The sequence below is a fragment of the Phodopus roborovskii genome, unplaced genomic scaffold, assembly GCF_943737965.1.
Source record: "Phodopus roborovskii unplaced genomic scaffold, PHOROB, whole genome shotgun sequence".
NCBI classification, from domain to species: domain Eukaryota; kingdom Metazoa; phylum Chordata; class Mammalia; order Rodentia; family Cricetidae; genus Phodopus; species Phodopus roborovskii.
The window spans coordinates 33,292-105,380 of record NW_026126160.1 but is presented as its reverse complement, the minus strand read 5'-3'; positions in this window follow the sequence as shown (position 1 = coordinate 105,380).

Sequence of the window (72,089 nt, the reverse complement as noted above, 5' to 3'; positions counted from 1 at the left end):
TACTTAAGTTGTGTACTATTTATATGCTTCTGGTAATCTCTTGCTATATGTCAGTTGAATTTGCTTTGTTAAGTTAGATTACAGACTTTGGTTTATATATATTTAGTATTTTAATGTGGGCTTGACAGAGTATTAATTTCATCAGTATGAATTGACCTTTGCCTTTTCTTATTAGTTTTAGATTGAAGTCCACCGTGTTAGATATTATAATAGATATTCCTACTTGTTTCATTGTTAGATTTATTTGAAGTAACTGTGTTCATCCTGCTACTCTAATGTGTTTTATATCTTGAGAGGTATAGTGTGTTTCTTGGTTCCAACAGGGTGATGGATCCTGTATTTTGCTTCAACCAGGTAGTCTGTATCTTTTTTTTTATTAGAAAGTTGATTATACTTGTCTTGTAGTTATTATTGAAAGACTTTTATTGGATCTTGTCATTTTATTAAAATTTTTGGTGTTTGTTATCTTAGTCCACCATCGTTTAATCATCAATCAAATTCTGTTATTTACTTCACTGTCATTAATTGGACATAATTATCTCTTTTTTTTCAATCCAAAGTATTCCTTCAAGTAGTTTCTGTAGAGCTAGCTTCGATTTTACAAATTATATTAACCTGATTTTATTTTGAAAATTTTTCATTTCTTCTTTGGTTATAACAAATGATTTTGGTGGGCATAGTAGTCTGGGCTAACATGTATGGTCTTAAATACATTGTAGTACATTAATACAAGTCATTCTAGCTATAACAGTTTCTATAGGAAATCCAGGTGATAGTTTGATGCACTTGTCTTTTTACATAGCTAAATGTTTCTTGCAGTTTTCAATATACTTTATTTATGCCTTATGTTTAATGTTTTATTATTATGTGATAAAGGGGATTTCTTTTCTGGTCATGTCCACTTGTTGTTTCATATGCCTTTTGTGGCAAATATGAATATTTTTATTTTATATTTTTTTTTATTTATTTCATATAACCAAGTCCATTTAAATGAAAACAAACATTTATAGATAATATTTGGGAATTTGGGAGTTGTTCTTTCCAAATTACTTCCTGCTGGTAAGGGGCGTTGTCATGGGGGATTCGAAGAAGATTCAGAAATCCTGGCTGTAGTCTGTAAGACTGCTTTGTCCAGCTGTTTTGAATGTAGGATCACCTGATACGCTGATTCAGGCGGTCTGACTTGGTCAAACCACATTATTCTGGAAGGAATCCACATCTTTTCATTTTCTGTGGAAACAAAAATAGAAATCCTTTTCCCCAGTAAATTGTCCTTCAGCTTAAATTTTGGATTCAAAGCATTTTTTTTAATTTATTATTTTACATGTCGATCCCAGTTCGCTCTCCCTCTCTCCCTCCCTTCCTTCCTCCCTCACTTTTACCCCCTCTGCCCTCTCACATGCACCTTAGCCATCCTTCTCTCCCATCCCCCCACCCAAATTCCATATGTAGGGGAATGACATCCAGTTGGGGTCATGTAGATCTGACAGGTCATATGAAGTAGGGACTAGGGCTTCTCTCCTGTCTCTAGATTAAGGCAGGTATCCCTCCATTGGGAATGTGTTTGCAAAGTTCTTTTGTGCACAAGGGATACATCTTGGCTGAGACCCATATTCAGGGGGGGCTGAGTCAGTCCCATGCTGGCTTCCCAGCTATCAGTCTGGTGGTCCTTTAGCTCCTCCTTATTCAGGTAAGCTGTCTGTATGTGTTTCTGCAGCCTGGTCTTGTCCTCTACATCTGCATCTGGGTTTTAGTTCGACTCTGTGTTTATCTATGGGTGGACTTTTTATATTGTATACAAATACTGTATATTGATACAAATTTGATATATTGATACAAATTTGATATTAGTTTTGTTAAAACTCTGTACATACCTTTCTAGTATTGTTCAAAGTATTGACATATACAGTTAATTTATCAAAGTTGTGTAAATTTCTAGTTCTTGAAAGTTATTATTACCAACTTAATGAAGTATATGTTAGCAATTAGTCACCTATTACAATCAAACTTATAGTCAAATTAGGGATGGTTTCAAGGTAAAACAGAAATACATTTTAGAAATACAAGACATCTTCAGACACTTCAGAGTTCTATAGAATATGACATTTAAGATGTTTTAAAGCCTAGGTTCTTTTGTTTTTATGGAGATGAGACATGTCTGCTCTTGGCAGCACCAGTCTACTATAAAAAAGATCATGTGCATTGAAGAAACTCCACATGGAGGGTGAGGCCTCCCCTGGGGGATGTTCAAAGTTTGTCATATCATTTGGGGCAGAGCCCAGGCCTTCCCCCATATGTCTAGGTTGAGAGAATATCCCTCTATGTGTAAGGGACTCCCAAAGTACACACATATACTAGAAATAAATACTAATACACTAACAGAGGCCCCAAAATCTGCCAAGTCCTCCTGACTAACACCCATATTCAAGGTATCTTGGGTAGCTCCTGTGCTGTTTTCCCAGCTATCAGACTGGGAGTCATGTACTCCCCCTTGCTCAGGTCAGTTGTTTCTGTGGGTTCCTTCAGCCTGGTCTTGACCACTTTGCTCATCTTCACTTTCTTCTTTATCTATTATTCGTATGTTTGGCCTTTTCATGGTGTCACACATTTCGTGAATATTTTGTGTTAGGTATTTGTTGGACTTAAGATTTTCTTTGGTAGATTAATCAATTTTCCCAGTGTATCTTCAACACCTGAGATTCTCTCTTCAATCTCTTGTATTCTGTTGATTATGCTTGCATCTGTAGTTCCTGATTATTTACCCAGCTTTTCTATTTGTAGCATTCCATAGGATTTTGTTTTTAATTGTCTCTACTTCAGCTTTCAAAACATTGCACTGTTTGAATTGTTTCTTGCAAGTTTGTGTTTGTCTTTTCTTCTACTTCTTTAAAGAATTTTCTCATTTCCTCTTTTAGGGCTCTATCATCTTTGTCAAGTTGTTTTTAAGGTCGGTCACTTCTGTTTCTTCTGTGTTGGGATGTTCTGGTCTCGCTGGTGTAGAGTCCCTAGACTCTGGTGGTGTCATATAAGTTTATTGTTGTTGAATGTCTTCATATATTGTCATCTTTACATCCCTTCTTCCAGTGGGTACAGGTGGGGTCTCTCCCTCTCCTGGTAGGTACAGGTCCAAGATTTTCTTCAGGTGGGTGAAAGCAAGTACACTTTGGTATTGCTTCATGAATTCAATCTGGAAATTTTGTAATATTTTAATGACTGGAAATGTTTTTAAAAATTCAATCAACTGTTTGTTTTTCTGGTCTTAATTCTGGTATTTATTCATATTGTCTTCAAGTTCCATGAGCATATTTATAATTGTTATTTTGAATTCAGAATCTTGATGGGAAAGACAGGAATTATTCCTCTATTTCTAATGCTTTATCACTTCAGACTCCAATTAAGAAATTTAATACTTAACCTTTAATTATTTGAACTAAGTAAAAGTATGTTTTCTGATGGAACACATTTTTAGCTGTTAACTCTTCCTTTAAAATAAAGTGAAATAGTTTAAATCCAAATTCTATGGGCAGTAATTACAAAATAATGAGCAAAAAGCTATGAGATTCTCTTGGAAGGGAACAGTAAGTAACCTTTTCCCCTGATTAGATTCACTCTGAATCATGCTTTAGGATTGTTTCCCTGTACTTCTTTTCATTATTTTATTTTACATATTGATCTCCATTCCTTCTCCCTTCCTCCTTCCCTCCCATGCCTCCTACCACCCTCCTATACCATTCTGACCCCAACTCCACAGGGACAGTGATGCCGTCCAGGAGGGACCAACAAAATCTGTGAGTCAATTGGATTAGGACTAGGCCCTCCCTCCTGCCTCTAAGTTAAGGGAGTATCCCTCCAGGGGAAATGTGTTCCCAAAGTCCTTTTGTGCACCAGGGGATACATCCCAGTTGCTCTGTCAGAGGTCCCTTAGATTGCCCAGGCCTTCTAACTGAGACCCATGTTCAGGGGGTCTGAGTAGGTCCAATGCTGGTTTCCCAGCTATCAGTCTGGGGGGCCATTAGCTCCCCCTTTTTCAGGTCAGCTGTCTCTATTGGTTTATGTAACCTGGTCTTGTCCTCCCTCTCTGCACCTGGATTCCAGTTAAGCTCAGCGTTTAGTTGTGCATGTCTGCTTCTCTTTCTATCAGTTACTAGATGAGGACTATATGATGGTAGATAAGTTAGTCATCAATCTCATTATCAGGGAAGGACATTTAAGGTAGCCTTTCCACTGTTGCTCAGATTGTTAGTTCGGTTACTTATTTTCAATAATATGTTCAGCCTAGTCGTTAAAACAAGATAAGAAGCACAGTAGAGCTGACCCTATTGGTCTGGTGTAGGGGAAAGGGTAATAGGAGTTGGCATTCTGCCTTGTGAGCCTTCATGGGAAATCTGGCCATAGCCCTCATCTGCCATAGGGCCCTTGCTGCCAGTGGCCTGGTGGGAATGTTAGTCCTGAAGTTATATGAGTAGGAGAATTGACACTGCCCCTTACCACCAGCATCATTTGGGAGACGAGAATCTGCACCTCATTTGTGTAGCACAGTAGAACTGATCCTCATGGCAGGAGGTGTAGGTGAACAAAACCAGTGCATGTGAGAGCTGAACAGCTGACCCCAACTCCTCATCTTCCATGATGTGGTGCAAGTGAGGGAAAGTTGCCCTCTGTTGGGAAGCAGCAGTCTGCTAACCCCACCCCTGATGGGCGGGATGCTCATGGCCATCTCATTGCTATGTCAGGCTCTACCTGGCTGCTTAAACTTTACCTGGCTGCACAGGGGACTCAATTCTGCATGCACAAGTCCCCCTCTTAAAGCAATCACGCCAAGCATGCCCCTCTCTCTGGCCCCCTCTCTCTTGATCTCTCTCTTTCTCTCTGGTCTCCTCTCTCTTGCTCTTTCTGTCTTTCTATTTATTTTTTTTCTCTCTCTCCCCTGCTTTTGGTTGGCCACCAGCTACCTCCCTTTCTCTCCCCTCTCTCTATAAACTCCACGTGGGTACTGAGTCTCATGTTTGTGTTTCATAGGCAATAATTATAGCAAAAGAATATCACCCTCTCTTACATGCTCCCAGAATCACGAGAATGGGTGATCTTGTCTTAACCCCTCATCATCAGCAGCACTCAGGATAGTAGGCCCTACACCTCTTCTTGTGAACACATGAAGGCTGATGCTTTTGGCAAAGGAACATATGAATAATTCCTGTGGAGTTGAAGGCAGTAGAGTGACCCCCACTTCCTTCCTCATATGCTATGTGTTGCCATAAGTGGGGGAAATAAGCCCCAAGCCTTGCCACCTCCTGCAGGCAGGAAAGAAGGCCCCTGGGTTATAAGAAATGAACAACTGGCCCTGTCCCACACTAACTGCAGCACTCTTGAGAGTAGACCCTGCACTTTGCCTGGGCAAAACTGTAGAGCTAGCTAGGGTAGTGTGAGTACTGGTGAGCTGGTCCAAGGATGGGAGAGCAGGAGAATTATCCTTACTCCTTGATCCCTGCTGCATTGTTTAAGTTAGCTGGGGCAGTGCTGGAGAGCTCCCCCTAGTGGTAACTATGAGGGAACGCTGCCTGGGTAACTAACCCAGCCAGCTACCTACCACACAGGCCCAGATGCATGGCTCTGAATTAGGCCACCACAATACCACCCTCAACTATGAACTGCTGAAGATCCAAAGTTGCAGGATCTACATGTCACAGGACAACAACAGGATATCAAAAAGAAGTTCAAGTGAGGGCCCAATATCAGTAGGACAAGATATGTGGACTAAAGGGTATACTTTGTGACTCATTGGGTCATACTACAACTTCTACACCAATATTTTTAAATATGATTTGTATGGTTTTGTTTTAGTTTTAGGTTGTTCTTGGGGGTGGCATGCAAGGGCAGAGGTTGGAAAGGGACTGGTAGATGAATGGCATTGTGATGTATCATGTGAATACCACAAAACATCAAGAACAAGTTAAAGAAAAGGAAAAAAGGAAGAGAAATTGCTACTTAATTTTTACCCTTGAAAGTGTTTCTAGGGCTGGAGAGATGGCTCAGTGCTTAAGAGCACTGTCTTGTAGGGAATAGGGTTTTTCCTCCTGCCTCCGGTCTGGTCCCGCCGCCGCACCAGCCCCAATTAACACACAGAGACTCTGTATTAGATATAATTTTGTTGGCCAGTTACTAGTTTCTTATCTGCTTTCTGTCTTAAGTATTAACCCATTTCTGATGATCTATGTATTTCTCTTACTGGGGAGGTGGCTGGCATTCTGCTTTCTCCAGACTCTCCATCTTGACCCCTCCTTCCTCTTTCCTTCTTGTCTCCTAGTCCCTCCTATCTTCCTTTTCTATTGGCCAACAGGGCTTTATTCATTAACCAGTATGAGAAACATATACAGAATGACATCTCCCACCACTGTAAAGAAAAACTAATGGGAAAGGTTGCAAAGAAAAACTGATTAGTTTAAGCTTTCAGATTGTTGATCACTGCTTTTTAAAACACACTTTTTATATTATTAATTCTAAAACCCACATTTATACTGGAGATGATTTGTTGAACTATGCTATCAAGTTATATATAACTGCAATTTTCTGTGAGGTATTAATCCAATGTAACAATGTTTTTAGGATATATTATTGTTACACCTGTCTTAATTGTCAACTAATATAGTTTTTCAGAATATATTTTATTTGACCGCAAAATGATGGCTCACATTTATGAATTGTAAAAATGGAAATAAATGTTTAATTTCTTCAAAATAAATAGAATCTCTAACTTAAGTTGAAAGACAAAAAAAAGTAAAGTTAAAGAAAACCCTCCCCCTTGAAATGAAGAACTAACCTGGAAACCAATATCTGTTCCTTGGAATTTGCTAACTTCCCCTCATAAGGCCCTGAGATAACATGATACTAAGAATTCACACTGCCCCTCCTTTCCTGTGAGTCAGAAGGTGGTGAATAGGGTCCTTAGGAAACAAAGAGATAGCTGCAACTCTGGTTTGCCCAGACTAAATTAATTAGCACACCCTGAGGCCCTAAGGTCTGTTGACCCTAATAGCAGACCATCTGTCCTCAAAGGGTCATATACTCAATGGACAGAGGGTCCCACCACCTCCCTAAGCTTGTGGATTTGCCTTTAAAAACACCTGTGCCCAGGGTAGGGGGCTTCTCTCTAGCCTGCATGCTGGAGGAGCCCATTTGCGCAAATGTTTCCTGTTCATTAAAGCCTCTTGCGTGTTGCAGCAACTGGACTGGACATTGAGTTCTTGGTGTACCAATTGAAACTGGAAGACTTCTCATTCTGAAGGTCTTACAAAGTAATAGGCATATTTTTCCAGAAAATTCCACACTTTTACTTTAGGATGAAGTGGTGTTAAAAATAATCAAAATCCTCGTAACTGATACCCATGTTCAGGGGGCATGGTTTGGTCCTATGCTGGTTCCCCAGATATTATTCTGGGATCAATGAGCTCCCCTTTGTTCAGGTCAGTTGTTCCCATGTGTTTTCCTAGCCTGTCCTTGACACCATTGCTTATCACTGCTCCCTCTCTACAACTGGATTCCAGCAGTTCAGGGTCAGTTAGGAATCCTGGGCAGTCTATGGGACTTCTTGTACGGGAACAGTATTTATCACTAGTGTATGAATGGACTTTGGGAGCTCATTCTACATAGAGGGATACTCTCTTAGCCTAGATACACAGGGGAGGGTCCAGGCCCTGCCCCACGTGATGTGACAGACTTTGATGATCCTCCATGGAAGGCTTCGCCCTCCCAGAGGATCAGAAGGGGGATGGGGTGGGGGTTTGATAGGGGCATGTGAGAATGGAAGAGAGAGGGAAATGGGATTAATATGTAAAATAAGATTGTTCCTAATTAGAATTAAAAAAGAGTATGATGGAAAACAAAGAAATGTAGTACCAAATGGTGGTGGTGGTGGTGGGGAAACCAAAATCCATACGTTACAAATATTTATATAAATTTAAATTCAAATTCTTATAAGCTTTTACATGCAATACAATATCTTTTATAATAAGATGTCCATTAAATAATCCTTCCTTCCTTCCTTCCTTCCTTTCTTTCTTTCTTTTGATTTTCTTCCTTTCTCTTTTCTTGTATATTCCAACCTGAGAACAATTTTCCCCTCCCCCGAAATTCCCTATCCACCAGATTCACTTGCTTCCTTTCCTTTCAGAAAAGGGCAGGCCTTCTTGGGATATCAACAAAACAACATATCAAGTTACAATAACACTGGGCATACTCCCTCATATGAAGGATGGTCAAGGCAACTCAGGAGGAAAAAATGGGTTCCACAAGCAGGCAAAAGAATCAACCACATTCCTACTCCCACTGTTAGGTGTCCCACAAGTATACCAAGCTGCACAATGACATATATGTAGAAGACCTACATCAGACCCATACAGGCTCCTAATTTTTTGTTCAGCCTCTAAGGGCCCTGGTTACATGATTCTGTGGGCTGTATTCTTGAAGTGGAAACAACTTAGATGTTGCCCAACCAAAAAATAGGTAAATGTGGAATGTTTACAGAATGGGACTGATAACAGCTGTTAAAGAGCATTATAATAATTTATAGTCAAACAGATGAAATTAAGAGAAATCATACTGAGTGTGATGACCCAGACTCAGAAAGAAAGATAGACAGGGTGTGTACTCATTTGTAAGTCAACATTAGCTGTAAAGCAAAGAACAATCATGTTACAGTTATCAGACACAGACAGACTAAGTATCAAGAAGGGCTTGGGAGTGATGCAATGAATTTCTCTGGAAAGAGGAAATAGATTTTAAGGGTGGACTCAGGGCAGAGGGATAGGAATAAGAGGGATTGTGGTAGTCAATGTAGTGAGTACTGGGAGACGTAATGGGAATTGAGGGCCATTTCAGCAGTGAGGTAGAAAATTAATGCAACAGAAATGCCCATGAATCTGAGTGTGACTTCACTGAGGACTCAGTAATGGGAGAAATAAAGCCTGAACTTGCCATCTTCTCTAACCAGACATGGTTTCCATTGAGGGATTGGGATACCAATCCGAGCATATAACTTTCAGCCTATTAGTTTTGTCTGTGAGATGTGCTTGGAGTAAAGGTGGCACAAAACTTGCTGTAATGGCAAAACAGTGGCTGTTCTAAATAGAAACCCATATCATGAAAGTGAGAACATGCCTGATAGTGCATGAATGACCATGAACCAGAAACTGGATAGCCTAGAGACCCAAGATAGAACCAAGCATGACCAATAGCACCAAAAAGAAGTCAATGAAATGAATCCTAATGATAATCTGCCGTACTCATAGATCGGAGTCTAGCATAATTTTCATCAGAGAGGCTTCATCCAGCAATGATTAGGGCAGATACACAGATTCACAGACAAACATTAGACTGAGCTAAAGAATCCTACAGCAGAGGACAAGGAACTATTGTGGGAGCCAGAGGTCCCAAAATACGATAAAGCATTTTTTGAAACTTAAACACTATTTCAAATTCCATCCAAGTTAATGAAAATTGAGCACTGCCATTCTACCATTCAAGACTGAAACTGAGGGAAATATTAAATCAGGTCTTTATCAATAGGTGGATGGTTTGTTTTCTACAAAGAAGACAAATCAGAGTGTAATTGATAGACTAGCCCAAATTTCATGTATTTAACCAACAATTCATGATTAATTCACACACATTTAACATGTTTTGCAATTAAAATATAGTTAATTATCAAAATAAAATTATGATATAGAGAAAACTTTCCCCTATATTCTTTGTCATTTTTTTCTAGAATATTGCTAAGTTAATACTACTAAAACTGACTAGCCAGAGTCAGTAAGTTACACATTCAGCAAGAGACTTTTTGTCAATAGGTAAAAATGGAGAGTGATCGAGGTGAGAAAGGTAACACACAATCTCAACTTTGTGCCTCCATGTGAATGTGAATAAGCATATGCAATATACCCACAAAAACATACGGCAACACATATGGAAGTCTGCATATACACAGTATACACATACAAATACAGGCAATGATACGATTTAATTTTATACTTATTAAAAGGCAAGCTTGTCAGGAAGATGACTCTAGAAGATGTTGAGTTCAAGTCCAGAGTAGGCCACATCATGAGTTAGATATCAACTCAAGCTATAATGTGACCTTGTCTTACACATAGAACATTCTCAACAAAATATTTATAAAACAATTTGAGCAACAGTGGAATGGCTACCATAAATGCCCTTCTAGATAGTGAGACCAACAACTAACTTATCCACCATCATGGAGCCCTTATCTAGTACCTGCTGGAAACAGAATCAAACACCCACAATTAAACACTGAGTAGAACTAGAATCCAGACACAAAGGGAGAGGACAAGACCAAGTTGCAGAAAAACATAGAGACAGCTGACCTGAACAAGGAGGAGCTAACAGGCCCCCAGACTGATAGTTGGGAATCCAGCATGGAACTGACTCAGACACCCTGAAGATGGGTATCAGCTAGAAGGACTGAGCAATCTAAGGGACCTCAGACATTGGAACCAGGATGTATTCCTGGTGCACAAAAGGACCTTGCAGATACATCCCCCATGGAGGGATACTGCCTTAACTTAGAGACAGGAGAGAAGTCCTAGTCCCTACTTCAAATGACTTCATAGATTTACATGACCCCACATGGATGGCATTGCCCTACATGTGGAATTGGGGTGGGGGGATGGGAAGAGAGAGTGGTCAGGATGCATGTGAGTGGGGAGAGGGGGTAAGAGAGAAGGAGCGAGGGAGAAAGGGAGGGAAAGGGAGCTCTGATAGACATGTAAAATAAAAAAATAATAATAATAATAAAAAAAGAAAAAAATAGGAAACCATTTTGTATTGTCACATAGGTTAGTGATGGGCTAGGGAAACATTGCTGTGGAATACACTTTTGTTTTTATTCATACTAATACTTAGCATACAAAATAACTTAAACAAAATACACTCGAAAAAGGAAGTCTCTTCGAAGACATTATATAACTCAGACTTACCATATATGCATATATTACCTAAGATGCACCCAGTTGGTGTACAGGCAACTGTGGAAAAAGAATGGAGTTTATTATATTAAAAAATCAATAGTGTGAGCTGCAATAATCATTTGTTACGTTGTTTGTTACAAGACCTATTTTTTATTTTATTTTATTTTTTTAATAAAGCTCTCACTTTGTAGCCTTGGCTTTCCTGGAACTCACTTTGTAGATCAGACTGTCTTTGAAATGACAGAGATCCATCTACCTCTGTCTCCCCAGCACTGGGATTAAAGGCCTGTGCCACCATGCTCAGCTAAGACAGACTTTTTATAAAGTATAATGTAAGTAGCTGAATAGAGTTTATATATAAAAAAGGTAGCATTGCTGTGCAAATGAATTTGTTAGTCACTAAAGACTGTATTAAAAAGAGTGGCTGTGGAAAGAATTAAGGGAATAGAGGACATACGGATGGAGAAGAGAAACAATTGACAAATTTTGTTTGAAAAATGCTGTGGTGAAACTTTATTCTTTCCACACTAGTACAAAAGAAAAGGAAAAGATAATGTCCTCGGGACTATTGTGAGCAGCTACGATGGAAATTGTCAAAGAAGAATTTGGCACACATTTTTTAAAGAAGTGGCTGTGAAAACAGACATGAACATTAAATTCATATGCATGTGAGGCCAATAAAATCTACACATCAGGAAGATGTCAGTTAAAGGCACAAGAGAAGTGGCATTTGTAACTTACATTTCAGAAGTTCTTGTAACATCCTCCATTAAGAAGGGACTACATGTTCACATCTAAGATCAGAACTGGTGGGTACATGCACTGAGACAAAAAAGAAAGGGAGAAAAGGAAAGGGCTGGCTTCAAGCAAGGAGAGCTAATGAGCTTCAGCAGTTGTAAACTTTCTCTGTAGGGATGACACAGGGGACATCATGGGAAAGACTAAAACTGAGACTCAGACATAGAGAGAGGAGCTTGTGTGCCTTTAAGGATGTACCTGTTTTGTCATTAAAATAATAATTAAAAAACCACTTTCTAACAAAAAACCAAACACAAAAACAAAAAAACAAGAAAAACTTTACATAATATAGGTAAAGGGATGCACTGAAGAATATCTTTGGGCTTACCTTAGTAAGAAAAGCTATTTTTATATATTGTCATAAACAAAAGACAGAAATTAATGGAAAAGATGTTAGGGAAAAAGGTGTTTTCATGCTGTGGACAGTAATGTAAATAGTCTAACAATTATAAAGAACAATATGACTGTTTCTAAAACTTTTAAAATAGAACTACTATATGATCCAGCAATCTACATCAAATAAAGGAAATAAGAACATCAAAGACATAGCATTTCCATGTTTTTACAGGATTATTTACAGTATCTAAGAAGCAGAATCACACTAAAGAGTACATTAGCAGGAAACTTACTAGAGAAAATAAAGTAAATATACAAAATGTAATATTAACTTATAAAAGAATGGAATTCTCTTATTTGTGACAACTTACATAGATCTAGAAAATATGATGATTAATAGAATAATTAAAATATAGAATGATAAATACTTATGACTTTACTCATATGTGAACTATAAAAATCTTGTTTCAGAGAATTTGAGACTAGAAAAAAATTTACTCAATGACTAATTTATTATTGGCTAACAGTAAATATTTCTTATGTGTTATTGATAAAAATGCTTTGTTGTGAATTTGAAAGTCCACAACAATGGCAGTTGAGGGCTCATCCATAAAACTGATACCTATGATAGTTTAAGATGCAAGGAACATCAAGAATGTGAGTACAGAAAAAAAAAGAGATGATGATAAGGATATGAGCTGTGAAATGATGCGAGTTGCTGGAATCATGATCTCACAAGATACTGTTGAATGATTTGGACCTTCACAAGACTGGGCTTCCTGTCATCACATAGATTTGGAAGGGAATTATGAAACCGTATCCTGTTCTTGTGATGTTATTGGCTACTGGCAGTGAGACAACCATTGTATTCACTATTCTACCAACAAATGTGTCCATCAGTCTACAATGGATGGTTTGAAAGGCTATAGTTATACAGATGTTCCTGGTTAACTCAGTGGGTCACAATACAACTCACAGAGATCTGAATGTGATGAAGTGACTTTTAAAGACGGTGTAGAGAGGTTGGCAGAGGAAGGAAGAAGATGAAAGAGGGTGGAACTAAAAGAAACCATAATTATATATGTGTATGAAACACTGCCATGAATATAAAAAAATTCAATTAAAGATCCTGAATCATAGTGAGGAGAAATGCGAAAAGAAACATTAAAGTTTCCATTCCTTTTACAAAAATATGTTTACTTAAATTGATATGAATTACAGGTAGCTTAAGATAACAAAGAAATGGATCTTTATACAAAGATATATATATATGCATCATGAAAGGACCCATACACATTTTTCATCAGTTAATTCGTTATAAGTAAGAAATACTCTTTTTGCTTGATATTAAGTTTCCAGTTTCATGATATATGGCTTTTCTCTTTTGTAGTTCTAGAAATCCCAACATGTGCCACTAGTGTGTTCTCTACACTGTTATATGATAGTATTAGAAGCCAATTTCCAAGCACACTTGCCTAGAACAGTTCTGTATCATGATTCTCTGAGCTAATACACCTTTGCTACAGAAAACTGTTAAGGCCTAGGGTGCATTGCCACTGCAAGGGTAGTAAAACAAAAAAGAGAAAACAAGAAAACCTCATAGTGGGCAAAAGACATAAAATATCTATAATTAAATATTTTGTAATAATTCTAAACTTAAAGGACATGGTAATAATTAACTATGAAAACAACATGGTTTAGTAGGATTTTTTTGTGGCATGAAAAAAATGCCTAGGGTGGATTGCCACTGCTTCAAGGGTAGTAAAACAAACAAAAAAAAAAAAAAAAAAAAAAAAAAAAAAAAGAGAGAGAAAACAAGAAAACCTCATAGTCGGCAAAACATGTAAAATATCTATAATTAAATATTTTGTAATAATTCTCAAGTTAAAGGACATGGCAATAATTAACTATGAAAACAACATGGTTTAGTAGGGTTTTTGTGGTATGAAAAAATGAAATAGCTAACACAAATAATTTTAGACTATCTCTTAACTAGCAATTAAATTTAAAAGAACATATTTCTAAATCATGATGGTGGAAGACCATGGTATGTAAACAAAAGATTTCACTTCAGATATAGCATATAACAATTCTACAATTCTATGATATAACATATCGTGGATATGTTAACATTTGTTCAGAATACGGGTACAGACTCTAGCAAGTATATCAAGTAAGGGGATTCAGCAAGTATAGGAAGAGATCCTTATCAGTATATTGATTGATAAAACACTACAGACAAGGGTGTTTCAATTCTCTAAATAATTGAAAGTCATTGATCTAAATTGAACTGTATTCAACTTTAAGAAGTACAATTGTGGCAAGTTTAACAGTTTAAGAAATAACTAAAATTATCACTAGCAGTGTTATATTACTGGTGACTATTATCAGGCAAACAGCTCCAAAAATTTGATAAAATAGAAATATCAGTGACAGCCAAGAGAAGAACAATTAAACCACAGTAGGAACTTTGTATTTTTAAAATAGTCACATGAAAAATGTTCCATATAGATTTAGTATATGAAGGCTAGGTTCCTCTTCTGTTTTAACAATACTTACTTTTCAAATCATACCATAGCAACTGATGCTAATAATTTCTAGCACCTCACTTTGTACATTGTGAAATGTACTACCGATTTGTAAGTTTTGATTGGCCTTCTGGGAAATACAAAGCCTGTGTCTTGTACAAATGACAACATGTAGAATTTAATTTAAAGGATACAAAAATCTCAAATAGCATCTCTAAAGGAAATGCTCATTTTTGATGAGATTCCAAGGATACCCCAATAAAATACTTTAAATTCAACACAAAAATGCAAATTCTGCTGTGACTCCATGTATTTTTTACAAGGGTTCCATCGGGGTACTTACAAATAAATCTATAAAGTTTAGTTTGAATGTGGTAGAAATCCATTTTCACTTTTCATGATACTTTCAGTACTTTTTGTGCACATTCATATTTTGATCTACATTTCTGTTTTTCTCATTCTGAAAAACCCAATTATTCTATATTAAGAAACAGCTGTTGTGGTTTATGAAAATATATTGTGCCTGCTTTGTATATAGTATAACTACCGATTTAAATCATTGGTTGCTGTTGTTGTACAAATCTTGAGGTGAGCACATGTGACTTCTCTACAAAACGCCATAATATTTAACTCTATATTCACTATAGAAAATGGGTTAAATTGAATGATACACACATACAAAGTACCTTGGTAATATTTACCTACATTGTACTGTTTGTCCTTTTCACACCTCGTTCTGAGTCATGTTCTTTCTTAAATAGCCATATTTGCTCTTAATTTCTTAATTATTGAAGATCTAGATTCTTCATAAGAAAGAAAACACTTAATATTTGTCTTAGTCTGGCATACTTTACTTAACAGGATGATATCCAGTTCTATCCATTTCCTGTAAAGATATATTTTTTTTTATCTTCTTTTATAGCTGAATAATATCCTTTGTTATATATACCACATTTTCTTTATCCATTCAGGTATTGATGGACATCTAGGTGGATCCCATAACATGACTATCATGAATAGTGTCTCAGTAAATTTGGTATTTCACACATCATTATTACATAATGACTTAAAATCCTTTGGATAGATACCCAGAAATTGTATTGCTGGATTAAACAATGGCCTTTTGATAGATTCTTTTTGTTGTTGTTCTGAGGATTGAATACTGGGATTCACATATGCTAAGCACACATTCTACTACTGAGTGACTCCGACACAGATTATGTTACCATTTTACAAAAGTACAAATGATACAGTAATATATCTCTGGAGAATAATGTACCAGACTAGAAAAATGAAAGCATTGATTATTAAATATACTTGTGTACTCTTGTGACTTTAACCTCACATCCTAATGCACAACAATCACTAGTGTTAATTTTCTAAACTGTTTCATATATCTAATAAATATTCCATATCTATTAAACCATGCCTTTTCTCATAATTCTCTCACATTCATTGTAAAATGGAACTGAAAAGGCCAACTCTTATTTGCATATGAATTTTCATATTATGAATTTCATGAACATGGGTCACTTTTTGTCTGGCTAATATTATTCACCATACTTTTAAGATTCACCTATATTTTCGCCTATATCAGAACTTCATTTTTGTAGCTAAGTAACATTTTGTTACATCCATTCATATGTTGGTAAAAATATGGTTTGCTTCAACTTTTAATCCATTATGAAATAAATTTCAAAGAACAGTGTACAAGTGAACAAACATTGATCAGAAAAAAAATCTGTTTGGGTAGCTTACTTATTTTTGGTGTATACCTGTGTGATGGGAGAGGTCATTCTGTATATGTTTCTCATACTGGTTAATAATAAAGCACTGTTGGCCAATATGAAAGGAAGATAGGAGGGACTAGGAGACAAGGAGGAAATAGGAAGTAGTGAGGAGGAGTCAAGATGGAGAGTCAGGAGAGAGCTGGACGCCAGCCGCCTCCCCGGTAAGAGAAGGCCATGTGAAAATACATAGATCAGCAGAAATGGGTTAATAATTAAGGCAGAGCTAGCCGATAAGAAACAAGTAACCGGGCCAACAGCATTGTATCAAATACAGAGTCTCTGTGTAGTATTTGGGGCTGGCGCAGCAGCAGGACTAGACCTGGCGGCGGGAGGAAAAAACCGTACTCCTTACACCTGTGAGTGAATTTAATCAGTCCTATCATAATTCTATGAAAGACACTTTAAGGTAGAGCGAGGTTTCCATAGCAGCCATGTATAATGGTTTCAAATTCCTCACAATACCTGTTTTTAAAATTTTTATTGTAGACATCTTGGTAGATATAAAGTGTTACTATTTTATTTCTTCATGTTGCTATTGGCCATTTGATATCTTACTTGGAATGCTAATAACTTTTGTTAATTTTAAGTTGTCTCTTTTTTGCTGAAAAGTTGTAAAGTATTTACTATGTTGTCTGGATACAAAACCTTTGTCATATATATGGTTTTCAAATATTCTCCATTATGAAGGTTGTATTCACATTACTTTTATTCAATTTAAGGTTTTGAGAATTCCATACTCTAGTACTCTATTTCTATCTTTCTTCTGTTCCTATACATACCTGTGGTCTAATTTCTTCTTTAATGGTATCACCATCTTATGATATAATCAAGACTTCAGTTTGCAAGATTTATTTCCTTTATTTTAAAGTATGTGCATATGAGAAGAGAAGTACACATGGGTGTAGTAAACTCATAAGCCGGAGGCATCGGATCTTCTGACGCTGGAGTAACAGGCAATTTGTTGACATCCAACTTTGGTGTTGGAACATCTGCAAACGTAGTATATGCTTTTAACTGCTGAGGCATATCCTAAGGTCATGTGCAAATGTAGTGTAAGCTTTTAACTGCTGAGGCATGTCTTCAGTCTCAATGATTCATTCTATCTTACTTATTTCTTTACATATTGTCTTTAAGTACAATTGCATTTTAATTTAAACATGTGATTATTTAAGACAGAATTTATTTCATGAAATGTTTCCTGAATTAACAAGCTCAGTGAATGATTTCTACAATTATCCTGTATTGTAATGGCTAATGTAGTCATTGAAAATGCATACAGGTTATCAGTACAGGGGCAAAATGACTGGAAGGGCATATAAGAGAAGCCAGTCAGGAGTTGGCGTCTCAGACCTAAAGACGGTTGGATGGAGTGAGTCTGAAAGGAACATGCATTTAGTAGAAGTCAGGATGCTGATTATTTACTTTCCAGAACTTAGATAGGTTTAGACTAAAATTATCTATTTTCCTTGTGATGATGGCTGACAGGTGCTTGAAATCTCCATAGAGACAATAATGCATTCCAACCAATTAGTAGAACTGTACTAATTCCAGTGCAAATAGGCTAGCCAAGGATAGAGCATGGCCTAATATCCTCAGTATAATTTATTTTCAATGACAAAATCAATTCTAATTTCTACAACATAAAGACAGATGAATGGCTCAACAAGCTTCATTTCAGAGCACACACACTCAGAGCTGAAATGACCCTACACATTTAGCTTATGGTAACTATCTATGTAGATATTTCCTTTGAGAAAGAATAATAGTAATATGGTAATAATTCAATATAGGCACCATTATTCTGGGCAGATATCTGAAAAATAGAAAAATTATCACAGTACAGAGAAGTAGGCATGTACCTATATAGATGTCTAAGAAGCCAGAGTATAAGTAATCTTTCTCAACAGGAACCCCATGACACCAATATATCAACACATTCTATTTATAAGTTCCCTTAGGTCATCAGCATTCAGACATACAAGTATACCCAGTAGTATCAAGTAATTATAAGGTTAAATGGAACAATGCCATTAACAGTTGATTCCCATCAGACAAGACCTCTACCATATGGAACCTCAAGGTCATCAAGAAATAAAGTAGCCAGGGTTGTAGATATTTCAGGTCCTAAAAAGAAGGCTTTCTTCCTTAGTTAGACATTTACTTAGGGCACTAGCTTCATGGATAGGTACTTAACAAAATGTTCTCCAGTCTCCAAGCCTAAGGTGAATGAGAGCTGGCATACAAACACTTTCTTTTTAATTACTTACTCATTTAATTAAATAATTTCCTTATTTTACATATTGATCCAAGTTCCTTCTCCCACCCTCCTTTCCTCCCATGCCCCCCCTGACCACACTCCCCTCCCATCCCCCCTCCAATCCACAGGAAGGGTGATGCCTTCCAGAAGGGGTCAACAAAATCTATCGAGTCATTTGGAGTACGGATTAGCCTCTCCCTATGGCCTCTAGGCTAAAAGGGTATCTATCCCTCCATGGGGAATGTGGTCTCAAAGTCCTTTTGTGCACAAGGATACATCCTGACTCAATCTTCCTAGTCTCATGTGCTTTCCTCTCCTCCCCTTATCTTTCTCCTAGCTCCATCTCCACTAGCTACCCCATCCCAATGTGTTCAGGAGATCTTGTTCCTATCCACTTCTGGAGGTACCTTGTATGAATCTCTTAGATTCCTCCTTATATCCTAGTATCTCTGGCAGTGAGAACCATAGGCTTGTGATCCTTGGCTCTATGTCTAAATTTTATATATGAGTGAATACATCTCATTTTCCTCTTTTTGTGACTGGGTTACCTTATTGAGGATGATTTCAAGTTCCATCCATTTGCCTACGAATTTCAAGATTCCATTGATTTTTTTCCACAGAGTGGTATTCCATTGTGTAAATGTGCCAGACCTTCTTTATCTATCCTTTAGTTGGGGGGCATCTAGTTGCTTCCAGATTCCTACTATTACAAAAAATGCTGCTACGAACATAGGAGAACAAATGTCTTTGTTGCATGGATGTGGATCAGTTTGCACTCCGACAAGCAATGGAGGAGGAATCCCTTTTCTCCACATCCTTTCCAGCATGAGTTGTCATTGGTTTTTCTAATTTTAGCCATTCTTGCAGGAGTAAGATGGTATCTCAGAGTTGTTTTGATTTGCATTTCCCTGATAGCTAAGGATGTGGAGCACTTTCTTAAGTGTCTTTCAGCCTTTTTGATTTCCTCTATTAAGAATTCTCTCTTCTGTATTGTATCCCATTTTAATAGGGTCATTTGGTGTTTTGTTGACTAGTTTCTTGAGTTCTTTGTATATTTTGAAGATCAGCCATCTGTCAGATGTAGTGTTGGTAAAGATCTTTTCCAAGTCTGTAGGCTGTCCTTTGGTCTTCTCAACTATGTCCATTGCCTTACAGAATCTTCTAAGTTTGAGGAAGTCCCACTTAATTATTGTTGATCTCAGTGACTGTGCTACTGGTGTTATGTTTAGGAAGCAGTCTCCTGTTCAAGGTACCTCCCACTTTCTCTTCTAAGAGCTAAATTTAGGTTGAGGTCTTTGATCCATGTGGACTTGAGTTTTGTGCATGGTGACAGACATGGGTCTATCTGCAGTCTTCTATACACCATCATCCAATGGTGCCAGCAACATTTGTTGAAGACACTGTCCTCATCCCATTGTGTAATTTTAGCTGTTTTGTTGAAAATCATGTTTTCATAGGTGTGTGGGTTAATATCAGGATTTTCAATTCGAGTCCATTGGTCTACCTGTCTATGTTTGTGCCAATACCAGGCTGTTTTCACAACTATAGCTCTGTAGTAGAGCTTAAAGTCAGGGATGGTGATGCCTCCTGAAGTTCTTTTATTGTATAGGGTTGTTTTGGGTATCCTGGGTCTTTTGTTTTTCCATATAAAGTTGATTATTATGCTTTCAAGGTCAGTGAAGAATTGTGTTGGGGTTTTAATAGGGATTGCATTGAATCTGTGTATAGCATAATTAGTGATTACCGTAACAATAAGATATACATATTGATATCAGATTATCTGAAGAACAATTGTTATATATAAGATACTGATGACCAAGGAGGATAACAATTACTGAACTTATAATTTATATTACTGCCTAATAGAAGGATCCATAGTTTCCCACATGTAAGAACTTTTGGAGTCCTGAAGGCTGGGTACAGCCATGGAAATATGAAAATTTGGTGATTGTCTAGGTATTTGTAAGGTGTATTCTATGAAAAAGAAATGGTAGATAAGTGGCTCTATTTTCCTAGTCTTGTCAGATGGTCCGGGAATTCCTATATGGAAGACTATACGCATAAAGGGGATGGCAGTGGAATGAAGAAGGAAAAAATACCAATAAAACAAAGCACTTGAAAATTTCATAATGATAATTGATACTGTATATGACAATTTTAAGTCTTAAAATATTAAAAATCCAATGAATAACCAAAAACAGGGTGCTATGCCCTAAAAAATCTGAGTTATGATGATACAAACTAAGAAGAAGTAAACAATTATGAGTGCTTTTCAGAAATTCCTAGGACTAAAGAAAGATATGTAAGGTATTTACCCTCACAAAGGTAACAATATCAACCTAAACACAGACTATTAACTTTAGAATTCATTAATATGGAGAAAGGAAAGAAACGGGATGCACAAAGAATTACATGGTTCTGTAAGGAGTAAGGATTTCTGCCCGCTGCTGGTTTTGTACCACTGCCGCGCCAGCCCCAAATAACACAATGAGACAATGTATTTGATATAATGCTGTTGACCAGGTACTAGTTTCTTAACGGCTAGCTTTGTCTTAAGTATTAACCCATTTCTATTAATCTCCATGAGGTCTTATCTTACCGGAGAGAGAGCCCGCCAGCATTCTGCTCTCTCCATCTTCCATCTAGACCCCTTCTTACTACTTCCTCTTTCCTCCTTGTCTCCTAGTCCCACATATCTTGCTTTCCTATTGGCCAACAGTGCTTTATTCATTAACCAGTATGAGAAACATATTTACAGAATGACATCTCCCATCATGGTTCTTTCTTCATTTCTCCATTTGGCTGGGCAATGGTATCTATTGTCTCAAACACTCGTTTTGTTTTGCCTTGAAATGGGTATAGATACAATTAAAATGGGTATACATACAATGGAAATTTGGTCAGCAAGTCTGGACTTAATCAGTTATAAGGCTTGTAAACCAGCGTAAGTCATTTGCATCACAGAGGAAGCATTTTACTTCCATATTGTATTATCCACTAGTACCATAGAAAACATCCATCTAGCCCATGGCTATCTCTTTAAAATTGCCTGTAGCATAATTTCAGACCATGACTGTAAGCTCTGAATAGCTTGTAATCTTTTCTTCCTGAGGCTCTACCTAATAGACATTGGGCATGATTACCCAGGATTACATCATGAATAATTATATATATATATATAAATAAATATATGCATACATATGAATAATTATGCATGCTATGAATATTTGCATTATGTGTTCTCTGGTTGAACTAATTGATATAACTGACAATAGAGTAGCCTAGAAGCATCTTAAATGAAGTGATCTTGAAACTGATGCATATTTTGTGGGAAAAATAAAAATAAAAAAGACAAAATCATTCCATTGATTAAATCCATGAAGAAGTAATTTAACTAATTAAGCAATGTACTAGTTTGATAACAAAATTGAATATAACAAATGCAAATAAAATGAAAGAATTATGAGACAGTTTTCAGAAACTCTAATTTTATTTTATTTATTTATTTATTTAATTTGAGACAGAGTTTCTCTGTGTAATAACCCTGGCTGTCCTGGAACTTGCATTGTATACCAGGCTAGCCTCAAACTCACAGAGATCTGCCTGCCTATGTCTCCAGAGTTCTGGGATTAAATGCTTGAGCCACAACCACCCTGAATTAGTTTGGGTTTGTAAAATTTTTATTTATTTGTGTGCATTTTTAGAGATAGGGATTCTCTGTGTAGCCTTGGCTGTCCTTTAAATCACTCAGGTTAAATCACTCTAGGTTGACCTAGAACTCAAAGAAATCCACCTGCCCCTTCCTTCTAAGTGCTGAGATTAAAGGCATATACCACCAACACATGGCCAATATTTTAATTTTTAAAAGAATTTTGTGTGTATGTGTGTGGTGAGTTTGTGTACAAACATATGTATGTCAAATGTGTTCAGAAGCCATGAAAGTCCGTCCTATCAACTGGAGTTGGCTCTGGGCCACCTGATGCTGGCATTGAGAGTCAAGATCTAGTCCTCTGGAAGAGCAGCAAGAACTTTTAACTGCTAATTCCCCTCTCCATTCCCTAAAGTATTTTCATGTATTTTCAAAAATTTTGACAATATCACATTTGGTAATAATGCTCTGTGATTATATGTACTACCCCACTACCTATCTCTGGGACTTTTATTTTTCATATTACAAGATGAAAGAATTCAACCAATTCTATGATTTGTGTCTATCTATATTTAGCTAAAGTACATTATTATGCAGGATAGTTTAGAACAGTATTTATCAGCATGTATACCCTAATACAACTTTAGGATGAAAGGAGTATTGAAGTTAATTTGAAAATCCAAGTTGTAAACTTGGGTATTGTACAAATTAATAGATCTTCCCAATGTACTTGTTTACTTTTTAAAAAATCACTTTCTATTGCAGTTACTGTTCTATTCAGTTTTCTAGAAAATCTGATGGTGATGGAGCTTAAATTAATGTAAATATAATCTGACTCCAGTGAGTTTCAACTGTGCCTCATACCCAATTTTTTCATCCTGATGTTTCAGAAAATGTAAATAATACCTCTTGTATAGAAAGATAGGATAGCCTTTACTCGTTAACCCATTCCAGTGTGGTTTCTGATAAATGTCAGATAAACATATTAGCAGTGTTGAACTTAGTATATAGTTTCCACTTACAAGTTGCTATGATGAGATCTCTGTGCCAGTCATGTGCATTCCTTTTTCCACTTCTGTTGTCCTCCAAGTATCTTCAAGTATTTATTATTTTTATTTTCCAGAGATGTGTTTGGTTGTGCACAGTATACTATACTAGAAGATATTTACCTTTTAAAAGATGTATTTGGGAACTTTAATTATTTTAATATTGCGTCACTGTGACAAATCAAGCACAATATCTTAAAAGACGGATATGTTGTCCTTAATAACGGACATGTGTCTTAATAATGGACATGTTGTCCTACTCAAAAGGAGAAAAACAATAGGTCACAATTCAATTGTTGTATTTTAAATTGAAGGAATCATACACTAACATGAATTTTTATTTATTATTTTACATGTTGATCCAAGTTCCCTCTCCCTCCCTCCCTTTTACCATTTCTGCCCTCTCACATGCACCCTAACCACTCTCCCCTCCCATCCCCCCACCCCAATTCCATATGTAGGGCAAAGCCATCCAGGTGGGGTCATGTAGATCTGACAGGTCATTTGATGTAAGGACTAGGGCTTCTCTCCTGTATCTAGGTTAAGGCAGTTATCCCTCCATGGGGCATGTGTCCGTAAGGTCCTTTTGTGCACCAGGGATACATCCTGGCTCCACTGTCTGATGTCCCTGAGACTGCTCAGTCCTTCTGGCTGAGACCCATATTCAGGGGGGCCTGAGTCAGTCCCATGCTGGCTTCCTAGCTATCTGTCTGGGGGCCTGTTAGCTCCTCCTAGTTCAGGTAAGCTGTCTCTATGTGTTTCTGCAGCCTGGTCATGTCCTCTCCATCTGCATCTGGGTTCTAGTTCGACTCAGTGTTTAGATATGGATGTTTGATCCTGTTTCCGACAGGCATTAGATGAGGACTCAATGGATAAGTTGTTGATCTCACTATCTGGGAATGGCATTTATGGTAGCCTTTCCACAGAAGCTCAAATTGTTAGTTGGGAGCAGTCTTGTAGTTCTCTAGACCTTTCTTTGGGTTCAATTTTCTCTTCAAACCAATATTGGCTCCCTCTTTTATGTTCTCTCTCTCTCTCCTTCTCTCTCTCACTAACATGAATTTTAAAAATAATTTTGTATGTGCCTGTCTGTGTCTTATCTATCCATCTACCAATCTATCTTATATTTAGTAAAATAGTTGTTACTAGGGGAATATGTTATATTATATATTTTACATATTGGTAGATCATAAAATTCACTTTTGTCTGTGATTAAAGTTAGACAACCAATATATAGATCTATGTCTTGAAATAATGTTTACTATTATTGACAGGTGTCATAGCTGTGTTCATTCTTGTAGATTTCTTGGAATTTTCCTAGCACCAAGTTTCTCCCCTAGGGCTGGATTGGCAATCTCCATGGAGACATATCTTTCATTGTTCTCCTACATTAACCCTCACCAAACTCAACCTAATGTTTTTATTCCCTAATACCTCTCCTCCACCCCCCCCACAGCTGGTCTTCCCCTTTTATCAGATTGGTGCCTATATTAACTGTCACAATAGAAACTTCTTCCATTAACTGATGAAAGCAGGTGCAGAGACCCACATCCAAGTACCAGGCTAAGCTATAGGAGTACAGTATAAGGGAAGGAGGAGAGATTATATGTGCAGTGAGTCAAGATAATGATGGGGAAAACTCACAAAGATAGTTGACCCAAACTTGTGGGAGCTCAAGGACTTTAAACTGACAAGTAGGGAGACTTCATGGGACCAAAATAGGCTCTCTGTATGTGGGTGACATTTTTGTAGCCTAATCTGTTTGTTGGCCCCCTGGCAGTTGAACCAGGATCTATGCTTATTGCATGAACTGGCTTCCTATGGTAGGATGGCTTTCTTAACCTTGATTCAGGGGAAGGGGCTTGATACTGCCGCAAATAAATGTGTCAAGCTTTGTTGACTGCCCATGGGAGGCCTTACCTTTTCTTAGGAATGGATGAGGTTGGGTTAGAGGAAGGTGGTGTGGAACAGGAGGAGGGGAGGGAGGTAGTACTGTAATTGGCATGTAAAATGAATAAAAGAAAAATAAAAAAGGAAAAAGTTTTTAAATGAGTTACTGTAAACACAAATATAGTAAGACAAACTACCAAATAATTACCTGATCAATGAGCCTTTTAAATCAGAAAATATAACATATGGAACACCTTGGCTCCAAATTTCACCTGAAGCATCTTGTGATTTTTATTGCCTAAGTAAATGTACTATAAAGTAAGGAGGAAAAGAAGTTGTCTTTTTATGTGGAGTTCATATAAAGTTATTTCTATTTTAAGGGGAAATGCCTTATGTTTTTTTAGAAATGTGGAAATGGACACTTAAAACTTCTAATTATTAGCTTTTAATACTGTTCTTTGCTGCAGGTATAAAAAAATCAATGTGCTAAAATATATTATTCTCAATATTGAATAATCAAAACTGTGGAATGTACAAATAGCTATACATGTAAAGATATTTGCCATCAAGCCTGATGACATGAGTTCAGGAACTTCAATCCATGTGGTTAGTCCATTCCTCCTCACAGGTAAGGGCAACCATGTTAGAGAGGATGTAGAGGTAAGTGAATACTCTTTCATGGCTAGTGGGAGTGTACAGCCATTTTGGAAATCAGTATTGCAGTTTCTAAGAATATTGGCAATCAATCTACCTCAAGTCATAAAATACTATCAATGTAGATGTTCTTGAATTTAAGAATTGATAAAGCAAACTTGGTACATTGCTACAATGGAGTATTACTCAGTTGTTTAAAAATACTTCATGAAATTTGTAGTTAAATGAATGGTATTACAAAAATAAAATATCCTGAATGATGTAACTTAGGTCCCAGACATGGTATGTTCTCAGTTATAAGTATGTATTCAAAGTATAATAAAGAATAATCATGTTACAATACACAGACAAAGAGAGCCTAAGTAACAAGTTGGGCCCAAGGGGAGAGGCATGGATTTTTTTCTGGGAAAGGGGAATAAAATAGATTCCACAGGTATACTGCAGACAGGAAGTGAATGGATAACAATGGATTAGTTAGGGATTGTGGAAGAAGGTAGTACTGGTTGAGAAGACTGGAATGGGGGACATTTTGGAGGTGATGTAGAAACCTATGTCAAGGGAAACTTCTGGGAACTCACAAGGTTCATGCTAGCAAATATTTGTATTAATAGGGTTATAGAGCCTGAGCCAGCATCTTCTATAACCAAGCAAAGCTTCTAATTCGGGGATTGGAACATCAATCCATCCATAAATCAATAGTACTACAATTCTTCCTGTCTGCAGGATGTGCTGTAGTAAAGGTGGCACAGAACTTGTGGGAGTGGCCAAACAATTACTTGTCCAAATTGAGACCAATGCCATGAGATGGAGCATATACCAGACAGTGCCTAGAGGTCCAGGTACCAGAATGTGGGTATCCTTGGGACCAATGATAGAAACAAACATGGTCATCAAACAAAGTCAATGAAATGGTTCCTGATATTACTCTTGTATACTCACAGACTGAACCCTAGCCTAAATGTCATTAGAGAGGCTTTTCCCAAGCAACTGATGGAAGCAGATCCAGAGACCCACAGCAAGCATTAGGGAGAGCTCCAAGGAATCCTGCATGAGATGGCAAGGAAGGATTGTAGGAGGAAGCAGGATTGAGACATTACAAGAATACAATTCACAGAATCTCTGTAAGTTTACAGGTGTGCACAGAGCCACAACTGAAAATCAAGAAGCCTTTATGGGTCTGACATTTTTCCTCTGCATATATTATGGTTGTATATCTCGGAGTTCCTCTGGAATTCCTAACAGTAACACCTTTGCCTGCTTCTGTGACATTTTTCCACCTACTGGGATGCCTTGTCCAGCCTTAACTTGAGAGAATGTCCTCATTTATTATGTCTTGACATGCTGTGTTTGGTTGATGCCCCTGGTAGGACTATCCATTTTCCGAAGAAAGGAGAGAATGGATATGGAGGGAGAAGTGTGGTACTCGAACTGCCAGGAGAGGAGCAAATGGAAACCCTAACCCAGATGCAATATATGAGAGACAAACAAATTAAACAAACAAATAAAGAAAACAACACACCACCACTACCATCAACAACATCAACAAATCAAAATCTTCCCTAAGGAAGAAAAAGAAGCTATTGATTCTCTTGCAGAGAACTGGCATGTGGTTCCAAGGGCACCAGACATACATACCATACACATAAGAACATATAAGTAAAACAATAATACATATAAAATATGAATAAATTATCTTTAATATAATATATATATATATATACAAAAGTCTTACCTGTTTTAGAATAAATCCTTCTTAAATGTACCTTATTATTTTCCTTTATTTATAGTAAATAGGCTAGTATATAACTTTTGCTTAAAACAAGAAAAATGGAGATAGATACACCTATTGGTGCAGAAACATCCAGAGTCGCAGCCTAGTCTTTGACTCCCATTGTCTTTGACTCTCATTGCCAGGCCTCTGCTAGAGGTCTTCTGCCGGAGCCTGATCTTTGACCCCGACTGATGGGACCCTGACTGAGAGAAGAGACTTCCTAGAGAGCTTGGGCCACCCAGAGTTATAGACATCTAAACTCTGACCCACCTAAGTCCACCTGGGGAGTATGATAGACACACCCCACCTACACCTACTGGAAGGAGCATTAGGAAGACAGCAATAAAAGAAAACACATAACAATAGAAAGACAAGCATAACACCACCAGAATATACAGACTCAACACCAACTAGACATGAACAACCCAAAGCAGGTGAAGCAGAAGAGAATGACTTAAAAATTATAGTCATAAAAGTAATAGAGGCCCTCAAAGAGGATGTGAGAAAATCCCTTAAAGAAATGGAAGGAAAAACAAACAAAAAATTGCAAGAAATGAACAAACTTCTTAAAGAAAGTACAGAAATTCAAGGAAAAAAACAATTAAACAGGTGAAGGAAACACTTCAAGACATGAAAACTGAAATAGATACAATAAAGAAACTACAAACTGAAGGACTACTAGAAGTAGAAAGACTGGGCAAACGAGGAAATACAGACACAAACATAAGCAACAGAATACAAGAGATGGAAGAGAGAATCTCACATGCTGAGATAAACTAGGGGAAATAGATTCAATGACCAAGGAAAATCGTGAATACAACAAATCCTTAACACAAGACATCCAGGAAATGTGGGACACCATGAAAAGTGTATCATAAGAATAATAGGCATAGAAGAAGGCACAAAAAGCCCAGCTCAATGGTGCAGAAAATATATTGAACCATATCATTGAGGAATACTTTGCCAATCTGAAGAAGGGCAAGAAGGCCCATGCAAGTACAAGAAGCATACCAAACACCAAATAGACTGGACCAAAGAAAAAAGACCCCTCGACACATAATAATCAAAACACCTAACATACAGAATAAAGAAAGAATATTAAGACCAGCGAAGGAAAAAGGCCAGGTAACATATAAAGGCAGACCTATCAAAATTATTCCCGACTTCTCCATGGAAAAATCTCAAGGCTAGAACCTCCTGGATAGATGTACTACAAGTACTAAGAGTTCACGGATGTCAGCCAAGGTAACAATACCAAGCAAAACTCTAAGTCACTATAGACGGAGAAAACAAGATATTTTATGACAAAGCCAGATTTTCAAAATAGGTATCTACAAATCCATCCCTACAGAAAGTTCTGGAAGGAATTCTGCAACCCAAGGGTGTTAACTACACTTACAAAGACATAGGCAATAGATAATCCCACTTCACCAGAACCCAAGGGTAAAACAGAGCAAATATAGTCAAATACCACTGTCAACAAATTTAAACCAAACAAGCATTAACAATCAATGGTCCTTACTCTCCATCAACATTAATGGTCTTAACTCACCTATGAAAAGACACAGGATAACAGAATGGATACGAAGTCAGAATCCATCCTTCTGCTGAATACAAGAAACACATCTAAGCTTCAAAGATAGATATTACCTAAGGATAAAGGGCTGGGAAAATATCTTCCATTCAAATGGAAAACAGAAACAAGCAGTTATGGCTATCATAATATCTAACAAGTTAGACTTCAAAGCAAAATTAATCATAAGATATGAAGATGAGCATTTCGTATTCATTGCAGGAGAAAACCACCAGCACAAAGTCTCAATTCTGAACATCTATTCCCAAAATACAAAGGCATCCACATTTGTAAAGGAAACACTGTAGGGAGTACGGGTTTTCCACCCGCCGCCTAGTCTTGTCCCGCCGCCTCGCCAGCCCCAAATAATACGCAGAGACTCTTTATTAGATATTATACTGTTGGCCAGTTACTACTTTCTTATCGGCTAGCTCTGTCTTAAGTATTAACCCATTTGTGTTAATCTATGTATGTTCACGTGTTCTTCTTACCGGGAGCCGGCTGCCACATACTGGTCTCTCCAGAATCTCCATCTTGACTCCTCCTTACTACTTCCTATTTCCTCCTTGTTTCTCCTATCTTCCTTTCCTATTGGCCAACAGTGCTTTATTATTACCCAGTATGAGAAACATATACAGAATGACATCTCCCATCAAAACACTACTAAAACTCAAAACTTACATAAAATTTGAAACATTTATAGTGGGAGAATTCAACAAGCCACTCTCACCACTAGACAGGACTAAACATCAGAAACTTAACACAGAAACAAAAGAACTAACAGAAATTATTACCCAATTGGAACGTTCCATCCAAACACAAAAGAATATACCTTCTTTTCTGCTCTACATGGAACCTTCTCAAAAATCGACCACATACTAGGCGACATAACAAACCTCAACAGATACAAAAAAATTGGAATAGTCCCCTGTATCTTATCAGACCACCATGCTTTAAAATTGGAATTCAACAACACAAATTGCAGAAACCTTACAAACTCATGGAAACTGAACAATGGGCAATTGCACCATACCTGGGTTAAAGAAGAAATAAAGAAATTATGGACTTCCTAAAATTCAATGAGTATGAGGACACAGCATACCCGAACTTATGGGACACCTTAAAAGCAGTGTTAGGAGGGAAGTTCATTGCACTAAGTGCCCATATGAAGAAAATGGAGGATAGTAACATTACAGAATTAACAGCACAACTGGAAGCCTTAGAACAAAAAGAAGCAAATTTACCCAGGAGGAGTAGACATCAGAAAATAGTCAATTTGACAGGTGAAATCAACAAAGTAGAAACCAGGAAAACAATACACACAAAAAAATTCAATGCAACAAAGAGTTGGTTTTTCAAGAAAATCAACAACATAGACAAACCTTTATACAAGCTAACGAAAAATCAGAGAGATAATATGCAAATTAACAAACTCAGAAATGAAAAGGGGACATTATAACAGACACAGAGGAAATCCAGACAATTTTCAGGTCATACTTTGAAAACCTATCCTCCACAGAATTTGAAATTTCAAAGGAAAGGGACAAATTTCTGGATAACTATCATTTACCAAAATTAAATCAAGAACACACAAACAACTTAAATAGACATATAACCCCTAACTAATTAGAAGCAGTCATCAAAAGCCTTCCAAAAAAAAAAAAAATCCCAGGGCCAGATTGCTTTTGTGAAGAATTCTACCAGACATTTAAGGAAGATCTAATACCAATACTCTTCAAATTGTTCCACACAATAGAAACAGAAGGTTCATTACCAAACTCTTCTTATGAGGCCCCAATCTGCTTGGTACCAAAGACACACACAGACAAAAGTAAGAAAGAAAACTACAGACCAATATCCCTGAAGAATATTGATGTAAAAATACTCAATAAAATATTGGCAAACCGAATCCAAGGATACATCAGAGAAATCATCCACCATAAGCAAGTAGGTTTCATCACTGGGTTGCAGGGATGTGTTAACATATGAAAATCTATCAATGTGATCCATCAAATAAAAAAACTGAAAGAGAAAAACCACATGATCATCTCCCTAGATGGTGAAAAAGTCTTCCACAAAATTCAACACACTTTCAAGTTAAAGGTCTGGGAGAGATCAGGGACAACAGGAACATACCTAAACACAATAAAAACAATATACTGTAAACCAACAACCAACATCAAACTGAATGGAAAGAAGCTTAAGGCAATTCCTCTAAAATCAGGAACAGGACAAGACTGCCATCTCTCTCCATATCTATTCAATATTGTACTTGAAGTTCTAGCTAAAGCTATGAGACAACAAAAGGAGATCAAAGAGATCCAAATTGGAAAGGAAGAATTCAAATATTCTCTAATTGCAGATGATATGATAGTTTACATAAGCAACCTAAAATCTCTACCAGGAAATTCCTGCTTATAAACACCTTCAGAGAACTAGCATGATAAAAGATAAACTCAAAAAAAAAAAAAATCAGTAGCCCTACTTTTTTCAGACAAAAAAAAAAAAGGGGGGGGGCTGAGAAAGAAATCAGGGAAACATCATCCTTTTCAATACCCACAAAAAAATCATGAAGTATCTTGGGGTAACACTTACCAAACAAGTGTTCTATATAATAAGTTCTATATAATAAGAACTTTCTGTGTTTAAAAAAGAAATTAAAGAAGATACCAGAAAATGGAAAGATCTCCCATGCTCTTGGATAGGTAGGATAAACATAGTAAAAAATGGCAATCTTTCCAAAAGCAATCTACAGATGTAATGCAATCCCCATTAAAATATAAGAACAATATTTCACGACCTTAAAAGGATAATAATCAACTTTATATGGAAAAACAGGATAGGAAAACAACCCTGTACAATAAAAGAACTTCAGAAGGCATCACCATCCCTGACTTTAATCACTATTACAGAGCTATAGTCCTGAAAACAGCCTGATATTTTCACAAAAATAGACAAGTAGAATAATGGAATTGAATTAAAAATCCTGATATTAACCCACACACCTACGGACACTTGATTTTTGACAAAACAGCTAAAAGTAAATAATGGCAGAAGGAAACAAATGGTGCTGCCACAATTGGATGATGGTGTGTACAAAACTGCAGAGAGACCCATGTCTTTCGCCATGTAAAAAACTCAAGTCCAAATGGATCAAAGACCTTAACATAAATCCAGCCACACTGAACCTGTTAGAAGAGAAAATGGGAGCTACCCTTGAACAAATTAGTATAGGAGACTGATTTCTGAACATAACTCCATTAGCACAATCACTGAGATCAACAATTAATACATGTGACTTCCTCAAACTTAGAAACTTCTATAAAGCAATGGACCCAGTTGACAAGAGCAAAAGGCAGGCCACAGACTGGGGAAGGATTTTCACCTATCTGACATCTGACAGAGGGCTGCTCTCCAAAATATAAAAAGAACTCAAGAAACTATTCGCCAAACACCAAATAACCCTATTAAAAATGGGGCACAGAATTGAAGAGAGAAAACTCAATAGAGAAAATCAAAAAGCCTGAAAGACACTTAAGAAAGTGCTCAATATCCTTAGCTATGAGGGAAATGCAAATCAAAACAACTTTGAGATACCATCTTACTCCTGCCAGAATGGCTAAAATTAGAAACACCAATGATGACTCATGTTGGAGAGGATTTGGAGAAATGGGAACACTCCTCCACTGCTGGTGGGAGTGCAATCTCGTACAGCCATTTTGGAAATCATTATGGTGGTTCCTCAAGAAAATGGGAATCAGTTCAGCACAGGACCTGGCAATCCACCTCTTAGGCATATACCCAATTGACCCACATCCTTGCAACAAAGACATGTGCTCAAGTATGTTCATAGTAGCATTTTTTTTTTTTTTTTTTGTAATAGCAAGAGCCTGGAAGCAACCTAGATGCCCCTCAACTGAAGAATCGATAAAGATGTGGCACATCTATACAATGGAATACTACTCTGTGGAAAGATACAATGAAATCCTGAAATTCGCAGGATTTCAAGTGGATGGATGTAAGGAGTACAGGTTTTTCCACCCGCCGCCTGTTCTTGTCCTGCCTTTGGTCCAGCCCCAATTAACACACTGAGATTATGTATTTGATATTATGCTGTTGGCCAGTTACTAGTTTCTTATCGGTTAGCTCTGTCCTAAGTATTAACCCCTTTCTATGTATTTCCATGTGGTCTTCTTACCGGGAAAAGGGGCCAGCGTCTCAACTCTCCAGTCTCTCCATCTTGGCTCCTCCTTACTACTTCCTATTTCCTCCTTGTCTCCTAGTCCCGCCTATCTTGCTTTCCTATTGGCCAACAGTGCTTATTCATTAACCAGTATGAGAAACATATACAAAATGACATCTCCCATCAGATGGAACTTGAAGAAACCATCCTGAATGAGGTAACCCAGTCACAAAAAGAGGAACATGGTATGTATTCTTTCATATATGGATTTTAGTCCTAGAGCACAGGATCACCAGCATATAATTCATATTGCCAGAGGAAAGAGGATACAACGTGGATTATAAGAGATTAATATAAGGTTCCTCACAGAAGTGGGAAGGGACAATGTCTTCAGAGCATTTGGGGAGTGGTGTGGGCACTGATTGGTGAGGGAACTAGGAGAAAAAGAAGGGGAGGAGAGCAAAGCACGTGGGACTAGGAAGATTGAGTCAGGGGAGGAATAGAAGATGAGAGAGAGATACAGACAGACAGAGAGAGAGCGAGCGAGAGAGAGGGAGGGAGAGAGAAAGAGAGAGAGAGAGAGAGAGAGAGAGAGAGAGAGAGAGAGAGAGAGCATAAAAGAGGGAACCATTATAGGTTTGAAGAGAAAACTGAACCTAAAGAAATGTCCAGAGACCTACAAGTCTGACTACAACTAACAGTGTGAGCAACAGCAGAAAGGCTACCATCATGGAGCCCTCATCTAGGACCTGTTTGAAACAGAAGGAAACACCCATGACTAAACACTGAGCTGATCTAGTAGAATCCAGATTCAGAGAGGGATTAGAAGTTCATGCTGCAGAAACACATAGAGTCAGTGGACCTGAACATGGAGGAGCTAATGGTCCCCCAGACTGATAGCTGGTAATCCAGCATGGGACTGATCCAGACCCCCTGAACATGGGTGATAGTTTGGAGGACTGGGCAGTCTATGGGGCAACTATGGTAGTGGTTCAGTATTTATCTCTAGTATATGAATAGACTTTCAGAGTCCATCCCACATAGAGGGAAACTTTCTCAGCCTAGGCACATGGTGGAGGGCCTAGGCGCTGCCCCAAATGATATGACAGGATTAGAAAACTTTCCATATAATGCCTTACCCTCCCTGGGGAACAGAAAGAGAATGGGCTGGGGTTTGGTGAGGTGAAAGGGGAGGATGGAAGTGGGAGGGAACTGGGATTGACATGTAAAACAACTTTATTTCAAACTTAATAAAAGAAAGGGTTTGAGGCCAGAGTGCCCACTGAAAGATAATGGACTTGACAGGGAAACTGAATTCATGCAAGTCTCAGTAATATGGTTCCTAAGCACAACTTTTATAAAGACAACACCAATAAAGATGTGAAAGTGAGGGGAAATTTCTCAAGGCCCTTGACACAGATGAATAGGAACTACAGATTGTCAATGATTATTAAGGGAGGACAGGGAAGTCTTTTCCAGGTATGAATTCACTGATAGATTAATCAATCCCAAATTGTCATTCCTAAATACGTATACACATAAGCAATACTGAATGGAATAAGGAGAATTTGTGTGTGCATGTGTGTGTTTGTGTGTGTGTGTATGTGTGTGTGTGTGTGTGTGTGTGTGTGTGTGTGTGTGTGTGTGGTGTTTAGGAGCAGACATGGGAAGAGTTGGTAGGGGATAGAGAAGAATAGAAATGTAAATATAGTAATCATGTACAAAATGCTAAAATTAAAATAAATATTAAAAATAAGATAAAGATATGTCTTTTTGGTCACTCTTACTCTAAATCCTTAATAATTAACTTATGTAGAAAAACAGCAAGTGGCACTTTTAATCAAAGAAATGGATCAAAATATCATGATTAAAAACAGTAATCTGTACTACAGTACTCCAAATATTTATAGTGTGGACTGCTATATTTTATCAGGATATATTCAGATATTAAGAAGAAGGAATTTGTGAAATTATTGTTTTTGTTCTTTAGCTTGACAAAGTCATCTATATAACCAGCTGGAAACTAAACATAACATACAGCCTAAATTTGAGTATTACAGTACTTTTAAAAGTACTTGAAATACAGTCATTTATTATAACCATTTTATTAACCAAGATTTTTAGTGTTATGTTAATTCTTCTTGTTCTTGAGATTTCTCTTAATAATTTTGAAATTACTTTGTAGAGGAGGAAATTAAATTTTGACACAATCTCAGAGAAACTTGTTTTTTAAACAAATATATTTAAAATCAATTATGACTATATTTGTATTTAAATTGTGCCATTATTGAGTTGCAAACTTGACAAGCAGCTATTTCCTATTTTAGTGCTCCTAGAAAAAGAGAATATCATCCAATGTACAGTCCTGCTTTAATGACTCCAGAAAACATGTATGTTTAGCATAAAACAGGTCCCAATAAACAAAATTCACAATCCTCAGGTAGTCAGTTTCCAGATAATATTCAAATCTATTACTCCAAATTGTGTGTTCAAAGTATACAGGAAGCAGGAATCTTAAAGGACAATCCTGTCCCTTGGTAAATTCAACAGTCTCTTTTCATTGTTACCTTCTTGTCCAGTTTGGGCAACATGCTATCAAATAGTCTAGGCAAGAACAGGTTCTTGTCCAAATGGCTATCTCTGAAATGTTGAAGTCAAACACCATAACAAGTTTCTTCATTGCCCATCTTCCTCTCTGATGCAATTGGAGTTGCAGGAACAGCTGTTTAAGGAGTAAGGTTTTTCCTGCCACCTGGACCCACTGCGGCACCAGCCCCAAATAACACACAGAAACTCTGTATTTGATATAATGTTGTTGGCCAGGTACTAGTTTCTTATCAGCTCTCTCTGTCTTAATTATTAAGCCATTTCTATTAATCTAAGTATCTCCACGTGGTCTCATCTTACGGGGAGCGAGGCCAGTGTTTGCTCTCCCCAATCTCTCCATGTTGACTCTTCCTTACTACTTCCTCGAATCCTCCTTGTCTCCTAGTCCCACCTATCTTGCTTTCCTATTGGCCAACAGTGCTTTATTCATTAAGCAGTATGAGAAACATATTTACAGAATGACTGGGTCATAGCTGTGTCTCGGTGTGAAGAAAAATCCTAATAAACAATTTTAAATGTTATATTCCATGGGTGTTTGAAAGGTTTTGAAGAATTACTATCCATTTGAATTTAATCTACATATTTAGTAAAGCTAACTAAATATAAGTTTTGACAATTATAGATGACTATTTATAATCTGCACTTATTTATACATTACATTTATGTGAGCTGTATAATAACCTACCTAAATAAGGGTAGAGATATACATTTAACAATATTCATCTTAAAATTGTGTCAATAAGCCAAAATCCATATCAATATAAAGTATTCATTTCTATATCATGTTTTCTTTTCTTTTACTGTTTTGGAAAGTGTCTGTGATCATTAACCATTTGTAACCAACCAAGTTTAAATGAAAATAAACATTTACAAACAATATTTGGGAATTTGTGTATAGTTCTTTCCAAACTGCTTCCTGCTGTTTGGGGACTCTGGCAAACCCATGGGAATCCTGACAAAACCCAGAACCCTGGCCAAATCCTGACTTGTAGTAGTCTGTAAGGCTACATGTTTTCAGTTGTTTTGGATGTTTGATCACCTGTGCCACTGCTTCATGGGGTCTTGCTTGATCATATCATATGAATCTGGAAGGAATCTACAACTTTTCTTCTGTGGAAAAACAAACAAACAAACAAACAAACAAACAAACAAACAAACAGAACCTCTTTCCAAAAGTACCATGTCCTTTCACTTAAAATTTGAAGTCAATGCATTTTTAAAATATATAGGTTGGATTAATCCATCAGCATTTATAAATCAACTGAATTTTAGCAGCTATTGCTACTTTCCCAGTAGTCAAACCACTCAAAGACAGCATGCTATCATTTTCCATCTTTATGTGACCATTTTTATTATTCTATTTCTTTTATTTTTTATATTTTAATTTTTTGGTTTTTGAGACAGGGTTTCTCTGTGTATCTTTGGCTGTCCTGTAATTCACACTGTAGACCAGGCTGGCCTTGAAATCATAGCGATCTCCTTGTCTCTGCCTTCCCAGTGCTAGGATTAAAGACATTTGCCACCATATCTAGCTACTCTATTTGTTTTTTAAGGACTTTCTCTATACTTTTTATTTTGTCTCTCAAGTCTACATGTATTTTTAAGCACACTGTAAACCATTTAGATGATTTTCCCCTCTGAATCTGTATTTACTATATATATCTATATTTTTCTGACCACATGAGTTTTTAATCTGCTAAACACCATGGCTAGTATAGAAGCTGAAGTTTTGGTGGCTGGTTCTTCCAATTCCTCAGTTTCTTGAGAGTCTAGCATCACTGCAGAGGTACTGGCAGGAGACATATTTATTGCCAAAATTCTGAAAAGTTTCTTGATCCATGCCACCTCTAAGAAGCTGTTCATAAACACCATTTATGTGTTTGGTAGCAGGGCCTCTTAAAAGAGCTCTGTGATCTTTGTTGCTAATGCTGAAGCAGGAAGCCTCCCTTAGAAGAATTGAGCCACTACTTCCCTCTAGTAAACAAGAGCCCACCACAGAAAACGCTGCTCCCAAGAAGCTGTTCTTGTTTCTGTTGTTTTGTGTTCAGAATCCTTCTTTAAGATTTTGTCAGGTTTTACATGGAAAATCTTGCAAAATGTTTGGGTGACACAGATAGACTAGTGTTTTTGTTCCACCCTGTCCTGCATCTGTATAGTCACAAGTAAACACAAAGAGGCTGATTTATATTAATTATAAACTCACAGATGGCTCAGGCTTCTTCTTGGCTAGTTCTCTCTTAATTATTAACCAATTTCTATTAACCTGTGGATATGTACATGGTATTGGCTTGCTGGTGATACCAGGTTCTTTTGTTTCTTAGCAAGCTACACGGCCTCCCTCTGAATCTGGCTACCACCTTACTCTATCACTGTTTGGATTTCCTGGTCAGCTAGCTCCTGCCTTTCCATTGGCCAAAAGAGCTTTATTTTCAAACAAAAAGAAAAACACATATTTACAGCATAAAGAAGGACATACCTCATCAGGGTCAAATCAAATGTTCTATATATGTCTGTTTGGTTCATTTAATTTATGATGTTGTGTATCTCTAGTGTTTGTTTAAATTTTCTTTGGATGATTGGTCTATTGATGAGAGTGTGGTAATGAATTCATCCATTAACACTGTGGTAAGGTCAACATGGGATTTTAGCTATGATAATGTATCTTTTATGAATTTAGGTTGCTTTGTGATTGATAATACATAAATGTTAAAACTGTAATATCTTTTTGTGGATTTCTCCTTTAATGATATTGTAATATCCTTTCTTATCTCTTGTGATTAGTTTTGCTATGAAGTCTGTTTTCAGATACTAAAATAGCTATATCTGTTTGCTTCTTGATTCCATTTGCTTAGGAAAAACATTTTTACATCCAGTACACTAAGGTTATGTCTGTCTTTAGTGGTGAAGAAGTTTGTTTCTAAGATCCAACAGAAAGATAGATTCTGGTACCTAATCTATTCTGTTAGTCTTTGTGTATTTCATTAGAGTAATTGTGGCAATTTTAATGAACACTGCTTAAAATTCCTATTATTTTGTCATAGTAGTGTTTCCCCTCTTGTATAACTGTTCTTGGATTATTTATGTCTTGTTTTGTTCTTCAGTTAACCTCTTCAGAGTGAATTTGTTATTCTAATACATTCTGTAGGTTTTATTGGTGTATAGAAATTACTTCAGTTTGTTTTGAACATGAAATGTTTTTTTTCTTTTCATCTGTTGGTATTGATACTTTACTGAGTAGAATTGTTTGGGACAGCATCTTATATTTTAATTTTTTTATTGTTTTGTTGTCCACCAACCAACTCCCAAATAAATACACAGAAACTTATTCTTCTTACTTGTGAATGCCCAGGATTAACTGGCTTGTTTCTAGCCAGATCTTCTAAATTAAATTATCCTATTTCTCATTACCTAAGTTTTGTCTCTGATTTTTTTTTATCTTTTTAAATTCTATATATCATTTTTTTTTTTACTTACTACGTTAGCCAGCTGTATGACTTGGTAGCTGGTCTCTGGCATCTTCCTTGCCTCCTTTTATTGCTCTCTGTTTTTTTTTTTTTTCCTTTATTGAGCCTAGATATGGCCTACTATTTATTTTCTCTTCCTGTTAGCTATGCCTATCCATCTATTCTGCCTAGCTATTAACCATTCAGATCTTTAATAGACCAATCAGTTCTGTTGCTTTAGAAAGAGAAAGTAGCACAGTTTTGCAGAGATAATTAAATGTAACATAAAAGAATGCAGCACATCTTTGCAGCATTTACCAAATATTCTACGGCATAAACATATATTCCATATTTCCTCCCTTTTTCTCTAAATAATAAGTTTCAATTTTAACATAGCAAAACTGTATACAACAAAAGAGTTATCAAGTAAGAACTACATTTACATTGTTCAGTCCATTGTTCTTAGTAAATTCAGAGAAAATACTCCATTTTCTACCTTACTTATTTCAAGGTTTTATACCTAATTTAATTTCTAATGTAATTAAACATAACTATGGCTGTATTTAGTCTTTAGTTCCATCAAATAACCCTAGAAGGATATAATAATACCTAATACCAAAGACATATATCTGCCTGGACAGTATCCCAAAGTTCTACTGCAATGTTGGAGCATCTGACATTAGGCAACAGCCCTAGAATATCTGTCAGATATTTTAATGAAGCAACAACTTTCAAGGACTGTCCTTTCTTGTATTGGCAAAGTTCATCAGTGAATTTCCATTGTGTACTGAATAATATCTGTCACTGAAACAGGGATCTCAAAGGATTGCCTTACCTTGTTTTAGAAAAGTGCATCTGTCTTTTACTGTGTTATGCTTTTCTACTCTGTATAGTATATTGTCAGCAATCAGGGCAAGAGTAGTTTCTTACTCAGATAGCTAGCTTTTCCACATAGTAATGTAACTTCATATGGGCCTTTTGTTACCCACCATCTTTTTGTGAAGTAAATTTATATGGCCAGGAATAGCTATGTCTCATTTTCTTGAAAACCTTTATGATATTAAGCATTGTAAATGCCATATTATGTAGGATTTTCTTTGAAAATCGTGTATCTGTCTAAAATATACAAGTTTTGTATTGAAAAAAATACCTAATGTGACAACAAGTTTGATTATTATAGACTAAGTACTAACCTCATTTCTTAATTATACATGACACTTTTAAATGAGCTGCATATGCATAATAACCAAAACAAGAGTAGAAACTATATAACAAAAATAACTTTAAATTTGTATCAATATGCCAAAATCCATGCCAATGCAAAATATTTGATGTCAATAGTTGTATTTTTAGCTTATATTCCTGGATACCCTAAATGATAACAAATACCCATAAACCACTGTTAACCAAAAACCACCTACCCATTCTCTTTGGAATGTAGGCATCATCTTCTCTAGACTGGTTCTGTTGTTTGTGAGATAAGGCATCTCAGCCTGAGAAAAGGCTGAAAGGGGTTACCAGTAGAACTATGGAAACTTGTGTCCCTAGAATCTTGTCTCTTCCTAAGATATGGATATTTCATTTATTTATACCAATATCAATATTATTTGCAATCAATTCTTAATTTAAGAACAATAGAGCCTAGAGCCTATAGGACTTCAAAACATTTTCTGAATATATTAAGCATTTGGAGTCTGCAGGGTTTTTATTTTGTTTTGGTTTTGGATTTTGGTATTTCCTGACAGGGATTCTCCTGTTACTAGCTGGGTATTCCAGGTTGGTCTTGAACTCATAGACATTGTATCTCCCTGACTCCACCTTCTTTTTCTCTGTAACTCTGTTTGAATTTCGCAACTAGCTATATTCTGTCTTGCCATTGGCCAAAATAGCTTTATTCATCGACCAAGAAAATGAATACATACTCATAGCATACAGAAGAACATCCCACATCAGAAGCCCACTAAAACACTAAGTAAAGCTTGAGAAAAAGACCTCAAAGTCAACCTCCATACCTACAGAATGTTTGGCCTACATTAAAGGTGTGCTGTCTAGCCTAAAGGACTGGATTAAAAGCCTGTGTCACCTAGCCTCCTCCAATAAAATCATACTTCCTAACAGTGCCACTTCATATGAGCTTAAAGGAGCCACATACATTCAAATTGTCACAGAAAGCAACAAATACCTTATTTGACTTAAGTAACACCCAAGAAATGCAATCCATACCTGGAGATGACATTGTCATCCCAGGGACCATGGTTAAAACCAAATAGTACAGTTCTTACTCTTCTATATACAAACATAATCCAGCAATAAAATGACTCATTATTACATTCTGCTACAATTAAAGACATACACACACACACACACACACACACACACAGAGAGAGAGAGAGAGAGAGAGAGAGAGAGAGAGAGAGAGAGAGAGAGAGAGAGAGAGAGAAAATGACCTTGGAACACACACCTCTCAGATCCCTCCCCTCAGGGCTCAAGGGTCCCCTTCAGAAGACATGGAAGAAAGAGTCGATGAGACAGAATCAGAAGGGATAGAGGGCATTAAGGACATAAGACCTTCTAAATCAATATGAATAAAGCTTATATGAGCTCACAGAGACTGAATCATCAAGCACAGGTCCTACACAGGTCTACACTATGTCCTCTGCATACATATTATGGTTCCCAATTTAGAGTTCTTAATGGCTTCCTAACTACACAAATGAGTGAATCTCTGATTCTTGTTCTTTCTTTGGGGGCTCATTTCTTCTATTTATTTGTCATATCCAACTCCAATGTGATAGTTCTTTTCATCTTATTTTCTATTTTATTTTGTTACATACTATTACTATTGCTTAAGATCCACTTTTCCCTAATTGGAGAGAGGTGTGGATCTGGGTCAGAGAAAAGTTGGGGAGGAGTTGGGAAGAATATTGAGAGGGGGAAACTTAATCAAGATATATTATGCAAGTAAAACCTTTTTTCAATAAATGTCAAAAAATGGGACAATACAAAAACAATTATTAATTTCAAAACTCAGGATTTTAATACAATTTCTGTTCTCTGCTTCACAATCAGTTGTTACTATATTAATTAATCCCAAAACTTTTTAATTAAATAAAATAAAAGTATGAATCTAATAGATAATTTACTTACTTATGTGGTTTTGGTGATTGAAAATAAACTAATGTCCTCATACTTTCCAATTTTTAAAATTAGAAATATATTATTGCTCCTGCATCTCCAGTCTGTGGCACAAAGAATGCTGAACAATGACTTTCACATTCTGTAGGTCAAAATTATTATGTAGTATATATGAGTCCCTTTTTTAAAAATATAATGAAGTCAGCTGTTAATGTAATCAGTCAGTTGCTATGGCTGACCACCAAATGCTGGAGTCAATGTTTGTATTTTGTAATCCCAAGGAAAACTCACCCAAAAAACTGTAGACTATAACTGCTGGCTTGCAACTTATATATTTAATAAACATGTTGTTTATGGATACCATCAAGACTGGTGCTTATTATTTGTCATCAAATAGAAATCTATTGATTGCAACCAGTTTGAAAAGGTGATGTTGGGTAAGTATAAGAATAACACCAAGCTTATATAGTATTATGATATTTATTATCTGTGAAGAGATCAATTTTTGTACTGTGTAAGTTTTTTATTTTGATGATAAAAAATGTAGAGTGTATTTGGCACTGGGTATAATGGGAAAAAGTGCTTAATGAATAAAAAATATATATAAAGGACTTCCATGTATTCTATTTCCTATTTGACACCACTAGGTAATTATAGAACTATTTTCTGAGAACACTTTTGGACTTTTGTGGAAAATATTAAAGTCAAAAACTCTTGTCATGTCTTCTATTTGAGTAAAATGATGCTTAATATACACATTAGAGTTGGAGTGTGTACTGAAGGGTGTTAAAAAATAACTCACTGTACTTTGTAACCAGGTGATCTTGATCATATAAACCGAAGATTTATAAAGTCAAAAGTGAACATGTAAGATATATACAGAACATTAGCTGACTCTTCTCTAGAAGAAAAACACACTTTGACTAGAAATGTTCTTAAATGTTTACCTAAAGAGCAGAAATTTAATCTTCTTGGCTGTGTGACCATTCTCATAATCTCCATAAATCTCTGTGACAGTTTCTTGATACTATAGTGCAGTCTTTGAATTTGGTTCATTACTCAAATGAAGAATTCCCACATAAATATATTGTTATATCTTTTACCTGTGGTTTGTTCATTTGTTCTGCCTTACAAAAGTGACCTGGACATTTAAGGTAACAAATATGCCAAAGCAGTGCATCATGCTAGTATACAAGAAGGTACTAATGGAAAACAGAAATACATTGTAACTAATAGTCAGTAAATGTAGGCAAGGAATGCAACAAACAGACCAAATATAATGGCCCACTAGAATCCAACAAGTTAAACAAAGTCTCTGGGAAATACCAATCTGATACTTCTAGACTGTCATTAAAAAACACATTCATAACTGAATAAATAAATTTTGTTAATAACATTAAAAACTGTAAATATTTTATCACTATTAAAATTCAAAACACATGGGTAAAAATTATTTTCAAGAACAATATATTTACTAAAAATCAAAATTAGCCCTAGACATGTAGCTTAGAAATAATAGCATATTGTAGCCTATGCATGGATGTAGATTTGAATTCCAGAACCCTAAAAAGGTGAAAATTACATGACAAAAATTTAAAGCAAGTGTATTGATTAAAATGTCTCTATGAGGCTAAATTCTCACAGTTCTTTTGAAACTTCACTTGTCACTCATAGCATAGCTATTCCCAGTTACAGGCTTTTATGTCTATTACTGAAAAGGATCACTGCAGACACCAATGGTGAATACCGCACAAAGAATAGTGATTCTAAATGAAGCAGGGACAAACTTGCTCTCCTGGAAATATTTGGCAGGGTCAGATGGGTATTAATATTTTGAATTTGGTGTTTAGAAATTGGAAATCATACTACAGAGAGAAAATTATTAGTAGTCAAGAATGTTGCTATCCATTCTACAATGTAGAGAAATACTTTTATAAATCTATGTTCTATGTGATTGTGTTGTTCTTGTGCATAATTATCAACCAAAGATCTTTTCTCAGCATCCAACATCATTATTAATCCTTGTTTCCAATATTCACTCTATTCTGTTTCTAACCTCCCTGCTGGTTTTACTCCCTTTTTTCCTTGTTTAGATATGGAATCATTATATAATACAAGGTGGCCTTGAACTTGGAATATTTTTATCTTAGCCTATTCTGTTCTTGTATTACAAAAATGTGACACCATACACTGAGTATATATTTTAATGACAGCCTAGAAACAAAGACTTTTTTTGTGCTTTCTGCATATCACATTTGTCTACACATTCTCTTCCTTTAAATCTCAGTTTATATGTATAGATTGTTTTTGCTTGTTAAATAAGTTTGCCTTTATTACATGCTTTTAGAGTACAAGCAATTTTCCTTGATACCATTACTTAGATGTCTTTTTAATCATTTTTATTCAATATTTTCTTCACTAGACTATAAACTCCACAATGATAGGAATCACTTTAATTTTATTATCAGAAACATTTTGTATAACACTCAGTACATACTTATCAGGTGAATTAATGAATAAATTATTTAGTAAGCTGTTTATAGTCCTTGAAACTTTTCAGATAAATGTCTACAAGTTTCAGAATTATAATGGTGGTTAAAATTTACTTCAAAAACATTTTTATTTTATCATAAAATTATCAACATAATTTCATATGATGTTCTTTAAATCGTGGCCATTATTAACATAGTTTATGAAAATGCTTTATAAAAAAATGTTCCTACTTTACAGAAGTTTGAAAAGGTTATTAACATATAAATATAAAGTGCTGAATTTTTGTGAGGAGCTTACCTGATGTAGATACTGAGAGAGTGGAGCATGGGTTTAAGAGCACAGACTATGAGAGAAAGGAGAAGGCAGGCCAGAGAGAGAAAACAAACCTGCAAACACAATTCTGATAATGTCTATGGTAATCAGAACATTTTGCAATGAGCCATGCTCACCAATCTTTATCACAATGATTGAATGTCTCCAGGTAGCTAGCTCACGGCAGGTGAAGTTCACCCTGAAAAATCTGTTTTCACCTAAAGAGAGTCTGCTGACAACCCTCACCTCATCTTGGGATCAAGTTCTGCACTTATTTGCTGTGTAAGTGCTGCATTCTGAGTACCTAAAGGTTTTAACTCTCATTTTTTCTAACAACAGCTTTCTTCAATAAGTACTACTAAAAGGCACTGCAAGTTAAAGTCAAAGACAAATCCTTTCTGCTTCAGAGTTTATACTCTTAAATATACTGGTGTCCTGTTCCTCTAGAATACATACAAACTAGGAATCAGAAATCATTCCAAATATGCATTTTGGATGACTGTTTTTAATAATTCAGCAACCAAAATATATTTTTGTACAATATATTAAAATATAACCTTATACTTAAATGTGAATTATATATATATATATATATATATACATGTAGTATAAATGTGAATAATTATATATATATATATATAGGCAATAGATATTATTGTATAGATGCTGTAAATTTTCTCAAATATTTATATATTTAGAGGCATTCCTTTATATTTAAAAAGAGTCTCATGCTCTACTGACTGAGCTAGCTGGGTACCTTCCTTTATATTTAATTCGTGAAGTATACCTGGGTCTTCTGCAAATGTGTAAGCAATGTATAAGTGAATGTTGTTTTTGAAAGATGTCACTGGGGTGCTATATTCTTCCCAGTCATCTTACACAAAGTATTTTCCTGCTTTAATAGCCACCAAAATTTCCAAACTTGTTTAACCAAACATGATCTATATTTTTTGTTCTGTGTGTCTCTTTTCATCTTTCAAAGCTGCAGATCTCTGACAAGTATTAGACCATTGAAGAAATAAAATATATAGTAGAATAAAATATTTATTATTTAAGGGGAGTAAAATTGAGTTGTTAATCCTATATATTTTCTAATGAAAAAAAATATCTTTGATGAAATTTAGGACTTTGAAGCAACAGGGAAGTTTGGCTATAAGGAAAAAGGTGATGGTGAGTAACATGGTGGAAAAGAGGAGGGGGTGGAGGAGGAGAAGGCCATATTAAATGCCCCCAAAAGATTCTTTTCAATAAAAAACTTAATTCACACACATTATTCTAATTAAAATACTTTTTTTAAAAAATATAATTAAAATACTTTTAAAAATGATCGCCATCAGTTTCAACTTGTCACACACCTAGGTACTTTGTTCAATGCACAAAACACATTATATTGCAATATTAATAAGTGATTTATCAATTAAAACAAATTTTACATTATTAAGAGTCATCAATGCCTAAACTTTCATGATCCAATATCCATCTATGATCACGCATGTGGGTATGTAGCACTGCATTTTTAGTACATCTAAAATCGATCCTTTTTACTTTCTTAAAATATTTTAAATTTATTATTAGTGTGTGTGCATGTCAAGGTGGAGGTCAGAGGACAACTTGCAGAAGTCAGCTATCTCTCCACCAAGAAGCTCCAAATGGATCAAACTCATCAGGATGAATGGCAGGCACATTAACTTTTCTGTCAAGATTCCTGTTTACTTACAAATGCTATAGACATTTGAGAAGTGGTAATCTTAGCTCAGAGATTTGCCCCACCAGTTTGGCTTGTGGTACATTTTCTTGATGGATAGTTGATGTGGAAAAGGCCAGGCTGTTTTGAGTCATTTAACCCCTGAGTAGGTGTTCCTGGGATATGTTAAAAAAAAAAAGAGTGAGAGAGCAGAGAAAGCCATGAAAAAAAAAGCAAGTATGGGGACAAGTTTTTGGTGCCTCTGCATCATCTCCTGTCTCCAGATTTTTGCCTATATTTATTTGAAATTATAAGCTGAAATACCACTCCCCTGGTTGATTTTAGTCAATATTGTTTTCTCACAGCAATAGAAACTTTAGCTAAGATGTTTACCCACTGAGCTATCTAAACATCCCCCATTCTTATTTCTTAGGTTATATAACATATGTTGATGCTCTGTGTTACCAACCATATGTTGAAAAGAGCTTGAATGGGGGCCAAACAGTATATACAGTGTGTGGGGGGGTAGAAAACCAAGAAAGGAAGAGTCTGAATCAGTTGACCTTTTCCACACCCTTTTTTGTTCCATTAGCTCCCATTCTATGAGAAAGTATCTCTAATATGCAGCTGAATCACTCCCACAAATTAATTCTTTATATAAACACTTTTATTGACATATCCTGTTTATGCCCTTAGGCTCTTCTTGATCAAATTGAAGAAGAGGAAATTAGCCCCGTATTTGTTAATTAATATTAGAGCTATTCATTTATTGCCATACGAATTAATTTCATGTCAGTTTTTAATTATATGTTAGATGAATTAGCAATTTCCTTTAGTATAATTATATATATCTTATATGTAGTTAGAAAACTAGAGCATCTTCTTTGCTTATAACTTCTGTAGATTGCAACTACTATCAAATTTATGGTACTTAATTGGAAGTCACACTTAATATTTTTCTCTAAAAACAGTAGGGTTTGTGGGGTACTTTTAACCTGATCATCTTTCCTCTGGCTACAATAATGAAAAGTAAAGTTAGGAGTGAAAAGAATAGTAGTGACAAAATTCAGGGAAAGCTTTCCTTATGAATCTAGGTCAAAGTTAAGTGTTGGCTCTCATCTTCATAATCATGCTTCCTGGATTCACTAGATTTTTGTCAACTTGACATAAACTAGTCTCCTGAAGCTAAACAATCTCAATTGAGGGATTATATTCATCAGATTTTCTATGGAGGCCCAGCCCACTGTGGGCAGCACATCCCTAAGCAGGCTAAAAAAAAAAAAAAAACATGATGACCATGAGCCACTAGGAGAGCAAACCTGTAAGCAACATTTGACCATAGTTTCTGTGTCAAACTCCTGCCCAGAGTTATTTCTTAACCTCTCTCAAAGACAGAATGTGACCTGGAAGTGTGAGATGAAGTAAACCTTTTCATCTCCAAGTTGCTTTTGGCCGTGGTGTTTATCAAATCAAAATAAAGCAAAGTAGAACATTACCACAACTGTTACAATATTTAAAGTATCTAATTTTGATAGACTTTTTAGTTCTTCAACTAGAAGTTACATACATAAAATGAATATCAATGTAAATATACATACTGCAAAAGAGTAACTTAGTAAAAGACATGAATAATTATTAGTCTAGTGACATTGGTTGCCATAACTTTAGGAAATAAGCATTACATCCTTTTCATATATGTCAGTTTTATTTGGAGTTTTATATATCTATATCCATCCTTTGGAAAAGTTAGTTCCTGGTTAGCTAAGACTAAACAATGAAACCATGTCTCAAAAACTAATAATGAAAGTGTATGAATAGTACAAACTAAAATATACTGATTTAGCTTATTTTATTTAGTTATATTTTAACCAAGAAAGAATTTGAAATGTATTTACTAAAGTTTAGGTATATTTCTTATGGCATAGATTTTAGTGCTTTGATAAATTATATTATAAACTTTCAACCATTTTAATTATCCCTAATAACCCCAAAAGGTTTAAAAGTGTTTTCAACTATATTCAAAGTGGCTTGATTGCTATTAAAGGCTGAGTGCTTCTGGCTGAGAGGCATCTTGGCTGCTAACATAGGTAATTATAGACATTCCTAAGGCTATTAAACTCATAAGGCTGTTAAAACATCTAACGTTTTTAGCATTGATTATACGACATGAAATCGCTTGGCTGGGTTAGAGTGTCTTGTATTAAGCATTAGGTCAAACGTTCTGAAGACAAAGGCTTATCTATGCCCTATGATGTAAAACTACACTTCAGCCATCTATAACATTAGCTATTTTCTACTTTTCAAAGACATGTCCCCTCCCATTCTATGGTTTGAGCAGGTATTCATGCAGCATTTCAATACTGAATGAATAATTAAATCTCACATTTGGATTAAAATGATTTTAGAATTCTGTACCAGAAAAAAGTATATTCAACACAAAACATTAGATTTACATATGACATTGCCATTTTCAAAGTAAATAATATGGGCTTCAGTGTAGCTAGGTTGTAGAGAGTTTGGATGGCATTCACAAGGCAACAGGTTTGATCCCTACCATCACAAACAAAATACATATGTGCATTAAGCAATGGCTAATATTTTAATTTATGTAAGGGTTTATTAATAATCTAGACAAATCCTTTACATTTAGTCAAAAATATGAGCTAGATATTGATTACACAATGTAATAACTTATAAAACTACAAAGAATTATATTCACAATATTGAAACTATATGGAGTTATAATGGCCAATTTTCAATAGAGAAAACATCCCATCATGTTAATTAGTTCATTATTTATAAATTAACAAGCTATTCCATTTTTATTTTCTTCTTTATAAATTACTGCAATTGATGATTCAATTGTTTCTGTGAATATATATGAGTGTTGTTATTTAGAGAAAACATGAATAAAAATTAATAATAGTTTGTGAAAATTCTACCCTTTCAAATTGACTGAATCTGTTTCAGAATATATTTATTTATTTATTTTAAAATCTCAAATCATCTAGTTTTCTCCTCACCTCAAATTATATATATATATATACATACATATATATATATATATATATATATATGATTAAGGAATAACATAATTTGATATAAAATAAGGGCATAAACAATTTGATGAAAAAATATGATCCCCTGTTACCTTCATTTGCATTTGTGGGGCAACTTTATTCGTCTTCCCCCCTTAGCACAGAAATAATATAGCCTGATGGATATAGACCATATTCTAAACCCATGAGCCCAAGTAATCCTTTCCTTGTTTGTAGACAGAGTTTTCCTGTCCTATCTGCCTGCTTCCTAATAACCAACATTGGTGATTATAAATGATTGGCCAATAGTTCAAACTTGTTATTACCTAACACTTACACTGAAATTAATCCATATTTCTTATGTATGCTTTGCCATGTGGCTCATGGATTTGTCCTCATTTTCTACAAGTCCTGTTTCCTTGGTGGCTGGATAACATCTCTTCTGCTCTTCTTCTCCCATCATTTTCTTAGTTTGGTTGTCCTTCCTATAAATCTTACCTGGCTATCAGCCAATTAGCTTTCTATTACACCAATTTGAGTGACAAATATTCACAGTGTACAGAAGGATTATTCCACAGCACTTTTGGAATTTATTTTTCAGGTAAGAATATTGTCACAATATGAAAACACAGGCCAACACAACCCCTAAGTATTTGATACATTTTTACTTGGAGATGTCAAAATGGTGGGACTATGATCTAAGAGGGTTCTTATTTTCACAAGAAGAAACCCTACAGTACCATAGAAGTGGTTCTCACTATCTTTTGGTCCCTCTGACAATCTCTTCCTCTCCCTCTTTATCTCTCTCCCTCATTTGCTTTTAATTCTCTCACCATGTTCTCTCTTGGCTCCTGTTTTATCCTTTCTTATCAAACTAAATTCCATTTATATTCTTTTTTACTTTAATATATTGAAATATGCTAAAGTAAAAGAATGCTACCAGAGATGATGGCTGACTTTTGTTCTTTTCAATTTGAAAAAATTATTCACAAGTATTTATTTGCTGCAGATGGTAATAAGATACATATACACAGACTTCATAATCAATACGGTTGTATTTGACTCATTTAAATTTTTGTACATATGATTAACTGTCTGTGAATGATGTGTACATATGTATTATGGATGCATGTTTATCATGCATGTGTGTAGAGGTCAAGGACGAGCTTGAATTTTGGTCCTTGCTTTATCCCTGCTTGAAACAAGGTCTATCTTTTGTTGTTCATTGCTATGAATGACAAAATACCTGACCCATGAACTTCTGGGGACTTTATATCTGCCTCTGTTCTTGATGAAAGGAATCTTGGAATTATGCTTTACTCATATTTGTGCACATTGTGGTGATTTAAAGTTTGATCCTCATGATTGTTCAAAGTGAAAATTTTTCTTGACTTCAAAATTTTATCTCTTTATTTTCCTTTTTAAAAATTTGACTGGCTATTTTGAGAGTTTCATACATGAGTTTTATGTTTACATCATTTTCATCCCACTCTCTCTTCCCACTAACTCCTCCCATGTCATCCCTTTCTACCCAAATTTCATAACCTATTCTTCTTTTAGTATTGTTCCCAATCTTGTGTGTGTGTGTGTGTGTGTGTGTGTGTGTGTGTGTGTGTGTATGGATATAGCATGTTGTATCTATTCATTTACCTAACGAAATGCATGTCATATACTGACTGCATAAAAATAAAAAACTTGAAAGACAAACAAAATATAAGGTGGTTGGATTTTTTCCCCTCAAACAGCCAAAAGATTCTTAAGAATGCTTCAAACTAATGAAGAGAATGGAAATGTATGTTAATAATGTAGGAAGTTTTGAAGCATCAAATTGATATATAAGCTAACATATTTAATAATTAATATATAAATGTTCTTATGAGAGTAATATTATCTAAGCAGAGGGATATATACCCTGTAAATATCACAGTAATTACAAGAAGCAGAGAAATTATCAAATGGTTCATTTCAGACTTTAGTGTATTGCAAGTTATCATTAATTCTGTTTCATTTCATAAATGTTATACAGTTAAATCAAAAAACACAAAATAAGCATGAGGATTTTAGATTCTAGATTGTAATTTATGGGTGGGATTAAGAAGGATATTAAAAGAAGCATATACTAGAATACCAGAATACAAATAAGGAGTATATTTAATGTAACAATTTGCTTAAACAGTATATGTCAAACAGTTTCTTTAGGAACTGTCAGAAGTAAGTTTGGTGAGAGAAAGAGGGTGGGAGGTTGGAAGGGAGGGAGGGAGGGAAGGAGGAAAGGAGAGAGATAGAACTGGGATCAATATTAAAATAAAAATAAAACATAAAAGAAAGTAAAAAAAGAAGTAAGTTTGATGATATATATAACAATGGACATCAATACAAAATTTACCTTTTCTTTGGTACATATTCCTTTGGAATATACCAAATGTGTTTCCTTAGTGTAAGGGCCAAATCTCTAGTGAAGACATTGTCACTCTAATCTGAAAGCAAGCATCTATTAAAAGAACAAATTGTAGAATTCTGATATTTTATTAGTTTGTGAACTATGCAATTATTTGCTGACTTAGTTACTGTTATATTACTTTGGAAAAATATCATGACCAGGGGAAATCTCATAAAAGAAGACAATGTTTAACTCCCATACAGTTTTATAGGGTTAGTAAAAGCATATCATGGTGGAATATAAATAGGCATGGTTCTGGACCAATAGCTGAGAGCCTTAAATCCTGATCCACAAGCAATAGGATGGGGGTCATGGACTAGCATGGGATATTGCAACCTCAAAGCCTACCTGTAGTGACACATTTCTTCCAACAAGTCCATAACTATTAAACAAGGCCATAGTTCCTCTAAAAAGCCACATCTCCTAATCCTTCCTAATAATTCACTAAGTAGGGACTAACTTATTAAAATATTTGAAACTATAGGGAATTATTTCCATTCAAACCTTCACATTTGCTAATATTTAAATTTAATTATAACAATGTTTCATGACATAAGTTTGTATTTATTATAAATATATCAATTCCAGACAACTGACAGTATGAAGAATATAACTGTGGTGTAAATTTTGGGCTTATAACTTGTTGCTTTGATCCAGAATATACATAAGTAATATATGGAATCTCTATGTAAAACTGTTTGAAAATATTTATAAATAAGATGTAGGTTTTGCTTAGAAAATCTTGCAGACAGTTCAGGGAGTGGAGACAAATTCTAGATTGGATGCTGTTTATAAGCCAATGACAATAGTTCTGGAAACATCTCATCTACAAGTATGCAGGCTAAAGATGTATTAAAATGTAATAGGGAACTAAGCAACAGTCATGATGAACAGACATATGGATATACTTGGAATTTTGGAAGTAGCAGAATGACAGATAGATTTGGAGGTTTGGAAAGAGTAAATCATATTTTGTTGCTGATCCAGAATTCTTTTATATATATATATATATATATATATATATATATATATATATATATCAATCCTGGTTCCATCTCCCTCCCTCCCTCTTTCCTTCTTTCCCACCCACCCATGTCCCCCCCTCACCACCCCCTCTCACCCATCCCCTTTGTACATGTAGCATGATGCCATCCAGGAGGGGTTACCTAATTGTGTCAACTCATTTGAAGTGGGGACTAGGATTTCTCTCCTGTCCCTTCATTGCCATCCTCTCTAGGCTGTCTTTGACAAGGAAAACCCCTGCAGGATCGTTGTCTGTAACCCTGATACATAATCTGTCTCACTGGTCTACCTGGCTCTCCTGCACCCTGGTTTTCTGTACCCTCCATCACTTCTTGCACAGGAGGGTTGAAATACTGAGGCAAACATCCACAGGATCTCTGTAATAGGGCCAGTGTTGTTGGGCTTGGCATTCAGGAGCACTTTCTGATTATGATTCTATCCCCAATTTCACTAGTCTGGTAATTTTTCTGGTAATAGCATGAAGGAACCTTACAATGTGGAAAGTGTCTGCTTACTAGGCTGAGCAGGATGGGGCTGAGTAAATGTCAGCCTACTTTCTCTACGATCATCCAGTTTGGTCATCCAATAAGAAGTCAAAATGAAATTCCAGAAAGAAGAAATGAACAACGATTGAAGCTAAACATCTTAAATGCTTGCTTTTTGCCTATTGACCAGACACACTAGAATTATCTGCATTATCTCTACAGCATGGAGGGTTTTTTACTTATTGATTGATTTATTTTTATATAAGAAGTCGATTTAAATGAAAACAAACATTTATAGACAATATTTGGGAATTTGCGTGCCGTTCTTTCCAAACTACTTTCTGCTGGTAATGGGTGCTGTCAAGGGGATACTAAGAAGATGCAGAAATCCTGGCTGTAGTCTGTAAGGCTGCTTAGTGCAGCTGTTTTGAATTTAGGATCACATGGTACTCTGTTTCAGACGGTCTGGCTTGATCAAACCACATTAGTCTAGAAGGAATCCACATCTTTTCATTTTCTGTGGAAACAAAAATAGAAATCCTTTTCCACAGTAACTTGTCCTTGAACTTAAATTTTGCAGTCAAAACATTTTTTATTTAATTTATTATTTTACATGTTGATCCAAGTTCCCTCTCCCTCCCTCCCTCCCGTCCTCCCTCCTTTCCTCTCTCCCTTTTACCCTCTCTGCCCTCTCACATGTACCCTAACCACACTCCCCTCCCATCCCCCCACCCCAATTCCATATGTAGGGCAATGCCATCCAGGTGGGGTCATGTAGATCTGACAGGTCATGTGAAGTAGGGACTAGGTCTTCTCTCCTGTATCTAGGTTAAGTCAGTTATCTCTCTATGGGGGATGTGTTCCCAAGGTCCTTTTGTGCACCAGGGATACATCCTGGCTCCACTGTCTTAGGTCCCTTAGACTGCTCAGTCCTTCTGGCTGAGACTCATATTTGGGGGGCCTGAGTCAGTCCCATGCTGGCTTCTCAGCTATCAGTCTGGGGGCCCGTTAGCTCCTCCTTGCTCAGGTAAGCTATCTCTATGTGTTTCTGCTGCCTGGTCTTGTTCTCTCCATCTGCCTCTGGGTTCTCAGTCACTATTTTAAGATTTCCTTAAAAATTTCATACAATGTGTTATGGTGATATTCAGCTCCTCACCCAACTCTTCCTACATCCATTGCTCACCTCCCTATCCATAGAAATTTGTGTACAGTTTTTATTTTTTACCCACGATGCTAAGTTTGTGCTATATGTACCTTCTTTTATATGTGGCTTTCCCTTGGAGCATAATAAATTTACCAGTACTATCTTTGAAGATAATTGATTCATCCTCTCCCAGCAGCTGTCAATTGCTACCTATTCAGCTAGGTGCAGAACTTGGTAACCAACTTCTTATCTCCATGCTTGGATTTATTTTGGCTTGAGTTTGTGCATGTCATGTGCATGCTGACATAATCACCATAAGATCATAGTTCAGCTGTACTGCTGAGTCTAGAAGACTTTGATCCTTATTGTTCTCTAATGCCTCTGGCTCCTAGAAATATTTCTATTTCCTCATCTATTGTGGTAATTGAGCCTTAAAAAAACTGAATATGATATTGATATCCCACTTGGGATTGACTTTTGCATTCCTTTATTCTCTGCAAATTTAGCACTTGTAGATATGTGTGTTAATTTTCTTCTGCTCTAAATGGAAGTATCTCTAATGAGTGCTGAGAGACACATGGGTATATGGGATAGAATGGTAAGGCATTAACAGTCAATTTAATATAATGGCTATTCAGCAGAATCTGTGGTAGATTCTACCCTGGGGCTTATGACACATCCAGCTACAGGTTCTTGGCCCAAATAATACTGCCTTTAATAACAAGGTCTTACTGTCAAACTTCTGGAGGCTAACTAATAGCAATGGTAATTGCATATAATGTTTATAGGGTTTATGAGAAGTCACTGGTCAACATCTTTAAAAGAGGTAATTCATTCTTGGCACTGGGATTTTTAATTGTGTGCCTGTATTATCTAGTGGGAAAATTGTCCTCCTGTTACAGGGAACTCCATTTTAACTTCTTGTCCATATATATGTATATATTAAATTATTTGTCTATTTATGTAAAATATATGAGTAATGTTTTTATTATATTTTAATATAAATATGCTATTATTTTAAATATTACACATATATAGTTTTATTTATCTAAGTATTCTCTCCTCTATCTGGCCATTTCCCCCAACCCTAATTTAATCTTTCTTATTTCCATTTAAACATTTATACCACTGAGTTCTATCTGTATACCATCCCTGCTCTCCCCATGTCCCTTTTATAATTCCCAGGCTTTCGTTGTTGTTTCAAATGAAACACACTTATGTGAAGATTTAATGCTAGCATCCACAAATGAGAGAATACATGCAATATTCACCTTTCTCCATATCCATTTCAGTGTTTGTTGTCAAAATTTATCATAGACATTCTAACTGGGTGTCTTAGTTATTGTTCTAGTGTTGCGAAGAGCACCATGACTAAACCAATTCAGAAAAGTATCATTTAAATGTTACTTACAGTTTCAGAGATGAGTCTATTATCATCATGATGAGGATCCAGGCAGACATGGAGCTGGACATCCATGCCTATGGATACATCATTATCCATAGGCAGAGAAAAGGAGAATGGGAATGGGATGGGGTTTTGAAACTTCAAAGTCCACCCCCACTGGCAGACCTACTCCAATAAGAACACACTTATTCTAACAAGGTCACACCTCCAAATCTTCTTAAAATAGTGCCAGTACAGGGTAACTAAGCATTCATATATATGAACAAATGGTGCCAGTTTTATTCAAACTACCACAAATGTGTAACATGAAATCCCAGAGTAGTTTTAATTTGTATTTCTCTGGTGGTTGAATATGCAAACAGCTCTCTCTCTGCTTTATTTGTCTTTCTGGGACTGAGATAGATACCACACTCAGAATAATTGCTTCCTTCTCCATCAATTTTCCTGTGAATTTCATAATTTTATTTTTCTTAACAGTGAATAATAGTCTGTTATATAGACATACTGTTTTTACTAGCCATTCACTTGATCATGGACATCTAGGCTATTTACATTTCCTGGCTATTATGAAGAGAACAGCTGTGAATATGGATAAGCAGGTATCTCTGCAATAGGATAGAGAATCCTTTGGCTATAGGACCAAGGGTTATATAGCTGGATTATGTGGATGCCTATATTTTGGTGCTTGATTAATCTCCACATAGATTTTCACAACATTTACAGTAGTTTATACTTGGGTGCTCCACTGGCACAACTGGTTAGTGTGCATTACTTAGAAAGTAGTTTGTACTCCACACAGCAATAAAAGTGTTCCCTTTCTCAACACCTATTTCAGAATCTGTTGTCATATTTTTTATCATAACAGTTATATCTTGGGTAAAGTCAAATACCAAAGTAGTTTATAATTTCTGAATGACTAATGATATGTGAACAGCAGAATTTGCTTATGTTTAATATTCTAAACATATAGTACAAACAAAAAACCTCATTCAATTATTACCAACTATTTTGTCCTACTTCAGTGATAATGCAGTTATGTTTGATTCTAGCAAATTATTGAGCAAAAATGTTATTTTGTTGTTGTTCTCACTTGTGCTTATTCTTAAATTTGAAATGGGGAATTTTATTAGCTTTCTTTCTGTTACAAAGTGATATAATGCTACACATATTAAATATAAGATATTTAAATAAAATATTAGGCAGTACTAGTAAAAGTATGGAGACTGTGAAATTTATCTTTCACTGGTTCACAATTAAGCCCATTGAGACTGCTTTCTTCAGAAACTTTGGAAGCATTTTGACAGAACAATTTTATGCTTCTAGAAACTAACAATAACTTACAGATGAGCTCAGAGTTTGTTTTTACATAGCTTGAACATTGTTCTATTAAAACTATCCATCTGTGAGAAATGTAATCATATTTTATAAAGTGAATGGATTAAAAAAATAATGCTTTTTTTCTGTACAAAATAAAAGTGCTGCAGCACAACACTTTGCTGACACCTAGAATATGGTGCTCATTAATTACTGATTTTCCTGAACTCTTATCCAACAACATTTTATGGAAGTGTGTATTACAACAAATTATGGGTAAAGGCCCAGTATCTCTGTCTAAAGCACTTCACTTCATTAATTGATATTGGCCTTCATAGTTCCCTTTGTAAAATTTCATTTTACCCAACTTGCACATATATACTCTAATGAAGATACAGAAAGCATAAACTCCTCAGAAAAAAATATTTTCAGTACTTGAAGCCATAATTAGGAATGCTAGTAATGATGTTAGATTATATTGAAGATAGAATTATTTCAACTTTATCATTTTACTTTGTGTGCTTACATGTTCACACTAACAAGTAAATTAAAGTAAGTATATAATTAATGCTAATTTAAAGGTCCAGACTTCCTTCTATGTGCTCTACATTCCCCAATTTTGTCATATAGGGATGCATAAAAAAATCTTTAGCTTAGCTTTTAAAGGTCATGATAATGATAGTGAGGATACAAAGCTTATATAGTTTCAGGCTTGACACTCATAGGTAAGCTGGTAGACAGGAAGATGATGTACAGAGATGGTGATATAATGCACATTCAAAATTTAAACAGTGGTCACTAGGTCTTGTAGCTTGCAGTGGTGCTTATAGGCAAATTAATATTGTATTTTCATTTTGTACTTCTTTGGACTGGCTGTTGCCTATAAAGCAGTATCGTTTTAGTAACTTATTTTAATTTTTATGTGCATGGGTATTTTGCCTGCATGCATGTCTGTGTGAAGGTCTTGTTTCCCCTCGAAATAGAGTTATAGACAGGTGTAAGCTACCATATGGATGATGGGAATTTAATCCAGGTCCTTTGGTGCAATAGTCAGTGCACTCTTTTTTAAGACCTTTATTAACAGGTGCTTGGAGTCTGATGACATTTGTTTTGAAAATACAAACTTACAATCTTTTATTACAAATTAAAATTTTAATTCTTAAAAAACTCAAATTGACCAGATATGAAACAATTTAAAAACAATAAAGGTAAGCTGAGGAAATCCAGACCTTTAAAATGCTCACATATGTCATTACCAAAAAGAGGCATCTTTAGGTAAAAATTAAAAAAAAAAGAAAAAAACCTAAATGTTGGGGAGACTTCTCGGAGCAACTCTGAACAAAGGAGACTGGCCTATCCACACGGGACCACCCGTAATTTCCAACTGTGTGGTCTCTGACCCCACCTCCAGTCCTCTGCTGGAGTCCCGGACCCCTCCCAGAGATGGGCCTATATCTGCGTGTCCACTCTGAGTTCCCGTCAGCAAGATCCTTGACCCCAAAGCAGGGCCACTGATAAAGAAAGAGGCCTCAGCTGGAGAGTCCCAGTATCCAGTGAGTTCCGTTTATGCTGCAAAAACTTCCCAAGTTTCAGCTCAGCCTTTGTCTTCTTCCACCAGCCATTGGCTGGAGGTGAGTCTGGGCCCAATCTGGGGGGCCTCTCCCCTACAACTTCTCCCCCCTACCCCAGAACTCCCTAGGTTGGCCCCTGATCCTGCTACTCCTGTGTCCTGTTCCCATCAAGAGTACCCTTGGAGCTCTGATACACCCCCACCCATCCCAACCGCCAGCATGCCCCCCCTACCCTGTGCCCTACACTGCCCACTGTCCTGCCACACTGGTTGAGCACTGGGAAAGAGGGTGGAGCCAAGGTCCACCCTATTTCGGAGACTTCTCAGAGCAACTCTCAACAAAGGAGACCTGCCTATCCACGCAGGACCACCTGTAATTTCCACCTGATTGGTCGCTGACCCCACCTCCAGTTCTCTGCTGGAGTCCCGGGCCCCTCCCAGAGATCTGCCTATCTCTGTGGGTACACTCTGAGTTGCCCCTGACAAGATCCTTGACCCCCAAAGCAGGGCCTCTGCTAAAGAAAGAGGACTCAGCTGGAGAGTGCCAGTTTCCAGTGAGATCAGACTATCCTGCAGAAACTTCCCAAGTTTCAGCTCTGACTTTGACCTCTTATGCCAGCCATTGGCTAGAGCCATTGGCTAGTGGCATCTTCTACTGGATCCTCAGCCCTGACCCCATCCCTGGGTACCCTTCGAAGAGACCTCCTATAGAGCTTGGACCACCCAGAGCTACATACATGGAATCTCTGACCCACATAAGCCCACAGGGGAAGTAACATAGAGAGAGAGGGAGACACCACCAACACCTACTGAAAGAAGCTATGGGAAGACAGCAATACAAGAAAACACCTAACAACAGAAAGACAAGCATGACACCACCAGAATCTAGGGAATCTACACTAACTAGAATGGAACACAACAACAAAGCAGAGGAAGCAGAAGGGAACGAAATAAAAATTACTGTCATAAAAATGATAGAGGTCCTCCTGGGTCAAAGAAGAAATAAAGAAAGAAATTAAGGACTTTCTAATATTCAACGAGAATGAGGACACCTTGAAAGCAGTGCTATGAGGGAAGTTCATTGTACTAAGTGCCCATATGAAGAAAATAGAGGATAGTCACATAGGAGAATTAACAGCACAACTGAAAGCCTTAGAACAGAGAGAAATGAATTCACCCCTTAGGAGTAGATGCCAGGAAATAATCAACTTGAGGGCTGAAATCAACAAAATAGAAACCAGGAAAACAATACAAAAAAATAATGCAACGAAGAGTTGTTTTTTTGAGAAAATCAACAAGATAGACAAACCTTTATCCAAATTAACGAAAAAGCAGAGAAAGAACATGCAAATTAACAAAATCAAAAACGAAAAGGGGAACATAATAACAGACACAGAGGAAATCCAGACAATTTTAAGGTCATACTTTGAAAATCTGTATTCCACAAAAATTTAGAACTGCTTTTTCTGAGATGGCTGCCTAATGATGCCACTTCATATCAAGAACATCCACTAGTGCCAGAATGATTATATGTGTGTCCCTATTAAATGTAATGATACAAGCATACAACAAAATATTAAATAAAATATTACAATGTGTTTGTCTATGTGTTTGTTCTACACTATATGCTACCACACTGTTATATTTTGCCAAGTCTTTGGTAGTTACATATTGTATTATCATTGTGTATACGTTATGCTTTTCTAAAATAATGTAATGCTCCATGCACATTGTAAAACTTGCCTGAACTTTCCTTACAAAAATTTTTACCATTGTGTTGGGAGAAAATGAAATTTTTGCATATAAATTATATATAGATATACATATATACACAAATTTATATATGCATACATACATATATTACAAGGATAACATTACTCTATTAAAATTGTCTGAAGGTTTTTAAGGGTTTCATCTGAATTTGGAAATTTTACAAATTGAACAATTATCATAATTTCAAGTTGTGTCTGTAATCATATTGAATTTCTGTGTATTCAAAGTATATGTCTTCATTCTATAGAAGTTTAAACTATCTGAGGTATAAATATCATATCTGTTCATCTTCCTCTGAGGTTGAACTGTCCTTTAAATTCTAATGCTATCATTATAGTTTATACTGGTTAATAATTGAAATGGTTAATTACATTCAGAGAAACTTCAAAATGGCTTTAGCATCAAACATAAATTCTGCATTTTTACCTCTCTATTTTATGTAATGTCACTTTCTCAAAAATCCTGCTAGTCATAATTTCCAATTTGAGAGAAAAAAAGTATTTTATCAGGGCACTGCAAAAGAGCTCAGTGATTAAAGACTCTGGAAATTTAACCTCATAATAGAAGGAGGTATTGACATCCAAAATTTGTCCTCTTACCTCTACACAGTCACCATTACATGTGCAACACACAACAAAATAACAAATAAATATTTTTTGGTAATTTTTTTATTTATTTTATTTCCTAGCCACAGTTTTCCCTCCCTCCTTTCCTCTCAGTAAATTTTAAAGTATACTAGAATCATCTAATTTGCTTCTTTTGTGGTACAGTCACTCTCTAGATTAGTTGTTTGTTTTTCAGAAACAATTATGGACTTATTTAATTTCAAAAAACAAACTTTGATTAATATTCTAAAATGAATAATTATGATATATACAGAATCTATCATGATACTTTATAAATTCTATCAAATATTTTTCCTCAGTGTTGAACCTAATTTTTCATATGAAGTTTATAATTGGAGATTTGCAAAATTGAACTTTAAGCTTTGTCAAAGTTATATCTCATAAATTAATTGTTTGCAAAATTGAACTTTAAGCTTTGTCAAAGTTATATCTCATAAATTAATTGTTTAATACTTGATATTTGTTTTTGACTCTCATACAATTAAATGTTCAAAAACATGTATTTTTCTGGTGAGGGCTCATCGTTTTATAATTTTCTATTAGCTAGAGAGTAAAATACTTTTAAAAATACCTAATCTAATCCCTTCATCACATTACCTCATTCCTTATAACATGAATAGAAAAATCTTCATTTAAGACTGCATGTAATTCCACAGCTTTACAGTAATTACTGCTACACATTTATAGTGCTTATATATTTTGTTTTTTGTTGAATGATTGACGAAGTAAGGTAACCACTGTTCTGTGACTATAAAACATGTATTAGAATCTCCTTTATTTTGAAATATTACCCTATGTCCTCTATATCAGTAAATGAAAACATTGGAGTTTTCAATTAATTTATTTTTAACTAGTCTTTTAAGTAAACATTCATACAGTTTGCTGTGTTTAATATGTGGCTTATTTACAAATCACAATTCTTAAAATCACTTATTAATGTACATGCTTCCTTTCAGAAAATACATTTGAGATCTTATGGGACAAGAAAAACTTTAATCAGAGAATTCAGAGAAAATAATACAAATGCATTTCTCATGTTGAACATTGCAGTTACGTAAAAGAATCTAAATGTTGAAATGAATATTTGTGCAAACAAGATAATTTCTCATCATTTTTTTTGTGTGGTATACACATATATATGTGATAGTGGCTTAGATTTTCCTTATAACTAGGGTATTTGGAGATAAATTGTTTTGAAGGGATAATCTTAAATCAGAAACTTGAGGGATTTGAAAATAGGTAGCTACAGAAAAGGGAAAAATCAAACTACTGAAAATTGATGACTGCAAGGGATTTTAAGGAGAGGGTAATTTTACACAATCAAAAAATATGAAGGTTAATGTGGGTGAGATATACTGATCCAGGGTTTTGTATGGCAAGAATCAGATTGCATAGGACCTTAAGACTATTAATGAAAGTTATGAGATGTTTTAAGCAAGGGATATGAGATAGAATGTTGTGGAATGATTCCAGGAATAAGAAAATATTAAGCTAATCTAGGAGATATATGAACATATTTGAGAAATGCTTCATCTTTTGTAACTTTACAAATGCTTGGGCCCCTTTGAATATTGGAATACATGTAGAAACTTACTATATATGTTCTACTTTGTTCATTTGGTAATTTGACAATTCTTCTTCTACTGTAAATTATTTTTATACTTTAAGGTTTGAAGTTAGAGTTCAAACAATTGACCTTTTATATCTATAGGATTTGTATCTATAAATTCTCACAAGTGAAAATGTAAAGTATTAGAAGAAATCATATATATAATACATATTTAAAGGCATTTTACTAGTTACTTGTCACTCATTCTCTAAACAATACAGTATATGATGAATTTGCATAGCATTTGCATATCATTAGATATCATAATCAAGAGATGATTCAATTTTTATAGAAGAATATGAGTACATTATATGTAAATACTACAGCATTTTTATAAGGGACTGGGAATGTCAAAATGTTGGTATCCATGGGTGTTCTAGAGCCAATATCCTACAGATACCTGCAAGTAACTATTTATTTGATGACTAATTATTACATGTAAGTGTTGTCTTATACTGCTGGTGATGTGAATGTGGATAACTCTAGGGAAAAGAAACTCCTCCTGACCATACTAAGATGCAGAGAAAGTGTTGGCACTTCAGAATCAGCTGACATTCTCTCCACTTCACTAAATCTGACTTCCATCCTCAAGCTCTCTCTTTGGATTGCCAGAAGTCATCCTACTCACTTTTCATTAATACCATCATTTCTTCTTGTAACTATTAATTAATATTGCAATTTAGCAATGATGTTGAAGAATCGATTATTTATCTTGTTATTATCCTTTTTATTTTTTAACTAGAATATTATTTTGAAATAAATTTAGGAAATTTAAATAGGATAAACAATTAAAGGTAAAACTCTTCCACCAGTTGCAGTCTCAGACAACATTGTTGACTGGAATAAAATGAGTAAAAGGTTTCCTTAAAACATACCTAGAAAATATGACAACATTGTAGGCATCCTGGTTGTACAAACAATTTTAAGATCTAGAGAATTTATTTTGTGCCACTGAACTTCTAGGAGGTTGTTATTTTGAGTATAAATTATGCTTCTATAAGATTTTCCTCTTGAGTTATCTTACTTTTGCTAACAACTTGAGAAACATTGTTAATATGCAGGTCTGTAGTTACCAAACAGTGTATATTGTTTTATTCCTAGGCAGAAAGTGAGAATCCCATATATGAAAATAAATTTTCCTTCTATGATATGAATGAGGCAGTTTGTGATTGATAAAAATACAAATAACTGACATATTTATTGGTTATGCTCAAAGTTCAAAGCATTTAGTGGTCTTCAATATTTTCATCATCCAATGGAATGCTTTTTATCATCTTGTTGATAGAGAATGACTTTATACTCAGTTAGAAATCAATTGGCTGTTGTTTTGGGATTGATAAAGACTGTAGTATAATTTGGCCAGGGAAAATGGCTAAAATGGCTAGTTTTTTTAAAGCATGTTTTGGGCCTGGTTTATCTGCCTCACTAACTTATATCAGCAAATTAAGAACACTGATTTATTTGTATTATTTGTCATTACTGAATTATTAATTTAACATTGCCTGTATTTGTTCATTTTTTTGTTGAATACTAATTTGTAATGAGTGAATAAAAAACTAAGCAAATTTAGAATTTAAGTCATAAACTTTTGCATTCTTCCTTTATGGATTATTTTTGTCTGATAATATCAAATATTTTTAAATCAAATGAAATTGTATATGTTTTTAATATTGTACCCAATTGATAGCTTTACTGTCTCTGTCAACCAGGTAAAAATCAGCACTCAAAAAGAGTGAAGGTCATTGCATATTTAAATTGAATTTTAGTACTTTATTATACTATTAAATTTTTATTTCTCTAGTCACTAATACTTCTAATTTAAAAGTGATATGGATATCATTACCATATAAATCATACCTAGGCCAGTGATGTAGTTCAGTTGGTATATATACTTGTAATTCCAGCATTTTGGAAGGGGAGGCAGGGGAATAAAAAGTACTGTGTCATCTTTAGCTCAATAAAATTCACTTAGCCATTTTAGGACAGTTTGAATCCTACCTCGAACAAAGAACTTAAAAATATTTATTTAAAGTCTTCTATATTTTCCTTCCATCTTATCTCATAATTTTTGTTTGTCTAAATTTTTTTACATTTTTGTATGATATCGAATTATATTCATGGCATTGAACAATTTCTTTAGTTTTTACAAGTAGAATATATATATATATATATATATGTATATATATATATATATTCACAGACTTTATAATATAGATTATCCCATGAAAATAGAATTAGTAGTGTTCGAAAGATAAATAATATAACCTTTATTACATGGTCCTAGACCTTTTTAAAAAATACATAAGAGCAGAATAAAGTATGGGGGAAGAACCAGGGCATTGGTGGAACACACCTTTAATCCCAGCACTCAGGAGGCAAAGGCAGGCAGAACTCTGTGAGTTTGTGACCAGCCTTGTCTACAGAGATAGTTCCAGGACAGGCTCCAAAGAAATACAGAGAAACCTTGTCCCCAAAAGTAAACAAACAAACAAAAATGAATAGGGGGACTAAAACTAGAAGGAGAAAGGAAGTAAATATGGGGGAAAGAGAGGCATGTTAGGTAAATTATTGTCAAAACACATGATATACTTTAGAATATACAGTTTACTCATCCTAGTGCTACATACAAGAATATATAACAACAACAAAAATCACATAATAAGAGCAGGGGAACACAACAATTAAAGATAATGAAGATTTTTTGTAGCTTCCCATTGTAATAACCAGTATAGCATCTTGTTTACACTATTAATAAATATTTTATGAAAGCTACTTACTCTTCTAAGTGTTTCACATTCACTGACTCAATTTTATAACAATGTGAATATAAATGATAAAAAATGAGCAATTTGCTAAAGGTCACAGTGGAAATGTGGAGTCAAGGTAAAGCCAAGGATTTTAGAATACATTCCCTTTAACAGAGAGATGGATCAGGAAATAAAGGTACTTAACTCCAAAGCTTTAAGACCTATATGTGATCCTAGAAATGCACATAAAAGCCTAGATGTAATAGCACACACTGATTCTACTACTTGTACCTAATGTAAAATAGGAAGTTAAGGACAGGAAAATCTACTGAAAGCATATGTTACACAGCCCAGTAGCATAAATGAGAGACTATGCCTCAAAACCGAAGTGGAAGAAAAAAAAATCAGCCAAGTCCTGAAAAGTTGTAAGCTGATCTGTGCACATACTTGTGGCATTCATGTGCACATATACCACACACAGATACACAAACACACTAAAGAAATTCTTTATTAAAATAAAAATTTCAAGAGTGTTGCTTTTGGCTGCTGAAAAAAAAGAAAATTTGAAAAATTCTAACTCCAATGGAAGAAATGATTAGAAGTGTCTAAAGTAAATTAAGATCTATCTGAATATATAATATTTAAAACCAATTTTGAGATTTAGTTGTGATTTAGCATTATCTAGGTTTACTTGGGAAAATGTTAAGCCTAGGCCTGATTTTCAGCCTAACAAAACTTATTTTCTGAATTTTCATTTAGAAACAATCATTTTACATATCAAACCCTCCCCTATTCCTTCTCCTTCCCATCCACCCGTGCCCCCTACCAACTCTCTCAAACTCCCTCACTTCCCTAGTATAGTAAGGCCTTCCATGCAGTTGGTGAAATTGGAACAGTCCTCCTTACTGGTAAGAGTGTAAATTTGTGTGGTCATTTTCTGAATTTTTAAGGCATTTTATATATATTTAATGCTATATATTATCAATACATGTGTATCTCTCCTCTCCCTCCCTCCAGCCTCAGTGTGTGTGTGTGTGTGTGTGTGTGTGTGTGTGTGTGTGTGTAAAGCAATGAAAATCACTGAGACGTACTAAGTATAATATATTGGAAAAATATTGAAAAAATTATACTCATGAGAGAAAAAATAGTTTCATGTGTGGTCTTAGTAATACTTGTGTTGCATCTACCCTCATACCCATTACATTAGTTTCTGTCAACATTAGATCACATATATTATTTTTGATTGATACAAACTCTAAAAGATATTTTTTTTTAATTTTATAACTGACAATTTGAATAGAATTACTTAATTTTTTTCAAAGTATTCTATAGATATTTAACTACAAAATACACACAGGTATAAAACATATTGTAAACATGAAGGTAATATCTGAGTGGAAAATGGCAAGCAGTTATTGAGAAATTTGGTATTATAAATTGAGTGAATGATTAAATTTTCCAGAAAACAGAAGATTGCTTCATATGGCTTTCTGTTCAGTGTGGATTGCCAATATGGGAGAAAATCCTTGTAAATCTTAGCATTGCTCCCACACAACCACCTACACAGATGATCGCATGACTTTCATGCTAACAATAGATGTATTAGTAGAGCTCACCATCTGCAAAATGAAGTAATTGTAGCAGACAGTGTTGACTGCTTTTATATTGTGATTAGCAGCATTATATACAAATTTAAAGGGAAGAATTTAAGCTGTTGAAATAAGGTTAATGGTACTTACAAGATAAAGGTATCATAGTTGCCTTTTATAATTATCCTGCAACTAAGAATGCAAACATGAGTTCTGACATGTCTGTTTTCCAGTGATAATACATTAGAGAGAAATTTCTTCTACAGTGCTTATGTTTTGTAAAATGTTTTCAAAAACATTTATTTTCAGAGATTTTGCTAAAACCAGTTTTTGAAAACATCAAATTATGCATATTGTTAAAATAAAACAACAAGTTTCTGGTCATTTGTTTATGTGGCAAAGATCACAGGTACCATAGATACTTCCATGTTACTCATTCCTAATATTTGCTGAGTTATAATGTTCTGTCAGATAGATTAAAGAGGCAATATAGATTGTATGAACTATAGTGTTACTATAATTCCTAAATACCATCCAATAAATATTGAATAAATTTTGATGATGAAATGCACACTCATTAAATCCATGATCTTTTCTAAGCCTATTTTCTTATACAGTATTTTAGAAAATCAGTTCATTGATATAATCATAAATATAAACTAATACTTTTCATTTTTTCCTACAAAACGATAGTTCCAAGAATTTAAAGTTTTAAGGAACTGAAAATCACAAGGATAATAAAATATAACCATGTCCAAGTCCTTTATTTTCCATATGATAAAATTGTTTAAAAAAGCTCATTTAATACATGATGTTGACCCATGTTATCTTGGAATCTTCATTTCACTATGATTTGTCAGCATCTATACTATTGTATTTTTATTAAAATTAAATTCATTCAGTCACAAACTAAGTGAATCCTCTTTATGAAAACTAAGCTATATGTAATATAACAAGTTATTATTTTATGTAAAGAGTTTATTGAAAGATGAAATAAAATATCCTTCTTTTTTTCATATGTATTATTAGGAACTGAACTTTTTGTAAACCAATGCAATTGGAGTCATAATAATGAACTATGAAAAAGAAACCACTACAAAGTTTGCATCTGTGACATGATGAAGCTTGATGTTATCACTAAAATTCAGGAGGAAGATGAAATTATATGTTACTTATTAGCAATGAGGATGTGTCACCAACTCTACAACTTTCAGGGTTCTACCAGTGAAAAACTCAACAAATAAAATCAATTTACCCTGCAGATAAAACTCAAGGAAAAATTGCAACCTTTAAAAAGTAAATTAAGTAATGTTTATAGTCTAACATAATCAATAATATTCAGTATACCAAGAACAAGGATAGACCTGGAACAGGAAAAATCAACAAATGTCAGCAATGATATGACAGAGTTGTTTTAAGAAATAACCAAACATCTGACTGTAATCACACACACAAGCAACATCTACACTGTATTCCCAGCTTTTATCTTCAGATCAAAATCTTTGATTAGGATAATTAATAGAGAAGCTTGTTGATAAAAAATATCTTAAAAGAAATGTGCATAACACTGGTGATTTCTGCTTCTTTTCCAGAAGATGGAAGTTGTCATTTTATCACATTAAGTAAGTTCAAATCAGTAAGATATACTTGTGAAAGTGGTTTAGAAATATTGACATATGTTAGTAAGTATTCTACCTCTGAACTACATTTTAACTCCTCCTTAGTTTTTAAATTTTGAAACAAAATTGTGCTTTGTTGTCTAACATGATAATCTATGGCACAGGAAATCTTTGAATTTGTCACAATCTTGCCCCAGTTATCTACACTGAGTAGCTAGAATGAAAGGACTGTACCACCTGGCCTGACTGCTATTTTCATAGTTTCTAATCAATTAATCTGAATTATAAGCATAAACTACCTGTTGTTTTTTCAGAGTTAAATAATCTGTCATCTATACTTTGCACTATTGTGTGCACAAGGCAAATGTCTCAAGTTATTTTTACTTCTGTGCACTCAGTTATTTCTTAAAAGTAGAATGTGACATGATTCTTAAAATGTAGGTACTTTGTTCAATAAATATTGTGCCAGCGATTCTTACATCTTCTCACATCTTCCAGAATCTTTCCTTTCTCTAGGACTTTCAAATTTTATGGATTTTTTTAGAAAGCAATATGAACCTAGATTGTCGCCATGTGTGTTTTTTACATCAAAATTAACAACTATTTTTGTTTATATAGCAAATTTAAATAGCTATAATAATGTGTATATTCTCTGACATGTTCAATTTCTTTATTTCTTCACTTATAATAATTTTATATATGTATTACCCTTATCATTATAACACACATATGACTATAAATAGCACCTGACTCATCTTTGAAAGCACTAAAGGAAGATGTAAAATCATCAGTGACATACTATCTTTGTATAAAACAAATTTAACATTTCTTACAAAAAAGTAATTTGAAGCTTCTGTAAATGCTAAGCAACATCAGTAATTGGGGACATTTCCATCATAATATGGATATAAGTAAAACACATTAAAATTACAAAATTATTAATAAAATAATGGACTCCATAAAGAAGTTTTTTAAGTGAAATGATCCAGACCCAGAAATATAGAAATTGCAGTCTTTGTTATATAAGAGTTCTAGGTTTTATGTTCATATATAAGTATGTATGAAAGTGAGTATAGGCAATCAAACTTGATAAAAGAACCTTGAAAGAATGCCAGATGTGCTAAGGATGGAAGTACAGCAAAAGAACATATACAATGTGAAAGCAAAAAGTTGTGGGGCGTTGGAGGGAAGAAAAAAGGAAGAAGTGAGGCAAAAAAAAGGGAAGAGGATAAAAAATTCATTTGAAAAATGTAAATAAAATATTACAAATTTAGGCTAATTGTATAATAATAAAAATGAATTTTGCCTATACCTTACACATCAGAAAATTATAAGAAATAAAACCAATTCATAGTTTTGGGAATTATACAAAAAGTGACTTTTGTAAATGTCATTTTACTAAATTAATGATTTTTCTAACTCAGTATTTTCCTTTTTTGCATATACAAACTAATTCATCTACTGAGTTAAAAGCTATAATCTCTACAGAGTTAGAAATTACATAAGAAGAAATAATTACCTTTTTTCCTTTCAATTACAGTCAATGATATGTTTTATGTTCCAGATGGATATGGTCTAGCCTTTAGGAGTAAATTGGTGTTTTTAGTTATTTTCTTATTGATTTCTTAAAAGATTAATATTATCACTATAATTTTAAACAATCTTATGGTGACTAATACTCACTTAATTGCAATAATCCATGGAAACCTTGCTCTCATATAGTCTTGATCCATTTCTCTCCTTTGTGCTATTGCTTTCATGCAATTATATTTTGTCTTTTATTTTCTTTATCATATTTATGTTATACATTAGAGATTTTACAGATTATAAGCCCACCAGCACAATATAATAATTATCCCACTCAATAATCATTTTATATAATAACAAGAAAGATTGCAAAGTCAAATGCAATCCCTTATTATGACATTGTTCAGTGTGCCTTTTATTTCTTTGTTTGGAATCAAATTATTCTCCAGTTTTGTATTCATTCAGCCTGAAAAGAATGCCTTTATTATTTACTGAAATGTAATTAAATAGTGAATTTTCAGATTGTGATTGTTTTGAAATTTTTAATTTTTTAAATTATTTTTTCAGACTCCATTTTCAGTTATAGGATTCTTGATTGGCATATTTTTTTTGTCAGTCAATACTTTAATAGCACTGCCTTCTGGTCTTCATGGCGTCTAAGATTATTGGCAAGATATGATACTATTTCAAAGGTGTACCATATAAGTAAACCATTGCCCTAGGTGGAAAACACTCCAAAACGCTAATGAATTGACATGGTGATATGACAATCTTCAAAAGTAATTCTTAGAAAGGGAAGTCTAAGGTGAAGTAGAAGAGTATTCATATTGGTATTGATAATGGTATTGAACTCTAGCTAAATAAATTAAAGAACATTCCCATAAGACAGAATATTTTTAAGATTTTACATTTGAAAGTTCATGTGTGTGTATGTCTGTGTGTGTATGTGTTTGAGAGAGAGAGACAGAGACAGAGAGAGGAGAGAGAGATAGAGGGGAGAAATTGGGGAGGGAAAAAGAGAGAATGTGTGTGTTCAGGTATTAATGGAG